The following is a 72,089-nucleotide window of genomic DNA, read 5'->3' on the forward strand; positions in this document are numbered from 1 at the left end:
TTGTTGTTACGAGAGGTAAGGGTGAATTTCCCAATGAGTCTGACAGCACCATCTTGCCCTTTGAGCGTTCCTCTAGACTCCTCGGCTCCTGCCAACTCAGACAGCAACTACCCAGCTGGTGATTTCAGGGCAGATCCCAGAGGTCTTGCAGGTTAGACTTCCCCAAAGCAAGAAGAATAGACTCAATACCAGGCTCTGGGACAGGCTGGTCAGGGGGAAGTTGGCAATCTGTAGAAAGTGAAATGCTGGAATCCAGGAGGATCAACGCCAAACCATCGTGCACCGTGCCCTCCAAGGATGCTTCTTTGGATCTGTTATGCTGTGTCATTTCCCCTGCTGCTGGATATGACAAACTTGTCAATCAGACCGGCGCGATCGACAAGGAAATCTCAGGGAAGGTAGGTGCTTTCACTTTCCTTTTCCCCATCGAGAGTAAAGGGAAAAAGTTGTATGGCAGGAAAAAGCTGTATGTGAAGAAAATGCCAGCCTCGGTGGGAGAAACACTTAGGAGCAGCCATCTTGAAACCACTCCCCCACTTGTTACATTTTAAGTGCTGGAAGTTAGTGCTGTTCTGGTGTGGTAGGTTTGCTATATTTTAATTGTAATTTACTCATGGCTTTCTGAGGGTGCCCACACCTATCACGCATTACAATAACCCTAGTGCCATAGTAGTACATATAAATATAATATACATGATGTGATATTTTTATCTCAGAAAACTTTGCTTTGAATATTCCTTTTCTTGTTAAATCTGTTTTTATAAATGCATAATTTTTAACTGTGTGCATGGACGAGGGGGGAGGGGGGTGCCAAGGGTATAAGGTTTGCCTAGGGCACCTAATACGTTTATATTGGCCATGGGTTCCAGGGAAGGGGTGAAGACATGGAGGGTGGTGGGTGACAGTTTTTAAAGATTAGATCATTGGAAGGAGCTGGGGTGTTTTCGGTGGCCCAAGAAAGAGACTGAATGAAAGCGGGGGAAGGGGGCAGCACAATAAGTGTTCACACAGGGCAGCAAAACAGCTAGCACCAGCCCTGTCTGATTCTCCTTAGAGATAACACAGAGTCTTGTATGGGCTTCTCACCCTTAGTTTGCACTGACACAATATCATGAACTTGAACTATGGGCTTTCTTTGTTCTATTCCAAAGGTTAGTGTCATCAGGAGAGTGGCTTTGCATGTCCAAAAAGAGATAATGAAGCTCAAGCGTATTGTAAGGAAGCTGATAAAGAATCGTGATCTGCAGAATGGGGTTTATTCAGCTTTTAGGAGATACACAGGGCCTCGCAGGTGATGTTTTCAAATATAGGGCAAAAATATTTGTTTCTCATCTGACTCACCAGATCAATCTTTGATAGCAAGTTTTCTAGCTCCAAAGGGAGGTTGAGAAAGAAGGGCAGAAGGGGGAGGGTTGAATCAAATCCAGTGTTTATAACCATGCTAATCTTGTGAGGTAACCAACCTTGGTTACCTCACAAGATTCTGGTGTGTGTATTCTGGTATTCTGGTTTTGCAGAAGAAACAGTTTTATTGCAAATCATTTTCATACATTTTCTGTGTTATCATTCAATTCATAGAGCCCAATTTTCTAACAGCCCATGTAGGGCCAAAGTCCATATTTTCAGCCCTGGTTTTCAAAGTGGATTTATGTGCACAAATCCACTTTGAAAATTAACCAGACCGCACTTACCTTAGCACATTAACAGCCAAATTTTAAATTGGGCATGTGCGTAAATAATGGTTACGCGCGTGGCCGGGCCTTGCGCGTGCTGTGAATATTTTCAAAGGGGCCCGGCCACGGGCGTAACCCCCATTACATGCAGAAGTGCTGGGCCCAGAGAAGGCAGTCTGGGGGGCAGGGAGGGGCGGGGCTGGAGGCAGCCGGTGCAGTGGTCATTTGCCGCTGTGCCGGGGAAGTGCGCGCAGGCAGGCTGCCGGCACGCGCAAGTTACTACTGCTCCGGAAGAGGAGCAAAGGATAAAATAAAAATTTGGGGATTAGATAGGATAGGGATAGGGACCGGGGAGGAGAGGATAGGAGAAGTGGAAGGAAGTTTATTTAGGTAGTTGGAAAGTTCCCTCCCCATCCGCTCCTTAATTGAAGCAGACTAGGAGGGAACTGGGAAAAGGGACCATCGCGTCACTGCGCGTAAATTAAAAATGTACCCCCTCCTGCGCGTGCAAGTCAAGGTCAAGGCGCACATGCACGTCCAGATGTTCAATTCCACCACGCATGAGCGCGCTCACCGGGAAGCGTGCGCTCATGGACGCATGCGCGTAAGTTTAAAAATCTACCCCTTTAAGCGCACACATTTATGCCTGCTAGAGAGCAGGTGCAAATGGGCATGTGGACATCTAAACACATACTTTTGAAAATTGAAAGTCCGCATGTAAATGATTGCTCTGCCCCAACTCTGCCCCCATGAATGCCTCTCTGCAATTAATGCAAAATCACTTCTGCGCACACTTTTAGATGACACATACAACCCCTGGGGTAATTTTTAAAAAGTCCATTTATGCATGTAAAACCATGTTTTACACACATAGATGCATTTAAAAATGTCCCCCTTAAAGGTGAATTTTAAAAGCTGGGCATGTGCCAAAATCAGGAGATGTACCCATAAGAACATAAGAACATAAGAACATGCCATACTGGGTCAGACGAAGGGCCCATCAAGCCCAGCATCCTGTTTCCAACAGTGGCCAATCCAGGCCATAAGAACCTGGCAAGTACCCAAAAACTAAATATATCCCACGCTACTGATGCTAGTAATAGCAGTGACTATTTTCTAAGTCAACTTAATTAATAGCAGTTAATGGACTTCTCCTCCAAGAACTTATCCAATCCTTTTTTAAACACAGCTATACTAACTGCACTAACCACATCCTCTGGCAACAGAGTTTATTTGTGCATTAAGTGAAAAAGAACTTTCTCCAATTAGTTTTAAATGTGCGACATGTTAACTTCAAGGAGTGCCCCCTAGTCTTTCTATTATCCGAAAGAGTAAATAACTGATTCACATCTACCCATTCTAGACCTCTCATGATTTTAAACATCTCTATCATATCCCCCCTCTGCCATCTCTTCTCCAAGCTGAAAAGTCCTAACCTCTTTAGCCTTTCCTCATAGGGGAGTTGTTCCATTCCCTTTATCATTTTGGTTGCCCTTCTCTGTACCTTCTCCATCGCAATTATATCTTTTTTGAGATGCGGCGAACAGAATTGTACACAGTATTCAAGGTGCGGTCTCACCATGGAGCGATACAGAGGCTTTATGACATTTTCTGTTTTATTCACCATTCCCTTTCTAATAATTCCCAACATTCTGTTTGCTTTTTTGACAGCCGCAGCACACTGAACTGACAATTTCAATGTGTTATCCACTATGACACCTAGATCTCTTTCTTGGGTGGTAGCACCTAATATGGAACCTAACATTGTGTAACTATAGCATGGGTTATTTTTCCCTATATGCATCACCTTGCACTTATCCACATTAAATTTCATCTGCCATTTCGATGCCCAATTTTCCAGTCTCACAAGGTCTTCCTGCAATTTATTAATGTAGTACAGCGCATGTCCACTTGATTGTAAAACTTACCTGTGTGGGCACCTGCCCATACATGAGTATCTCACTTGGAATGTAAAAGGGGCGAGGTGTGGGCAGGGCATGAGCATTCGGGGGTCGGGGCAAAGAAAAGTGAATACAAATACTTGCATGCCTGGTCACACACCCAGGTCCCGTGCCACATAACTTTACTTCTGCTGTGGCGGAGGTGCAAGTTAAAAAAACAAAACAAAAACAGGAATCCCTGAGTGGTTTAAGGGGTCTGGGGGTAACTGGGGGAAAGCAGGCTAAAGAACCAGGGGAGTTTGGAGGACCTAGGTCTACACTGTGCGAAGTCGTGGATGAACTGGTGAAACAGGTCAAGGTGTGGATGCGCACCAGTTATAAAATCCCCCCACGTGCACGGCTGTGCGTGCCCAGTTGCAAAACAGGGTGCACACACATGCGCACATACGTTATAAAACTGTCGCGTTCCTGGGGGCTCGCCAGTGCATACGCGTTAATGTCTGCCTGCGTGCCCCTTTGAAAGTTACTGTCCGTATGTGAAAATCATGTTATTTTACTTTTGAAAATGTTAATAAGGAGATGTTCTGTGGCAGAGATCGGATTCTGTGGCAAATCTAGAGTCTGCAGCAGCCCTAACAGCAAAGCTCTTGATTATGCCATACACAGCTGTATAATAAAGCATCAGATGCCTTTCATCAAAACCTTTTTCTCACATTCTTCTATTTAACTGCTGCTTTTTGATTACCAAACCATTCCCTCTCCTCCGTTAAATGCTATTTCCAGACTGTTTGTTTAAACCTGGAGAAAGAGAAAAAGAGGAGGAATAAGGGCCAAAAGCATTGCCAGCCACAATGCTCCAGTATCGCACATTTTAAGAAAGGAAATAATCGTAAGACGTAAAGGGAAGTAAATAAAAAAAAAAAAAAAAACGAATGGGAAATGAATGTTCTCACATGCAGGGAAATTGCTTTCTGTCTTAGCTTGGGTGACTACATCCTCCGCCCCAATGCCTGCAGTAGGTGACAGCTCAGTGGGTCGATGGTTTTTAAACGGCAGGACCACATTCGCTTCCACTCTTCCAGGCTAAATTGGCCTGAAGGCAAGCGTTAACCTCGTGCCGAAGCTCTGCAGTATTGAATCAGAGAGGCGGCAGTATCGAGCACGCATTCAGAGTAAACCCAATTTCAGGAAAATAAATAAATAAAAAGGTCTGCGGAGGACGGTTAAGTTTGACTTTGTAAATAAGATTAATGCACATGCTCTACACAAATTATACTTGTGTCAGTCACAGAGCTGCTCTTTTTCCATGTCCCCGAAACAATATTGGCACTGGCAGGCAACACAAACACATTTTCAAACGAATGCAGACAGTGGGCTCACTTTGAAATCTGAAGCCTAAATGCAAATGAAGGTCTGCATTAATTGCCAATTGTTAAGTTCTGTTTGGTTTTGCTTTATTTGTAATTAAGATTAATGACAGCAGCTTGCAGAGTTGCTGCCACAGCAGCCCTGGTAAAGGCAGATACTCTATTTCCAGGAACTGTTTCTCTGCACCTCTTTAAAAAGCTGGAAATTCAGAGGGGAAGGTAGGAGGACTTTTGAGCAGGGCACCGTGCTAAAGCTGCAGTCTTGCAATAGCTGCGGCCTGGTGCAACAGGATCAAGAAGCCTGCCAAGGAGCCATCCTTTCATTAGCAGGGACAATAGCCCACCTTTCATTAGCTGCTGCCCGGACAAGCCCCACCTTAGCTTAGCCCTGTTCAAGGGAGCCTGCCCGCTGCAAATGAGGTGGCATGAAAAACACTATGAAAAAGCGAAAACTGTTTTCTAGCAGAGTACACCTGGCCACCGTCCACTCTGATCCCGACCAAGATAATGTATACACACCACACCTCACTGCCTGAGCACGGATCTGCCATAAACTCGTCGATAATATGTTGCAGGACTTACTGTCATGCCTCTGTGGAACAGCTTTCATTTCCAACACGCTTGCATTTTGGCTGATTTTGCTCTCCTGTCCAACATAGTATTTTTTGTCATTTGGAGACTGACGCTCTCTGTGTTATATATTCATTGAGAAAAAAATAATTTCTCCAGAGACTGATGGAAAGGAGAGAAAACAAATCTCAGTGGTATATTCCACCACCACCCATCCCCCAAAGGCTTTGCTGGTTTTCAGGCAACTGAATGCATTACGCTAATGGTTTCATTCCACACTTGGTAACACATGTCGTGTCTGAAGGCGCAGATCACTCTGCTTTTATTAGATTTAATTTTATGATTACAGTTTATGGCATGAATGTTTCTTCTGCAAATAGGAGAAACGTAACAGATTGCAAGTGGTCTAAGTAAACATTATTGTACTGACCATGTGTCATGCAGTTAACCCCTAAAATTATGAACGCAAGCCATTTCAGTACAAAGTATACTTCTGGATTGCATTGCTGTTGGAGCATTGCATGGGAACCCCTGCCAGCCATGCCTCTCTCTTGTTGGTCTGCTGCATTCTTAAATGATGTACTGCCAGCCAGACATTTTAGTTTTTTAGTCCTTTCATGTTAAAATTGGTATCTGAGACTGATTCATAATATTTTTGTGCCTGAAATGGCATGTAAGTTTTCCTTGAGAGAATGTCAGTGTTACTGATCTGTTGCTTGCATGATGTTGATATCCCACATCAGGCCACAAGCCTTCATCTCTTTATTGTTCTTTGCCCTGTCTCCGCAGGTGAGCTCCTTTGATGCTTCCATTCTCTGGTATCTAGCTTAGAACAATTTTGGGCAGTATTTTACTTGTCACTTGACACACATGCCCAAGCCATCTCAATCTTTTCCTTCTCACTGTTTTCACAATATGTTTTCCTTTTTCCTTCTGATGTGGCTCATGGTTTGAGATTCCTCTCTGTCAAAAAATTCCAAGAACCTTCTATAGTCACTCGCTTCTGAGCTATGATCATCTACCACTGCGAGTCATATAATAGTGGAGCCTGATGCAATAAACTTGAGCGCTATGGAGGTTCAATTCTCTGTTAGCATGCCCTTTTTAATGTTGCCTCTCATTTAAATATTGTATTGGGCACCCAGGGGATATGGCTTGCGTGTGTTAGAAAAACAGACGCTCAATACGAGCGTCCATTTTCAGCGCTCATCTTATTGTATCACCCCCTAAGGATGTCACGGTGAAAAATGTGCAGCTTTCTTCATTCTCACTTGCTTTGATGTCGAGAAGTTCTACAGCATGAGAAAAGACTGGTTGACTATCTAAGATTAGCAAATGTATGTCAAGAATATTAAACTGGTGAAAAACATGTTTTCCATTCTGCTGTCTTTAAATATGTGAAAATGCCAAAGGTAAGCACCTACACAGCAAGAACCCATCTGATACCTGTTATATATCCTGCAATATTTATTATTTTCTTGGTTCTTGTGCTACTTACTCTACATAGGTTTTTATTTCCTTTAAGTAGAAAGGAAAAGAGGGACCCAGAAGATTTTTAAAAATCCATTAAAAAAAAATGTTTTTAATGTTTTCCCCTACTTGAAACCTCAGTGCAGAATCTACCCTGGCACACATGCAGCCTATCTTCAAGAACTTTAATACAATACTGCTTTACCAGATAAATACAGTCATTAAACTCCCATGTCAAAGATTTCTACAATACTTAAGATGAATTCTGAAAATTGAACCATTAAATATGAAATAATTGCTGTGGGTTTTGTCTTCCGATTTCTTATTAGAATACACTGTAGATCTGTTTTTATTAGACTTGGTTTGAATGTTTGCCAAATAAGTTTGTGAAGTAAAATCATGCAGGATTAAAAATTCAGTTTTGCAAAATTCCAAAAGTAAGGGAAGGGTTGGTCTGCCTGAATAGCATAAAAGGACAATTCACCCCGGTCGTTTTCAGCCTCCCTTTGTTAAAGAACAGCATTCCACTGCCATCCTCCGTTCCATACTGGAATCAGTCCATACGAGGTTATTCACCCACACAACTATGCTGGTTTTAATCACCTCCAAGAAGCCTCTATTCTGAATATATTTACATCTACATAGTGTATTCTGTCCTAGAGATCTGGGCAATCATATTTTTAACAGCATCTTAGCAGATCCTACCCACTACACAAATAACCTAACACTCTCACTGACCACACATGCCTCTCCCTTTCATTCATATTCATGTATCATCTCGCATACATATACCACTCATACCTATATTGTATGCAAACAACCATCCTCTTTGCCCTCATACCAATCAATCATGCTCACACATCACTTAAGCTGTCAGAAAAGGAACTCAAGGCAAAATTTAAATACATTGTGCATATTTTAGTGAAAATATCCAGTGAGTTATCATTTTCTTTGTACAGTTATTAACTTGCCTTCCAGCTAAATATTGTGTTTGACTAGATTCTAAAAGGGGACAAAATATCTTGGTGGGGTGAAAATCAAAAACATTTTGACCCTCTAATAGTTGAACTTTTGCCTATTTACTCAGGACTGAGAAAGATATTTTTAGCATGGCATATCATTCGGAACTAAAAACTCACTGGAAGCCTGGATGAAAATCCAAGAGAACCTCCAACTAGAGAAAGGTGGACATATTGCCAGATTTAATAGTAGGCAAAGGTGACTTAATAACAGACTTTGATGAGCAACTAACTCATAGGTGGGAATTTAAAAAATCTTCTTTTCCCGGGCACAATATTAAAATCATTTGATTAATTGCAAGATCAATTTGAGGTACAAACCAAAGATTTTTACAGATATTTCAAAAATAAGATATTATTTGACACAGAAATTAGCATGGAATATGTTTAAGATCCTGGAACTGGAAAATACCTTTGGAAAGCAATAGTCAGAAGCCACATATAGCAAAATTGTATCCTTATTAAGGAAACATTCATAACTATTACTAGAACTCTGAATTCATTGTTGACATAGAAAAATAACAATGGGATGAGATACATAAAGCATTTCATATATGTACATAGTATCCAAGACTGAGGGAGTTCCACTGGAAGCCCATAAATAGATATTGGCCCAGTCATGAAAAGTACAATGAAAAATACAATTAAATTCTGGAGAGGCAGTAGAAAAATTGGTACACATACACATATATTCCGAACTTGACCAAGACTGGACCATTTTTAAAAGCAGACACACAATAACATGGAGCAAATATTGCCAGTGATTCAGACAGATAGATCCAGTACATCTGCTTGCATCAAATTTTGAAAGAAACATGTTCGAAACAAAGTGAGTATGTGTATAAGATCTTTATTACAATGATGAAAAGGTTCACTTCTTTGTGCTAGTTAAGAAAAGAACCTCCAATGCACAGTCCATGACTAGATACGATTCTGAAAATCTAAGACACGGAAAGAATGAGAGCAAATTTGAATAGGCACTGTAGGGAACATTATAACAGATGAAAATTCCCTTTCAGAAAAGGTAATTTTATGACATGGAATGATAAGGTAGTCCAGGCAATAAACATAAGATATGAAAAGAAAAATGATAAAAAATAAAAAATTCTGTTTATGGATCATAGTTTTTCCTGTATTGTGAGCTGGCTATTAATAAAATGTAAAAAGTTCATTCAGTAATAAAGGTGTTACACATTGCATATATTTTGGAGAGAATTTTCAGAAGGATCAAAATGCATAAACCCCAATTTTATGTGCATAAATGAGCTTTTAAAAGTATTCCGGAGGGGGAGGGAGGGAGAGGAGTGTTTGTACACATAGAAGTTTGCACAGAAGCTTGGACTTTTGCATGTACAGCAAACAGGCTTTCAAGGGGGTAGAGTTGGGGCACGTGTGAGGAAGTGTACAGGAAACTCCCTCCAACCACCTTAAGGAACCAACCAATAGTTATCTAGCCATGTCCTCCTTAAAGATCAGCCCCACAAGGGATTCTGAGTGAAGGGAGATTTTCTTCTCCATTTTTAAGGAGTTAGGGTTCAGAAGGGTTATAAAATGACCTATGCAACAATGGATCTGCCGACACAAAAACTTTATGCCCAGACCAGATGAGCCAATTCATGTTAATTTCGTGGCATCATATTATTATAATTCTGTGGATGTACCTGACCAGGAAGTTTCTTCATTTCTGATCCCTGTTGAGTTAGAGGGCTCTGCAACTCAGGCATTACTGGACTCTAGGAATGTGAAAATACTCATTCGAAAAGACTTAGTGAAGCAGATCCAGATTTACTACAGAAAAACAGTGATCCTGGCGTGGAGACCCATGGCAGTATCTTACAAACCCCAGTCAGCCAGGACCAAACAGAAGTGGGAGTTCTTCCTTGACTTCCCTACCCTGTAATGATAGGATGAGACTTTCTGAATTTCAAACTCCTGTGGAACCAGCTCAAATTGAATTCACCTCAGGCCAACAACAAAGAACTGACATTTCTAGAGCTCTTCCCCTTAGAAGATCCAGGCCTGTATCATAAATCCCAGAGGCAATGCTGACAGGAAAAATACAGTTATGTGGCTATTTTATTGTATTGATGTATGTACTATGAATTTTAAAGTGTATAACTATAAACTGATGTGATGGTCCTCCGACTAAACACCAGTATATAAAAACTATGCAAATAAATAAAAATAACACATCAGGTTTTATGCATAGAGAGGGTAATTCTATATCAGGGATGGCGAACTCCAGTCCTCGAGGGCCACAAACAGGCCAGGTTTTCAGGATATCCACAATGAGCATGCATGAGAAAGATTTGCATCCAATGGAGGCAATGCATGCAGATCTTTCTCATGCATATTCATTGTGAATATCCTGAAAACCTGGTCTGTTAGCGGCCCTCGAGGACTGGAGTTCACCATCTCTGTTCTATATGATTAGGGCAAAAGTCTGCTTGTAGAAAGTACACTCAGATTTGCCCAACAAAAGTAGGCCCCTTGAAGAATGTAGGCCCTAGCCAAATGGCCATGCTGGCACCCCTCTCTCCTTCAGTGGTCCTCAGGACAGGTTTGAGTCAGTATGGAGAAGAGACACCTGAGAGGGGATATCATAGAGGTATATAAAATCATGAGTGGTGTAGAACAAGTTAATAGGGAATAATGGTTATTTACTCTACTAAACAATATTAGGACTAGAGGACCAAATACATTAATTCTGCAGCTCCTCACTACCTCTCCTCACTTCTCTCTTTCTAGGGATGTGAATCGTTTTAGGACGATTAAAATTATCGTCCGATAATTTTAATATCGTCTTAAACCGTTATGGAACACAATACAATAGAGATTCTAACGATTTATCGTTATAAATCGTTAGAATCGTGAGCCGGCACACTAAAACCCCCTAAAACCCACCCCCGACCCTTTAAATTAAATCCCCCACCCTCCCGAACCCCCCCCAAATGACTTAAATAACCTGCGGGTCCAGCGGCGGTCCGGAACGGCAGCGGTCCGGAACGGGCTCCTGCTCCTGAATCTTGTCGTCTTCAGCCGGCGCCATTTTCCAAAATGGCGCCGAAAAATGGCGGCGGCCATAGACGAACACGATTGGACGGCAGGAGGTCCTTCCGGACCCCCGCTGGACTTTTGGCAAGTCTCGTGGGGGTCAGGAGGCCCCCCACAAGCTGGCCAAAAGTTCCTGGAGGTCCAGTGGGGGTCAGGGAGCGATGTCCCGCCGCGAATCGTTTTCGTACGGAAAATGGCGCCGGCAGGAGATCGACTGCAGGAGGTTGTTCAGCGAGGCGCCGGAACCCTCGCTGAACGACCTCCTGCAGTCGATCTCCTGCCGGCGCCATTTTCCGTACGAAAACGATTCGCGGCGGGAAATCGCTCCCTGACCCCCGCTGGACCTCCAGGAACTTTTGCCCAGCTTGTGGGGGGCCTCCTGACCCCCACGAGACTTGCCAAAAGTCCAGCGGGGGTCCGGAAGGACCTCCTGCTGTCCAATCGTGTTCGTCTATGGCCGCCGCCATTTTTCGGCGCCATTTTGGAAAATGGCGCCGGCTGAAGACAACAAGATTCAGGAGCAGGAGCCCGTTCCGGACCGCTGCCGTTCCGGACCGCCGCTGGACCCGCAGGTTATTTAAGTCATTTGGGGGGGTTCGGGAGGGTGGGGGATTTAATTTAAAGGGTCGGGGGTGGGTTTTAGGGGGTTTTAATGTGCCGGTTTTGCGATTTTTAGATTTTTAGATTTTCACGATTTTTCACGATTTTTCACGATATTTTAGCCCCCCAAACGGCAACAATACGATTCCCTTCCCCTCCCAGCCGAAATCGATCGTTAAGACGATCGAGGACACGATTCACATCCCTATCTCTTTCTACACCCTTCTTTGTGAACTCTGCTGCTTGGGCAAGCAACTTCTATCTACGCCCTTTCCCTCCACTGCCAACTGCTGAGTCAATGCTCTCCACCTTGCTGCTACTTGTTCTTAGACTTCCTGAGTTGGGGTATCATGATCCCTTTCCTGCTTTATTCAAATCCAACCTCGCAACCTATTTTATTCAGGCTGCTTTTAAATCGTAACCTCTGACTCTAAAGCCTTATTGCTTTTAACTATTTTCTTAATAAATTAATTGCTCACAGTCTCTTTTGTCCTGTATGCTTGATGACTAGATTGAATGTAAGATCTGTACACATCTAATAATGTTATAGAAATAATAAGTAGTAGTAATAGAAGTTCTATGAAACTAACTAGTAGCAGAATTAAATACATTTTAAAGTACTTTTTCAGTTAGTAATTAACCTATAGAATTTGTTGCCAAAGAATGTCGTAAAGTCTAGTAGTATAGCTGAGTTTAACAAACAAGTTTCTAGAGCGCAAGTCTAGAAATAATTATTAGATAAACTTGGGTGGCTCCATGTCAGACTTTTTGGAATGGACATTCCTATTAGGATCTGCTGGGTTCTTTCATGGGACCCAGCTTAGCTACTGTTGGAGACAGGATGCTGGGTTTGATGCTGGGCTCAGCATGGCACTTCATATGTTCTTATGATCACTAAATAGCATGTGAAACAAAATAATCTGCATGCTCTAAAAGGAGCATACACGGTCCCCTTATCCCTATGGCTCCAGTCCTTGCTACAAACCTGGATCAAAGTAAGATTGGCACATAGGGTTGTTTGTCTGTACTGTAACAAGGAGGGGAAGGCCAAAGTTTGAGCTCTCAGGGAGAAATGGAGCCTTAGCCTGACTGTTCATCAGCTTTAGAAGATAGACTAAGGGGGGATCAAGAGGAGAGCCAGGAACAGGTGGCATGATTCCCCTCCCCCACCCACCTATCATCGCTGAAGTGCTGATATTGGAGGGAGTTCCTGTGCCGGCTATAACATCCAGGCGGCAGCGACATCTTGAGGGGGATCAAGCGGAGAACCGGAAGCCGGTGGTGTGATTCCACTCCCCCGCCCACCTATCGCTGAGGTACTGACATTGGAGGGAGTTCCTGTGCCTGCATCTATCGCTGAGGCACTGACATCGGAAGGAGTTCCTGTGCCTGCATCTAGATGGCAGCTGATTGCAGCCGCCAGCATGCAGCTAAAGCTGCCCACCAAAGGGGAGTGCTCTTTGCCACGGATCTCTGCTGGGTTGTTCCTTTCTCATGGGAAGGAAAGGGAAGGCCAAGTTTCTTATGAAATCTCCTGTTATTCAGGATACAATGGATCAGTATCACATCCAGCAAATAGAGGAAGCCAATTTGCACTGTGATGGGCAACCCTTTTTGATTTCAGGGGCCTTAGTATGTCCCGGAATGAACCTACCACCTCTACAACCAGGAACAGCTGCAGCTGCCCTTGTACATGTCAGTTTGCTGAGAGTTGAGGGGGCCTGATGCCCAACTAGATGGTAGTGACCTTCTAGTGTTGATTTACCTCAGGCTATGAACTTGATACAGGTTTCTAAGGTGAGTGAGACCCTTCCTACAGATGGGGAGTCTCCTACCCGATGCTTGGACATTTTTCAGAGTTGTCTATGGATTTCTCTAATGTTAAGGACACTACCTTGTTGGACATTTGGTGGGTGGTTAATTAGATTGATAAGTCTCTAACCACTTCAGTTTCCCAGTTATGCAGAATAACTAAAGATACTAGAAATAAATTAAAAGAGCAGGATTTCCATTTAAAAGCATTAGATGAGTAAATCACTAATGTGAAATCTCAGAAGAGTGTGTTACAAGCTACTAATATTGCTCACATTAAAGACAATATAATTGCAAACACTCATTTAAAAAATTTAGAAAATCAATTTAGGGAAAAGCACTTGAGATTTTTAAACTTTCCCCAGACAAGATTACTTTCTGCTATTGAATTATTTAAAAAGTATTTAGTTGATATTTTGGTCATTGCAGAAAATAAATGTCCACAACTATCTAATATATATTACCTCCCTAAAGGTAGGAGAGTAGCAGCAGTAGAGGAAGGTGCTGTGGACTCCGTAGTGGTAGAGTGTCCCAACATTTCAGACTTCCTGGAATCTTCCAATGATGATATTTCTTCTAGGGCTACCCTCCTTGTTTCCTTTGTACTTGAGCAGGACAAAAATCTTATTTTTCAAAATTCTGAATTTATAAAGATAGGTTGTTTTGTGGTCAGCAAGTTAATGTATTTCCTGATGTTTCTAGAGTAACACAAGCCCATCGGAAGCAATTTCTACAGTTAAAAGTAGAATTATTGAGTTGGATTCCACTTTTTTCCTTAAGTATCCCTGTAAATGTTTGGTTACTTTTCGTGGGCTAAAATTCGTGTTTTCTGATCCTTTACACTTCGAGACATTTATGAGGGACAAAACAGTAGGTTAGAGATTTGGGGAAAGATGCAGTTTACTCCGATTTGTATTAATTGTATTAATGTGTTTCTGATTCCCCCCATTTAATATGCACTGGAATTTGTATATTACATTTTTGTTATATTGAAGAGCTCTCTTTATTTTCCTAAACTACATTATTTGTTCCTTATTGTTATTTCATTTATTGTTAATGAAATCTTTAATACAAAATAAATTTTAAAAAAAGAAGATAGACTAAACCTTAAGTGAATCTCTAAAGTAGAGAGATTTGCTCTTCCAGAGAGAAGAGTACAGAATCTATTAAGGAGTTGGAACTTGTCCTAACACAGGATAGTTCAGCCTATGAACATTTTCATTAAACGTAAAGAAGAAGAGATCTATCCTCAGCCTTGTCTAACTTTCACCTAAAGCAAGAACAAGAGAGAAAAAGGTGAACTGTGCAGTTTTATTGCATCAGCAATGTCCGCAAGGTACCTTGATGTGAGGATTGTCTTTAGAATAAACTGCATTTAGTGTTAAGTCTTGTTGAAGAAAGGAATGGTTTTCTTTCTGAAGTAATTTTCCTAAATGTTGAAACTTGATCATGGCAGATGAAAAAAAAGAAATGCAAAGAGACTCTTAAAGATTTTTCCTGGCATTTTTATCAAGTAAAAAAAAGCTTTATTTTGGGATCCACAGATCATGAGTGCAGCGACTTAATTGTACAAGTAAAAGAAGCCGTGAAAGAGCATTGTATTCATTGGAGGAGCTTAAGAAAAGAGCCCCAGTATTCCTTTTGTGTAACAAGGTGCTGGGGGTTAGGTTCCATGAGTATGATATGAAGCCGTAGCGTGCCTATGGCCAATATGTCCTCTGCCATAGACTCCACTACCCAAAGGGTGATAAAGAGCCACTGGCCATCTGCATGCACTTATTATCCATGGCGGGCCATGGTGCAAAAGGAGCACTGTTTAGTTTTTATTAACTCCTCTCCGCCTTGTCCTTGGTGGTTGAGCGGTGGTGACATTTTCATCTTCCTGCTCAGTCGGGCCTAGAAAAGGGTGCAGTGTAGCCCTTGTAGATGGAAAGATGGAGATGTCACCTACTGCTGCTATTAGGAGCAGCACAGCTCTACTTGAAGAAGCAGCATGAACAGCAGACCCTCAGGCAAAGAAGCAGCCCAGTCCCACCGTAAGAAGCAGCATAGCAGGCGGGCTCTTTGGTGTGTGTGTGTGTGTGTGTGTGTGTGTGTGAGAGAGAGAGAGAGAGAGAGAGAGAGAGAGAGAGAACACGTATCTATGGGTTTGTGAGGGTGTGTGTATGTGTGAGAGACAGAGGAGAAATGGTGTGTGCAACAACCCCCTCTTCCTCTCTCCCTGCTAATCAATGACAATCTCAGGGAATCTGTAAATCAAATGTTCTCAAGTATAGAGAGTGGAGGATTATTTATCTCCTTACCAATTTTAATTATTGGGTGTTATTTGATGTGACTATTCGGAAAATTTATATATGAGGTTTTCATTATTGATGTTATTCTATCCATTGAGTGTTTTAAATTATTATTTTTGTTGGTAAGATTTTACTACTATTAATATTTATATTTCTTGATTTTATTTTTTGAACATTTATAAGGAATGTTCATGTTTCTGTTTTTCCATTGTTGTCCTACACACAGAGTCTGGCATCTTGCAGTTTCCAGTTCAGTTTCGGTCTGCACATTTCTATTTATATTTTATGGTCTCTATATTCTGTATTTGGTTAGAATGTGTTTGCATTCTGCATGTGTGACTGATGTGAGGTATTCTGCTAGCAAGTAGTTTCTATGTAGTGATCTATAGCAGTTTGGCTTGCTCTGTTTTCCTAATATAAGGTATATTGATGTTTTAGGGACTGGTGTATTATTTGCAGTATTGCCTTTTCATAGGTAAGGCTGTTACTGTTTGATTGCTGGCAGTTCGTGCTGTTTTGATATGGAAGATTTATTGTAGAGATGTGAATCGGAACCGGAATCGGTTCGGATTCCGGTTCCGATTCACATGTGGGTTTTTTTCAATCGGGCCCGATCGCGGTTTTGTTTATCGGCTGCGCCCCAGCCGATAAACAAAAAGCCCACCCTGACCCTTTAAAAGTAACCCCTTAGCTTCCCCCACCCTCCCGACCCCCCCCCCAAAAACTTTTTACAGGTACCTGGTGGTCCAGTGGGGGTCCCGGGAGCGATCTCCCGCGATCTCCCGCTTCGGACCGTCCTCCTGCTCCTGGGCCGTCGGCTGCCACTAATCAAAATGGCACCGATGGCCCTTTGCCCTTACCATGTGACAGGGTATCCGTGCCATTGGCTGGATCCTGTCACATGGTAGGAGCACTGGATGGCTGGCGCCATCTTGTGCTCCTACCATGTGACAGGGGCTGACCAATGGCACCGATAGCCCCTGTGACATAGTAAGGGCAAAGGCTATCGGTGCCATTTTGAATCCTGGCAGCCGACGGTCCGAGTGCAGGAGGTCGCTCCCGGACCCCCGCTGGACATTTGGCAAGTCTTGTGGGGGTCAGGAGGGTCCCTCAAGACTTTCCAAAAGCCCTGGTGGTCCAGCGGGGGTCCGGGAGCGATCTCCTGCACTCGGGCCATCGGCTGCCAGTAATCAGTGTAAGGATATTAGGTGCTGTTATGGTTATGAGGTGTACACAAAAGAGCAGTGGAGTATCAGGAGCCCATCTGCCACTGCTCCACTGTACCTTCTCTCTGCGCTGCCACAGCCATTAGCATATTGCAGCCTGGCTGACCAGCAGTTCCTGGGGCTGATCGCAATGCATAAGATCAGCAGCAGGAAGTGTCCACTCCCAAAGTTTGACTCTGCTAATGGCTGTGCTGGTGCAGCATGGGAGCTGCCACATAAATTTAATGAAGGCATGCGAGCAGAACTAGGCAAGGCAGACACTGGGGAAGATGGAAAGCAGGGGTAAAGCTGCAAAGTAAGGTTGAGGTATGGGGCAGAAGCTGAGGATGAGGAAGAGATGGAAAACAAATTGGAAAGAGAGGGAGAAACATAGAAGTCTGGTGGAGGAAAGGTCTAAGAAATATGGAGAATAGGATCTGTAGCGGGGATGGGATTATAGGGGGAAGAGTGCTGGGAATAGGTAGCCTGGTGAAGGGTACTGTCAGATTCAAAGATAATTTCTAGCTAGATTCTCTTTTGTAGTGATGCATTATGGCTGCCAATACTGAGGCTACCCAGAAGAGCTTAATATCCCTTCATATATTGCAGTGATGACTTAAGACAGTACATCACATAAAGTAGGCTAAAGGCCAAAGCATAGAAGAGCTGTAAACATAAACTAGATAAAACCAGATATAACTAGATGTTGTTTTCTCCTAAAAGACTGTCATCATATCACACTAAATAAGGCTTTGGCAAGCAATTATTAATTTCATTAGTTTTCTTTAATAATCATGATAAAGGGTATGAAGCTGTTATCTCATTTGTTAATTCTCTGCAGTTAACCTTTGTAATGAAAATCTATTCAAGAATGAATTTTGACTGCATAGAAGAGACTTGCTCCTCCTTTCCGACAAGTCAATTCTCTGTGTTTGCACATGCCTGGAATAAAAGAGGAACTTAATAACTGCAGCGGTTTTTGGGTTAGAGTCTTGTTATTTTTCAGTCTAATGAAGGAGCGAATGGAACCTTAGGATTTCTAATGATTACCGGAAATCCAGCAGGACTAAGAAAAAGATTTCTGCTGCTGGGCATGAACTTGGTGGGGTGGAGTAGTGCTGGGGTCCAGCGGAAAGGGTCAGAGTACTGAGGAAGGCGCATCACATTTCACAATGCGCCTGATGGTGAAAGGAGTTTGTTTTGCGGTTAATGAAATTTAGAATCTAGTTAGTTTAGTTAAAAAAAAATCATATCATTCAAAGACAATGCTCATTGAAGGTAATACTTCCACTGATAAAGGCTATCACGTGCCAAAAATATACTTCTTTAACTGACTTTTAAAATAGCTAGTTTTAAAGATATTCATTTCTTTCTACTAATGTTCTTTAAAATCAAATATGTTTTCATGTTCAAAAATTACTTATTCTAAATAGTTGATGGCAATTTTGATAACTGTAAACTGAAAATCCTCAGTAAAATCCCCACAAAATAGAACACAGCCCCTATGAGGCGCACCCTGTATACCCATGATGGGTCATAGATGATATCATCATGGTTTAAAGGCATGTAATCCTTTTTCAACCACTACTGCTTAACAAGGTACAGATTACTAACCATTTGGGTAGAGGTTAAGGGTTAGTTGTGTCTGCTTTAAATTACAAATAATAACTGTTATGTTTTAAATTAAAATAAAACAAACATTTAACAGTCTCCCAACTTGTGGTGTCATGGGTTGTATAATGGGTGAGGGCGCAGTTTATCACTTGGCCATTTGTACCAAATTGTCTGGCCCATCAGAAAGACAGAGTATGTTCCAGAGGGGAAAGTGACAGTGAAAAAAAGAGGTAATACTGCTATAAGTGCAAGACAGCCGGAAACTGTATATTCAGGAAATGGTGACTTAATAGGAGAAAGATGAAAGGCTGCTGCATAATGTTGTTCAAAAAGGCTAATCAAGGAAATAGTTTCAGATAAGGAACAAAGTCTTTTACACAGACTGAGGCAGTGGTCTGATTAGATGGGGCCTGGAAAAGCTAAGGGCCCCCTCACATATGGGGTTATCTGTGTGTGGCATCCCTTAGGGATCACCTCTCTATGAAATCCCCCCCCCCCCCTTCCCAGGAGGGAAAGAAAGAACATGCTGCCATTTAAGTGAACTGCAGAAGGAAAAAAAAGAGCAATGCTGCTATGTTACATGAGCCACCATCCCGGGAAAGCCAGAGCATGATTGAAAAGTTTGCCAGAGCCCTTACTGTGACGGTGCTTAAATAACTATTGAATAGACCAGGCAGAGATTCAGGTAGGGAATTTGCCTTCCACAGGCCCCTGACTACTGCTGGTAACTAACAGTGACATATTACTTTATTTATTTAGTTACTTAAACAAATAATAGCAAATAATGACAAAGTCCTAAGTTATGGAGAGGAATTTGTGAGAGAAATGTCCTGAAAAACCAGTGCTATCAAACAAGTAGATTCTCACCCTGAATGAAACGGGAGTCAGAACTCTTGTTATCTGGCTTCCAAAGCAGAAAGAGGGAAAAGGTCAGACAGGAAGAAGAGGTTTGTACTTATTATCTTTCTATAATCCTGCCTAGACCGAGAGGAGGTGGTCCTTCCAGGCTGGGTAACAACAAATGCCTGGCCATGAACTTCGCAGCGATGGAATCACTGAAAGCTAAGAGCCTAAGTTACTGAGCAATAAGCAAGCCACGAGCCTAGTGGAGCTGTAAATCTGAGAAAAATAAAATCTTCCCAACAAGGAAGAAAAGCCTGAGGGTCATCAGTGGTTTCAGAGGTGGAATTGGGTCCCCCAGGAGAGTGTTGTACCCCATTTGGGTCTCCTAGGAGGTGGTGGCGCCCAGCATCAGTTCTGGATACAGAACCGGGTCCCCAGGATGGTGTGGACACCAGCAACAGACTGGCAGGTGCTGTTGGGTCCCCCAGGGGAACAAGGACCCCAGCTGCAGATTCAGAGATGGGATTGGCCATCCCAGGAGGTGGTTATTGTGTCACCCAGGATGGCATGGACCTGTCAGTGGGACAGAAGTGGGGCAGATAAAATGGCAGCAGTTTAGACACAACCGACCTCCTCCCCTCCATGGCAGCAGAGACCGCTGGCCCAGTTGCATTTTTTTCACATGGGTGAGACTTGGGAAAAGGGAGAGAATAAAGGCACTTGATTAAGTGGGAATTGAAGAGGTCCCTCCTATTCTATATGGCGGTTTCCTATGGGGACCAACACCCCAAATAGCTTAATGTTATATGATCTTCTTACCTTGTAGAAATGTGTATAGTTGTGTAGTCTGAGACTAATAACCATCAGTAGATAAATGTGCTATTTGACATCCTGTTAGCGTTGTAAATACTCATGTAGAAATGTATACACTCATATACTCTAATAAATAATGCTGTTCATATTTGACCATACTGCCAGCCCTTTTTACAGTCCCATTTGTTTTCCTGGGCTGAAGGGAGGGAAATCCCACCCACCAACACCTTTTTATCTCAGGTCGATGTACCAGGTGCAAGGAATACAAGGACCGACAGAGTCCCACCAAGGGGGGGTTTCCACCAGGTCAACCCCAGATACAGGAGTGCCTTGCGAGGTAAGCAGTCAGGGGAGCATTATAACTATATGGCCCTAGTTCCTAAACCCTTTTGAGCTAAGAGTAGGAGCTAGATAGGTAGTAAAGGAAGGACACACCATTTTTAGAACAGCATCTCCACAGAGGTTGCTGGAATGGCGAGCCCCCTGATGGTACAAAAGCAGGTTGCATCATTGCTAGGTGTGGCATTTTGAGTTAGAAATCAGAGGAGAATGATCTCTTTTTTGCTGAGTTGATTTTCTTCCTATTTTGGTGTACTGGGCCTCATGGCTTGAAATTTGAACTGAATAGGAAGGGGGAAATTGCCTTGCTGGTATATAACCTGTCTAGTAAGAGTGTCCCAGGGCTGTGTAAGGGGGTTTTGGACTTGTTTTGAGAGTTTTGCTGTGAGAGCTCTGGTACTTGGTCTGGGTTAGGGGACTTTTTTGAGAAGGCTGGGAGTACAAGAGAGTCTGTTGATCTCCATCACACTGCAGGAGAGTTCCAATTTTTGCCTTTTTGTGAAAAATTACCTTGTGTTATCAGTTTTGCTGCTACCTTTCCTTCCCTAAACTGGGGAAAACAAGAAGAGCTAATTCTTCCCTTTTGCCTGGACATTTTTTCTGAAAGATCCTATGTCATCTGGAAAAAAGAAAACTGAAAAGGATCTTCTTTTCATTATATGTAGAGACCCCCATCTGGTGTCTTCATCCTAGTGAGAATTACAAATTGGAGTTGTGCAGTGATTAAGGCCCTGTTTTAATTGTCTGCCAGTATTTTTGGGAAAGGATTTTCAACCCATAAATAGGATTCACCTGTACACCTGGGAAGTCTTGCTTTTCCATACTCTGGAGGCTGTGTTCTTTCCTTGGCCTAACTACTGAGGGACACTTATACAGATGAAGATAACACACTGTTATCAAGCTCTGATAAGCTGTTTGAGCCAAGTACTGGTGTGTAAAGTGCCACAACTTGCTTTTGAGTAATTGCTACAGTAACATTTTATTTTTTAACACTTCACGCGAGCCTCCGGAGTATTTTCTTTGCACTCACATTCCTCCCCCCACTGAAAGCGAAGAAACACTTCCTCAAGAAAGAAATTGAGAGTAATCCCCACTAGGCCTTGGAGGACTATTCTTGCCCCTCGTCGGTGAGAACCCGATACCCTGGGGCTGTGGGATAGAGAGAATGAGAGTAAGGAATTGGCCTTGGGAGCCTGTGTGACCCCTGCCTTTAAGGTTCAACCCTCCTGAGAGGGACTACATATGTAAAGCAGTCTAGGTGAGTCTGCTACTGGACTTAGCCTGGATAGGATACAGTAGAATAGAAAGTTTGGTTGCCACATAGAGCTTAAGCCACCCTGTACATTAGTCGTCTGGAAGGCCCTGATATTACAGATAATGGAATAGTGCTGCTGCATGTTGAGAAGTAGACTAGCTAAGAAAAGAAAGGTATTTTTTTTAATGTGCCTAGGTATGCTATTCTTTCTAGCAACCTGGGAGTGTTCCAGAGCAGGATATGGATAGTGTCCCAATTTAATGAACTAGAAAATATCTTCAAATATGAAATATAACAGGTAGGTTAGTAGGTACATACTAAAGTCTTATAGCTCAAGCAACACTACCCTGATTTCATGAGCTAAAATCTAGATCTAGCTATAGATTAGATAGATAGTATTACTATGTGGTAGCCTGTGCTGGAAAACCTCGGCATCTTCCTTATCAAAATGTGCTGCTATCATTGTGCCTATCCATTTTTTCATTCCTATAAAAGACTAAACCTACTTCTATTTTTAATAAAATAAGAGTGGACAGTCAGCTAACCATGTTAAAGAAGTAGCAACTTTTTTAGTGGCGCGCTCAAAAACCTCAGTCAGAAATAGTTTGCAACTTAAAGCCTTCCAAGTAATGTGTTATGCAAAAAACCTATTCAAAAAGGGTCATGTAAACAGTCTCCCCAGTATGCAGCAGCACTCTCTGCTGGATTATGTATGAGTCAGATATTGGCAGTCACAGAAGCCTCATGAAAGCCCCTAAAATGAAAGTAAATTGAGTATGAAACAAGAGACGCAAATATGTGGAAGTGAGTAATAATGCTCCCTCCCTGCAGTAAATTCCGGTTTTCATTTGCTGCTGCATACTCTACTTGTAAAACAGGAAATCAAGTTGACTTGTGGTCATTGTGTCAGTGCCTACAGACTGAGACAGCATGTGGCAAAGCTATCTAAAAAAGAACTTTTTTTGTATTAAAGTTTTACATGACAGAGAAAAACCCACTGAATCTAACACAATATTTCAACTGTATATGCTGCCTTTCATGATAATGGATTCCCTGACTTGGGATTAAATTCCTTAAACACAGGCAGCACAAGATTCATTTGCAGTTACTATGGCATGCAGTTATTACACCATTTTTTCTGGTAGACACAGACAAGATTTCTTGGACATCCAAATCAATTACTGAGCTGTGGTGAAACTCACTGAACAAAGAGAAGACATCAACAAGATCACACTTTTAAAGTGGACTTCAAACAATTTGGTGGGCAAAAATCAAAATATTGCATCGCGCCGAATAACTACACCATAACTTGTGCAAGCCGCAGCTTCTGGGCACCCCACTCCTCCCATCCTTGACCACAAGGATACACAGTATGGTAAATCATTGTCCTTTATTGAGTGGAAGAAACAGCCACAGCCAATTAACATTACTTTAAAACATTAACAATCAGCAATACTTGAACAAGCTTAACATTTGGCAATACATCTAGCTTATGCCCCCACCGGTAAAACTACATGCTCTTACCCAACCCTCTATTTGTTGGAGGCGGCAGCCCTCCAGCCTTCCACTCCGTGAAGGTGGTACGACCTTGGCATCCCGCTCCGTGAATGCCACTCCAGCCTTCCGCTCCGTGAATGCCCCTGTGGCTACTGCCGCTCCGTGCAGTGTTCTGCCGCCTCCTCCCACCCTGGCCTTGCCATGTTGAAAGGCATTTAGTCAGAAATCTTCTGATTTATCCACCTAATTGGCTACTTAGGCATTTCCTGAGCTAGATTCCAGCAGTATAACTTTTTATCCAGCTAAAATTTGGCTGGATACGTTAGGGGCATTCTGGGGGCGTAACGGAGAGGAGTTGTTATCTAGTTGGCCCGTGGACCTGCCCTAAAATTAGCTAGATAAACTTATATGGCTAACTTTAAAATTGCAGGCTATATTCAGTGGTGCTGCTGCACCATTTAATATATAGACAAGATTAGCAGAAGAAGTGTATTTGGATTAAATTGCCAAGCTGCACAGAAGCTGCATATGGACTTCAAAATGACCAATATTTGCCAGCGATCCCCAGGTGGGATGGGATTACATAAATAACTCTAGCTCTACAATTGATGGTGCCAACACAAATAAGGGCTGTCCTGAAGGCAGGAACGCGAGGAGACTATGGTGAGTTGATCTGAAATACTGCGGGTTACAAGAGAACATGTACTTTGTGTCTATTCATTTTTCTTATTACATATTTAACAAGTCTTTTATACTCTATAGAAAAGAACACATAGTGAACGAACATTTATTTACACAGGAGTACTTCTACATCAACTGTAAAGCAATATTAGGTAAATAACCCTTGTCTCTAGGCAACACAAAATGGTTTCTGAGAAAATGTATTCTAGCAACAAAATGTATATTGTTATGATACCCAAAATATTTATGTGGAAATCTGTGTCACTAAGGGCCTTATTTTCTAAGGCTACCGCAGGCTTGCGCTGTTAGCGCAAGCCTGCGATAGCTAGCGAAGGTAGCGCAAGCCTGCGCTACCTACATCGGGGCAGAGTCGGCCCCGGAAGAGGAGAAGTCGGGGCGTCACCGGGGCCAATCCTGCGAGGATGGCGCGGACAGCGAAAAGGTAAGGAGCCTTTTCGCTGCCTATTTCGTGCCCAATAACTACACCTTTTAAGGAGGCCCAGCCCCTTGAGGCAAGGGCCGCATAACTGGGCAGACATGCTGGAGCCAGCACCGGGGGAGGGGGGAGAAGGAGGGGGGATGGGCAGCCTAAGGGGCGCCCTGACTAGGTGGGGGACGGGCGCCAATGGGGTACCGTGGCAGGTTCAAATCCCGACCAGGAGCCAACGAGACAAGAAGGTGGCGTCTCAGAACTCAGGTACATTAGGGAGTAGGTCAGGGAGGGGTGGCACATTCGCCGACCGGAATTGAAAGGCTTTCATGGCAGAGAAAATATCAATTGAACCCCCTTGTGTCCCCAGCCACAATTCACTGCCATTACCGCTCAGCGCATTAAGCTTTTGTGGCTGGTAACTGAGCTGTTTTTGAGGAACCTGCGCATTAGCCTGGCCCATGCTTAAAACAGAGTACTCACAGTTCTGCCTCTCTTGTGAGTGCTGGTTTGGCTCGTTGATGACAGAGTGATGCGGTGGAATAGTGCTGTTGCCAGCTGCACTTTGATGTGGGCCGACGGTTACCTCGTTATACTGTGAGGGGAACAGGCTGCTGGTTTGAGTTAGCCCTGCTAGCAGTGACTTCACTCTGTCAGAGCCATGGATCGCCGCTGCCGCCAGTGCCTGCTCTGTGACCTGTCGCAGCTCGTTCTCCGTTAGTGCCGTGCTCGCTGTGGCATCGTAAACTTGTTGCGGGGCTGCTGTGCTTGAAGGGGTCATGATTGCTAACGGGCGTTGCTCAGGGACATAGTCCAAGTGGCTGATGCTGTGTGGTTGTCGCCCGGACGTGCTTTGTGCGTCTTGCTCCTCTGCATCTTAGCCTTGCTTCTTGCCCGTTTGTCGTCATCTGGGGTAGCAGCGAAGTTTTCTTGCAGCTTGCTTGGCTTGTTCCTCGCTCTTTTGCCGGCTGGAGCCTGATCTATTATAGCTAGTTGTGGTGCGGCCAAACTGTTGGCCATGGAAGAACGAATGGCAGACATGCTGTGTAAACATATAAATAGGTTAGATTACAATCCGTGGGGGGGGGGGGGAGTCGGTAACCTGGTGGAGGTAAAACCCCATCTGTAAGATGGGTGTGGTTGGGGCGTTGATGATGAAGGGTGGCCGGTGTGGGAAAGTGGGGGGTGGGGTGGGGGGTTTGGGCAGGGGCCGAATGGAGAGTTGGGGGGGGGGGGGTGTTTACATTTTAGACTTGTTGAAATAAAACCCAATGCAGGATTTTTTGGCATGGGCACGGGGGGGGGGGGGGGGGGATGTGCAAGGGGCGGTAACATCCAACAGTCAGAGTAGCAATAGATTTGGTAGGGCTCCGACACCTATCAATTTACATAGTTTGCATAACATACCAAAGGACTATCAGCCCGAAGAGCCTACTAACATTACCAAACTTTCGCACAGTGCTCCAAGCACTAATATTTGCGAGCACTGATTATTGTAAGCATTACTGCTAGGCTTACCGCACACATCAATAAGACCACTGCAATTACTACAAAACTCTGCGGCGAGAATTCTCACAGGCAAAAGAAAATGAGATCACATCACAGATACACTAGCAGTTCTACATTGGCTACCTATCGAACAAAGTGTTCAATTCAAAGCACTTTGCACAATACACAAACTGATCCATGACGAAAAAGCAAAATGGCTGAACACAGCACTGCGAGTACACGTTCCACATAGAAATTTAAGATCAGCAAATAAAGCCCTCTTAATCATCCCATCAGTAAAAACAGTAAGACTAACATTTTGTTGCTAGAATACATTTTCTCAGAAACCATTTTGTGTTGCCTAGAGACAAGGGTTATTTACCTAATATTGCTTTACAGTTGATGTAGAAGTACTCCTGTGTAAATAAATGTTCGTTCACTATGTGTTCTTTTCTATAGAGTATAAAAGACTTGTTAAATATGTAGTAAGAAAAATGAATAGACACAAAGTACATGTTCTCTTGTAACCCACAGTATTTCAGATCAGCTCACCATAGTCTCCTCGCGTTCCTGCCTTCAGGACAGCCCTTATTTGTGTTGGCACCATCAATTGTAGAGCTAGAGTTATTTATGTAATCCCATCCCACCTGGGGATCGCTGGCAAATATTGGTCATTTTGAAGTCCATATGCAGCTTCTGTGCAGCTTGGCAATTTAATCCAAATACACTTCTTCTGCTAATCTTGTCTATATATTAAATGGTGCAGCAGCACCACTGAATATAGCCTGCAATTTTAAAGTTAGCCATATAAGTTTATCTAGCTAATTTTAGGGCAGGTCCACGGGCCAACTAGATAACAACTCCTCTCCGTTACGCCCCCAGAATGCCCCTAACGTATCCAGCCAAATTTTAGCTGGATAAAAAGTTATACTGCTGGAATCTAGCTCAGGAAGTGCCTAAGTAGCCAATTAGGTGGATAAATCAGAAGATTTCTGACTAAATGCCTTTCAACATGGATCTCTAAAAAAAAAAAATAAGAATACCAATGCTTACAAAGGGAGGGGGTGGGCCCACTAGAGCTCTGCCTCCTGTGCATCCAGTTGTAAGAGCCAGTGGTGATTCATATAAACCAACCAAGATATCACAGAGATATTTTACTCTGCCTGTGCAATCCCAGACCTGTCCTGTCAGTCCACAGACAAATAGTCCTATGCATCAACACATCGAAGCAAATATCAGTAGTATTCAGTCACTTGTCACAAAATCTTCACAAACATCCCCCAAAGTACATATAGCCACAAACAAAGTACGGAAAAATATCAAAGGCCCTTAAACTCTCGAGCAGATTAATACTTTCCTGATGATTAAAACTTTAGACAGACATTGTTAAGTGCCAACCAAGCAACAAGCATTTCAATGACATTTTCCACCAAGAAGCAAGAGGATTGCTAACCACACAATCAAGAATAAGAATCCTGGCCAAATAAAACTCTTATATGGGGGTAATTTCATAACAGCCCATATAGTTGCAAAGTCTTTGGATACTTTTACCTGGGGACTTTGAAACAATTCTCAAAAGGGAAAGTGCAAGTCAAAAGGGAAATTGCCCAGGGAAAAAGTAGGCATCGGCTTTTCCAGCATTTACTTTTTCTCCTTCAAAAATGTATGTAGTTTTGAAAATTCCAAGATACACGCCTTGTTGCTTTCCACGCTCTATTCCCAACCCCAGCAGTGCATCCAGCCAATGTGAGTACATGTGTATATGTTGTTCCACTTTTACCCAAGGGGGGGGGGGGGGGAGGGCTGGGCAACTTTACCCAGGTAATAAAGAGCCATTCACTTGCATACATGACTTTTGAACATTATCCTCTTACAGTCCCTGGTTTGATGGGAAATGAAAAGCCTAAGGCGAAAGGTAAGAAAATCCTCTAACCTGAAGCACATAAGGCCCCTCAAAAAAGATTTATATAGCACTTAGCAGATCATACTACAGGAAAACAAAGCAACAAATCAAATGAACGCAGATAACATTTTTTTCTGAAATATGCAAAAGGCACATAAACCCCAAACCAAACCTGACTGAGCAATCTAGAATTGTTAAATCTGAATGACTCTATAAAGTCATCAAACCTGAAGATCTCTCACAAGATCAAACACACACATAAGAAAAACTAAGCCTCCCAGAAAGTGTAATTAAAGATTACCCAACCTCATTACATTCTCCCATAACAACACAAGAAATCAAGAAGTGTCTCCTGATACTTGAGTCCAGGCAACCAGGTGTCTCCAACCGCGTGCTAAAGGAGATATTCAAATAGAATAGTGTATAGCTTCTTGAAGCACTCGTAAATTATTTAACTTAATTCTACATTCTGGCCATCTCCCCAAGACATGGTCAGATAGGTTAAAATTGCATTACTCTACAAATGTGGGAAAGCCATCTGCCTGAAGCTCGATCACTTTTTCAAATGCCTGGAGAACTGCAATACCCTCCTTCCTACCTGACCAAAGCTGATTTGATGAACATTCTCCTTTCCATGCCCAAAGAAGATGCTAAGATCACCATGCTGCTCTAAAATCTCAATTTAGGATTTCCAAAGGGTCTTTGGTCTTCATTGACAGAAGGGACAAAATCTCCCTCTTACTGACCATGGATGTGTAGATCAAAATGTTTGTTTCACACTGTTGGGGAGGAAGGTTTCCAATTTATTTTCTTTTTTTGTTTATTTTTATTAGTTCGGCAAATAGCATGCACTATTTCTTCAAAGTGCACACTATTCAGAAATAGCATACTATTTAGCGAAATGAAAACAAAACAAAACAAAAAGGATCCTAATTTTGTCTGAACATTTTTTTTTTTCATTTTGTTTTTAAATGCATGCAATTCCCTGCTACTAATATCACTGAGTTATGCAGAATGCCACTGCAAGTGTCACTTGTCAATGCCATTCTGCATAGCTCAGAGAAACATAGAAACATAGAAATGACGGCAGAAAAGGACAAATGGTCCATCCAGTCTGCCCAGCAAACTTATGGAGGTTTATGCCACACCATACAAGTCATCCCCATACTTATCAGTTTCCCAGACTGTCAAAGTCAGGGCCCTTGTTGGTGGATGATGTTTGAATCCAATTCCCCATTTCCTCTTTCCATTGAAGCAGAGAGTAATGTTGGAATTGCATCAAGAGTATGAGGCTTATTAGTTAAGGGTAATAACCTCCACACCAGCAAGTTACCCCCATGCAATCATTTCTCCATTTCCATACTTTAGCCTTTAGGGATCCACATTGTTTATCCCATGCCTCTTTGAAATCTTTTGTCTTCACTATCTCCTCCAGAAGGGAATTCCAGGCATACTCCACCCTCTCCATGAAGAAATATTTCCTGCCGTTCGTTCTGAGTCATCCTCCCTGGAGTTTCATTTCATGACCCCTATGCCAATGGAAGAGAATTACTTCCCTCCTATCAGCAAAGGTAGAAGAACATCCATAATCACAAATTGATATTCAAGAATGATACTGGGGTCCCCGGAACTTCTGTGAGTAGTGGTGGGGTTGGTATTGCTGGGAAGAGGGAAAAAGAGACAATTGTGGATCTCCATGGTAGAGTCGAAAAAGAACCCAAGATTCAGGCAGGTGGGAGGGAAGAAGTGATGATTATTTTACAGAATGATTATTCTTCAAATTGCGATGGGCCATTATTGCATGTGATAACTACCGCTTTGTGAATCAAAAATGTAAATTAGGGAAAGAGGAGGAGTTTGGGTGGGGTTTAGGCAGGGTTTAGGAAAATTTGGGTCTTGTAGTGCTGCGGGCGATAATGTATTGACATTACGGTTTGATGTAAGTCGGAGGTTTTCGGGGAGAGAGTTCCATAAGATTGGACCGGAGACGGAAAAGGTTCTTTTGCGGATTAGAGCCAAGCTGACTGTTTTGACTGTTGGTACTTCTAGCAAACATTTGTCCATGGATCGTAGCTGTCTTGAGGGCTTGTATATGCGTAAGATGGAGCAGAGCCAAACCGAGTCAACGTTATATAGTAGATTGTGAATGGTAGATAAGATTTTATATCTGATACGGTGAGTTATAGGGAGCCAGTGTAATTGTTGTAAAATGGGTGTTATATGCTCTTTACGAGATAAGTTATATATTGTTCTTGCTGTGGCATTTTGAACGAGTTGCAGTGGATATATTGATGATAATGGCAGTCCTAAATATAATGTGTTACAGTAATCTAAGTTTGTTAGAATTAGCGCTTGAACAATTGTCCGGAAGTCAGATAAAGTTAAAAGAGGTTTAAGTTTTTTGAGCATATGTAGTTTGAAAAAGCATTTTTTAACTGTTTCTGATATTTGTTTTGAGAGAGATAACTTTGAGTCAATGAAAATTCCAAGATTCTTTGCATAGGGTTTTATGGGTATTTGCTGTTTGTCAAAGAGAACGAATTGTGGAGGTTTGTGAATGGAATCAGGCACCGTTGAAAGATAAACTAGTTTGGTTTTGGCTGCATTTAATTTTAACCTGTTGTGGGACAGCCAAGTTTTTATGGCTGTTAAGTATATTTGCATCAAGGAGAATGTATTTGACCAAGTATTAGAAAAAGGTATAATGAACTGAATGTCGTCAGCGTATATTTTGAAGTTTATGTTAAGACCATCAAGAAGGCGGCATAGAGGTAAGAGATATATGTTGAAAAGAAGAGCAGAAAGTGATGATCCTTGTGGTACTCCAGTTTCGGTTGTGTACCATTCTGATTTGTGTTTTCCTAGAGTACTTCTTTGTGGTCTATTAGATAGAAATGTAGTGAACCATTGAAGAGCTGTCCCAGTAATACCAATTTGTTGGAGGTTGGGTAGCAAAATAGTATGATTCAGAGTATCAAATGCAGCGGATATGTCAATCAAAACGAGAATATAGTTTGTGTTAGAGTCAAATCCTCTTTTAATGGCGTCAAATGACGATGTTAATAGGGACTCTGTACTGTGTGCTTTTCTGAAGCCATGTTGATTACGGTGGAGTATATTATGATCTTCAATATAATTTGAAATTTGATGTAGGGCAACAGATTCAATGATTTTGGCTATAGATGTGAGTGTAGCTATTGGGCGGTAGTTAGTTAAATCTAGAGGGTCTTGATTATTTTTTTTTGGTATCTTGGTTGACCACTGTTGGTGTTATGAACTGAATCAATAAGTGGACCCTTGGGCCGGCTGATTGGGGACAGGCCCCAGTAGATGGTAATGAGCCGGGAGGCGGAGTTAAGCTGGAGCGAACTGGCGAAGACTTCACCCTGGAAACCCGAGACCCCTCCAGGAGAAGCCCGTAGGGGTACAGGTCGCTGGGACTTAGGAGATCCGGTGAAGTCCAAGGGTCGTGGCTGGCTGAAGACAGGAGAAGCGTGAAGAAGTCCGAAAGTCATGGCTGGCTGAAGACAGGAGAATCGTGAAGAAGTCCGAAGGTCGTGGCTGCCTGAAGACAGGAGAATCGTGAAGAAGTCCGAAGGTCGTGGCTGGCTGAAGACAGGAGAATCGTGAAGAAGACCAAAGGTTGTGGTAGACTGCAGGTGAGCTTGCCGGAACCGAAGCTGGAGGCGGAGCACTGCAGGACCAAGCCGGGACCTGAGCTAGAAGCAACGCACAGCTGGAGCAAGCGGGAACCGGAGCTGGAAGCAAGGCACGGCTGGAACAAGCAGGAACCAGAGCTGAAAGCAAGGCACGGCTGGAACAAGCAGGAACCAGAGCTGGAAGCAAGGCACAGCTGGAACAAGCAGGAACCAGAGCTGGAAGCACGGCACGGCTGGACAAGCAGGGAACCAGAGCTGGAAGCAACTAAGTACTCAGAGAGCGACCTCGTATCAAAGGCAAAGTAAGGGTGACAGACGCCGGTTTAAATAGGGAGCCGGCATCTGACGTCAAAAACGGGGCGGTTCAGCACTTCCAGGTGCTGGAACTTCAAATAGCGTCTCCTTGCGCGCGCGCGTTCCCCGGCGGGGGGAGGAGTCAGGCACGGGCCTCAGCGGCGTCTCCACGTGGAGAGAGCCGCTGCCACGCGGTCGGGAAGGGCCCTGGAGCGGCGAATCGCGGCGGGCATGGGGGCACCGGAGGCAAGGTAAGGACCCGGTCGCTAGCCCAGTGACCGGGACCGCAACAGTACCCCTCCCTTTACGCCCCCTCTTCAAAGGACCTGGCCTGTCAGGATGATCTAGATGGAACTGCTGCAGGAGGTTTTTGTCCAAGATGTTGCGGGCAGGCTCCCACGTATTGTCTTCGCTCCCGCAACCCTCCCAAGCCAGCAAGTACTCCCAACGCCTGTTGGCAAATCGAGCATCCAGGATCTCTCGTACCTGAAATGTGGGGTCTTGAGCTGTGGGAGTGGAACCGTCGTTGAGAGGTCTAGGATGAAACCTGGAAAGAATCACTGGCTTCAACAAGGAGACGTGGAAGACATCATGAATGCAGAGAGTGGTAGGAAGGCGTAGACGGTAGGACACCAAGTCTGTCCTTTCGGCTACACGAAAAGGACCACAGAACTTGGGTGAAAGCTTCTTGGAAGGATGGCGTAAGTGAATGTTTTTAGTACTCAACCAAACACGATCACCAGGGAGAAATGAAAGAGCAGGTTTCCGGTGTCGATCATAGTAGCGTTTGGCAGTACGTGCAGCCTTCTGAAGTCGAAGTTGTGTAGAGGCCCAAAGTTTACCCAGTTGATCTGCGGTTAGCTGAGCGGCTGGAGAAGAGATGGGTACCGCTAAGGGCAATGGTGGTTTAAGCTGCTTACCATACACAATTTGGAAGGGCGACTTCCCTGTCGCCGCGTGTATCTGATTATTGTAGGCAAACTCTGCCCAAGGTAGAAGATCCACCCAATTGTCCTGTTTGTGGTTGATAAATGTTCGCAAAAATAGTTTCAAGGAGCGATTCATGCGTTCTGTCTGGCCGTTACTTTGCGGGTGGAAAGCGGTAGAAAAACTCAACTGGATCTTAAATTTTTTGCACAAAGCCCTCCAATACCTGGCCGTGAATTGAGGACCTCTATCAGACACAATATCCTGGGGCAAGCCATGGATGCGAAACACGTGATGTGTGAACAGAGAAGCCAACTCAGGAGCGGAAGGTAATTTGGGTAATGGCACAAAGTGAGCCATTTTCGAGAAGCGGTCCACTGTGACCCATACCACAGTCTTGCCCTGAGAAGGCGGCAGTTCAACCACAAAGTCCGTGGCTATGTGTGTCCATGGTTCCGTAGGCACCGGTAACGGTTGTAATAACCCTCTCTGAGGGCCAGTTAGTGGTTTTTGCAAAGCGCAGGTGGGGCAAGAGTTAACGTAGAGCGCAACGTCCCGTCGAAGCCCGGGCCACCAATAGAAGTGATTTATGAGATCCAGTGTTCTGTGTCTGCCGGCATGTCCTCATAATGAGTCATGACCCCAAGACAAAACTCTTCTCCGGAGCCTTTTTGGAACCAGTTTTACTTACAGAGTCAAGCGAGGTATTGGTTAACTGGATGCATGCCGGATTGAGGATAGGTTGTGGCGAATCCTCCTCCTCCTCTAACTGAGAGGTGCGAGACAAGGCGTCGGCACGAATATTCTTTTCTGCGGGTCGATACTTGAGAATGAAATTGAAGCGACTGAAGAAGAGAGACCATCTCGCTTGACGTGGATTCGGTCGCTGAGTTTGAGCTAAATACAATAAATTTTTGTGATCAGTGTACACAGTCACCGGGTGATTAGCTCCTTCCAGCCACTGCCTCCATTCTTCGAAGGCTAACTTGATGGCTAACAGTTCTTTGTCCCCGATGCCGTAATTACATTCGGCAGGCGAGAATCTTTTGGAGAAGTAGGAACATGGCATTAACTTGCCGGAGGTATCGTGTTGACTGAGGACTGCTCCGACGGCCAGACTAGAGGCGTCGACCTCCACAATAAAAGGATGTCGGGGATCCGGGTGACGTAAGCACGACGCCGCTAAGAATGCCTGTTTGAGATCCTGGAATGCACTGGTGGTGGTAGGAGACCAATCATGAGTGTTAGCTCCTTTGCGGGTAAGCGCAGTGAGGGGAGCTACCATACGGGAATAGTGAGGTATAAAGTGTCTGTAAAAGTTGGCAAGGCCAAGGAAGCGTTGAAGGGCCTTCAGGCCAGATGGACGAGGCCAATCGTTGATAGCTGCAACTTTTCCTGGGTCCATCTGGAAGCCAGAAGAGGAAACAATGTACCCCAAGAACGGAAGTGTCTCGCATTCGAACTGGCATTTCTCAAGTTTGGCGTATAGGTGATTCTCTCTAAGGGCTTGTAACACCCTCTTGACATGTTGACGATGCGTAGAGAGATCTTGGGAATATATCAAGACGTCATCGAGGTATACTATGACAAAGGAATGAAGCATCTCCCGGAGAACCTCATTCATAAGGTTCTGGAAGACAGCAGGGGCATTACATAGACCAAAAGGCATCACCAGGTACTCGTAATGCCCGTCACGAGTATTGAATGCTGTCTTCCACTCGTCCCCTGGACGAATACGCACGAGATTGTAAGCCCCACGCAGATCTAGCTTTGTAAACACCTTTGCTCCTTGTAATCTATCAAGTAGTTCCGGGATCAGAGGCAGGGGGTACCGATCCTTCCTAGTGATGGAATTCAACCCTCGATAGTCTATGCAAGGCCTGAGAGAGCCGTCTTTTTTAGCCACGAAAAAGAAGCCTGCTCCTGCTGGAGAGTGGGAAGGTCGAATGAAGCCTTTAGCAAGATTCTCCGTAATGTAGTCTGACATCGCACGAGTCTCTGGTAAAGAGAGGGGGTAGACCCTACCCTGCGGGGGAGTAGAACCTGGGAGTAAATCAATGGCACAGTCAAAGGGCCGATGACACAGAAGAAATTCTGCCTTCTGCTTAGAAAAGACATCCGAGAATTCCTGGTACTGTAAAGGAAGTTCCAGAGCAGTATGAGAGAGCAGTACCTCCGGTTTTGGCAAAGGGTCCAGACAGTTCCTGATGCAGTGAGGACTCCACTGAGCAATTTGAAGCGTGTCCCAGTGGATCACCGGATCGTGCTGCTGCAGCCAGGGGAGTCCCAAGACCACAGGATGCACCGACTTCTCAAGTAGGAGGAAAGAGATTGTCTCAGTGTGAAGTGTACCAGTTCGTAGGGTGAGTGGTATCGTGGTTTCAGAGATGTAACCGGGTAAGGGGGTTCCACGAATGGATGTTACTCGTAGCGGGGGTACCCGGCGTTTTGTAGACAGTCCCAACTGGCGTACTAATTCCTCCAGGATAAAGTTCCCACCGGCTCCTGAATCAATAAAAGCCAAAGTCTGGAAGGAGCCTCCTGGGAATTCCAACGTGACAGGTACAGTACATTGAGGAGCAGGATTAATACAGCCTAGGGGAATCTCCTCCCATCTCCCTAGACTCAACCGTTTCCCGGTCTCTCGGGACATTGACCCAAGAAATGACCCTTAGTACCGCAGTACAAGCAGAGCCCCAGAGTGCGGCGTCGCTTCTTTTCGTCTTCGGTCAAAGGTGCTCGCCCGAGCTGCATGGGCTCTTCCGAAGAATTGCTGGCAGACGACTGTGTCTTGTGAGGCATTGTTAGAGATCGGGAAAATGAAGGTGCCAGTGAAACCGGCCGACGGGGAACTCGAGCTTCCTTGGCCCGTTGTTGCAGGCGTCGGTCAATCCTCCCTGCTAGATCAATTACTTTATTCAGAGTGGAGGGAATATCCCGGGCCATCAATTCGTCTTTGATACGCGCTGCGAGTCCCTCCAGGAAAATACCTCGCAAGCAGTCATCCTGCCACCCGAGTTCCATTGCCAGGGTGCGAAATTCTATTGCGTAATCCGCCAGAGAGCGGGGCCCTTGTCGTAGCTGTAGTATCTCTGTGGTAGCTGTAGTAATACGGGCAGGTTCATCGAAAGTCTGTTTGAAATGATCCCCCAAATCTTGCAAATTATTAAGCATGGTGTCCTGGTGTTCCCACAAGGGTGAAGCCCAAAGCATGGCCTTCCCATCCAGTAGTGACAAAATATATGCCACCTTGACGGCATCAGAGGGGAACTGACCAGGTAATAACGTGAAACGGATGAAACATTGATTCAAAAAGGCTCTACAAGACTTGGCATCCCCGGAGTAACGAGTGGGCGCGGGGAGTTGAATTTGTACAGTAGGCTGCGGTGCCAGCGGAGGTGGAGGTTGCACCACCTCCGGCGGGTTAGCGTCCAGACGGCTTGCTAGACTATCCACGGTTGCCGCCAACACCTCCAGGCATTGCTGCTGTTGCTGAATACGTTGAGCTATTCCGGGAATGGCCGGCATGGGCGAAGCGTCCGCCGGGTCCATGGCCTTTGCAAACTGTTATGAACTGAGTCAATAAGTGGACCCTTGGTAATGAGCCGGGAGGCGGAGTTAAGCTGGAGCGAACTGGCGAAGACTTCACCCTGGAAACCCGAGACCCCTCCAGGAGAAGCCCGTAGGGGTCCGGGTCGCTGGGACTTAGGAGATCCGGTGAAGTCCGAGGGTCGTGGCTGGCTGAAGACAGGAGAAGCGTGAAGAAGTCCGAAAGTCGTGGCTGGCTGAAGACAGAATCGTGAAGAAGTCCAAAGGTCGTGGCTGGCTGAAGAGAGGAGAATCGTGAAGAAGTCCAAAGGTCATGGCTGGCTGAAGACAGGAGAATCGTGAAGAAGTCCGAAGGTCGTGGCTGGCTGAAGACAGGAGAATCGTGAAGAAGTCCGAAGGTCGTAGCTGGCTGAAGACAGGAGAATCGTGAAGAAGACCAAAGGTCGTGGTAGACTGCAGGTGAGCTTGCCGGAACCGAAGCTGGAGGCGGAGCACGGCAGGACCAAGCCGGGACCTGAGCTGGAAGCAAGGCACGGCTGGAACAAGCAGGAACCAGAGCTGGAAGCACGGCACGGCTGGACAAGCAGGGAACCAGAGCTGGAAGCAACTAAGTACTCAGAGAGCGACCTCGTTGCAAAGGCAAAGTAAGGGTGACAGACGCCGGTTTAAATAGGGAGCCGGCATCTGACGTCAAAAACAGGGCGGTTCAGCACTTCCGGGTGCTGGACCTTCAAATAGCGTCTCCTCGCGCGCGCGTGTTCCCCGGCGGGGGGAGGAGTCAGGCACGGGCCTCAGTGGCGTCTCCACGTGGAGAGAGCCGCTGCCACGCGGTCGGGAAGGGCCCTGGAGCGGCGAATCGCGGCGGGCATGGGGGCACCGGAGGCAAGGTAAGGACCCGGTCGCTGGGCTAGCAACTGGGACCACAACAGTTGGTCACAGGATACTGGGCTTGATGGACCCTTGGTCTGACTCAGTATGTCATATCTTATGTTCTTATGTTCTAAGATCTTAAGTATAATGGGTAATGATATGGGTAATGATGGGTACGATATTTCAAAATTCATCAGATATCAGAGCCCATCCGAAACAGATAGGAAACCCCACAAATGGTTCGTGTGGTTTTCGTATCTGTTTGGGGGGAGGGAAGAAAGGGAACACATACAAAAAAAAACCCCAAACCCACCCCGACCCTTTAGATCTAATTGTTTAGCATCCCCCACTCTCCCGACCCCCCCAAAACATTTTTAAAGTACCTGGTGGTCTAGCGGGGATCCCGGGAGCGATCTCCCGCTCTCGGGCCATCAGCTGCCAGTAAATAAAATGGCGCCGATGGCCCTTTGCCCTTACCATGTGACAGGGGCTATCGGTGCCATTGGTCGGCCCCTATCACATAGTAGGAGCTATGGACGGCCGGCACCATCTTTAAACATGGCATGGGCCATCCATTGCTCCTACCATGTGACAGTGGCCGGCCAATGGCACCGGTAGCCCCTGTCACATGGTAAGGGCAAAGGGCCATCTGCGCCATTTTGTTTACTGGCAGCCGATGGCCCGAGAGCGGGAGATCGCTCCCAGGATCCCCGCTAGAGTGCCAGGTACTTTAAAAAAGTTTTGGGGGGGCTCGGGAGGGTGGGGGATTCTATAGAATTTGATTTTAGGGGTCAGGGTGAGTTTATCGGTTTTGGAATCGGTCGCAGCCAATAAAAAATGGCTACGATTCCGATCCCAATTACATGATTCCAAATGCAGATCTGATTCCGGACCCGATTCACATCCATAATAATGGGTCAGATTTTAGTAGCTACAGTGGGCATAGATTTGTGCGCGCAACCCGGCGCACACAAATCTACAACCGATTTTATAACATGCTCGCGCAGCCGCGCGCATATTATAAAATTTGGGATTGGCGCGTGCAAGGGGGTGCACGCTTGTGCACCTTGCACGCATTGAGCCCTAGGGGAGCCCTGATGGCTTTCCCCATTCCTTCCGCCCCTCCACCTTCCCCTCCCTTCCCCTACCTAACCTGCCCCCCAGCCCTACCTAAATCACCCACCCTACCTTTATTTTATAAGTTGAGCCTGCCTCTTGGCAGGTGTAGGTTGCAAGCACCAGCCGAGTCTCGGCACGAGATCCCCCAGCATGGCTGCTGCGCCGGAGGCCTTGGTCCTGCCCCCGCTCTGCCCCTGGACTGCCCCGCCCACTCCCTGCCCCTTTTTTCAAGTTCCAGGACATACGCGCGTCCCGGGGCTTGCGTGCGTCGCTGGGCCTATGCAAAATAAGCTCTGCGCACACAGGAGCGGGTTTAAAATGGTTACGCATGTACATTAAGCGTGTAACCCTTTTAAAATCTGCCCCAATGTAAGAACAAAGAAATTTAAGACATCCAAATCTTTGAAAATTAAAGACAACAAACTCTTATGACTAAAAGATTTTCAGAAACAGGTGAACAAAGATTGCAATCTCATCTTGAATTTACGAATTTCAAAACAAATGAACAGCATTGCTAATATTGCTTCCAGTAGAGGGATTTAAATAGGCAAAAGGTGTCAAAACAAGCAGATCACATAGGAGGCAGCATACCACTTTCAAATGACAAGACAGGAGGAAGAGTAGTTCTGTCAATCACAAAGATTTACAAACAGGAGGATTACAAGAAGGAAGTTTACTCAAAAACCAACTAGTCTAGCTCCAAATTGAGACTATGGGGTGAGAAGAAGGCAGGAAAAGTCCTTGCCAGGAGCAGAGGATACAGATTTTTCAATAACATAAAAGTGAAGATGCTCAGGAAAGTGCTGAGCTACTTTCCAATCTTGGACTAGAGGAGCATTTTCACAGGTATTGTAGAAGCAGGAGGAATGTTCTTATATGCGCATGTAAACCAAGCGAGAGGTCTTCCCAACATACAAAAGGGACCCCCGAGAACGAGCAATCTGAAGAGAAATGGTTTTCGCAGGGAAGAGTGAATGAAGACTGATGAACATGTCAATGCAGAAGTGTGCAAGAGATACTACAAGAATCCGGTATTCAGAAGGCACCAGGATATTGCAAAGATTACATCGGTGCCAAAAGGGAAAATGAATGCCATGCTTGAAAAATGGTAAAGGAGATAAGATTGCCAATTCTTCTGAATAATTTTGCAAATGAAACATGATGCAGCAGAGAGGGGCAAGCCACAAGGCAAAACATCCAATTTAGGAGAAGCAGATTTAATAAAGAATAAATCCTGATTTATATACAAATATGTATCCATGGGTGGGGATTTCTTGAAATATTGTGGCTTTTATATTTGTCCTATATGATTTGTTGTGGTATGGTCTGTGTTTGGTATCTTTTGTCATTTGATTCTCTAGTCTTTTGTTTTTTGTTTGTATATGGATTTTGTATTAAAGAAAGGGTGGATTTTCCCAGTATTGTATATGTATTTTCAAATTTTTTAAGAACATAAGAAATTGCTATGCTGGGTCAGACCAAGGGTCCATCAAGCCCAGCATCCTGTTTCCAACAGAGGCCAAACCAAGCCACAAGAACCTGGCAATTATCCAAACACTAAGAAGATCCCATGCTACTGATGCAATTAATAGCAGTGGCTATTCCCTAAGTAAACTTAATTAATAGCCGTTAATGTACTTCTCCTCCAAGAACTTATCCAAACCTTTTTTGAACCCAGCTACACTAACTGCACTAACCACATCCTCTGGCAGCAAATTCCAGAGCTTTATTGTGCGCTGAGTGAAAAAGAATGTTCTCCGATTAGTCTTAAATGTGCTACTTGCTAACTTCATGATATTTTGTATATGTATTATTTGATTAAAGTGTTTTATTATAATAAATGATTTAGTACATTTTTGCCCTTGGTTATTTAGATGTTTGTTTTTGGATGTACTTTTGAAATCAATTAATTATTTTTTTCTGGTGAGCTATATACTCTTGCCAAGGGCTGAGGATTCAGTTTAGTTTTCAGTTTTTGAAACAAAAATAATTCCAGGTATCCTAATTTGATGTTCTAACATTTTTCTTTAATTCAGAGTAATAATGATATGCCACTCTAAGAGAAAAAGAAAAGAATGAAGTATAGAAATTATTGTACTGTGTTCCTGTAAGATCTTTGAAAATAAAATTGAAGCTATTCAGAAATAGAATACCATTAGGTCTGCTCAATCCCTACATGGTTTTATCAAGCCATTTAGGTTTATTTTGCTCACCGAGGTGGGAGCTAAACTCTCAATATCTGCATTATAGAACTTTTTGGAATACAGAAATATTCAGTCTACAAATATATGAATTTATATGTCTCATGTTAAAATGTTCTAGCTTAAAGAAGTCTTAGCATGCACGGTCAACTCCAAGGCAATGCTGCTGTGCATATTCTGTGCAGCACACTGGAAATATCACATAATAATGTCTCATTGCTTTTTTTCCCTTATGAATCAGGATGTTAGCACTTATTTTGCTGTGTTTCTGAACAAAGCCATACAATAAATCATTGGTGATGGAAAGAGTGCTTCTAGTTTTCAAGTCATTTAGAGCTACTTGTTTGCAATTTCTTAAGAACTCGGGGAAAGTATTTGCAAAATGATAAGCTGCTAGGATGCCAATCATTTTGAGTGTTTGGAGTGTTATTTAGTAATGGGAACCCCAGGGCAAACAGAAAGGTCACCAGCCGATTTGGCACATCAGTAAGGAGTCATGCAAGGCAGGCTTTGAACTAACCCTGGTTTCCTCTGTCATTATCATCAACATAATAATGTCAAAAAGTTCTATCCTGTTCACTTCCAAAAGTCAAACTCTTCTTTCAAGCACTGAGACTTCATCAGTGTTGTCATGGCCAGAATATACTGGTCTGAGACTGTCATAAGAAGGTTAGGTTAACAGTCTTTCATCGTTAGTGAACATATTTGTTGAATTACTGAGATAGTCTATGCCTCGGTGCTATCTTTTAGGAAAAATAAAAGGGTGCTGGTACTCACATGCTGAATGCATGGTTTGGGGGGTTTTTTTGTTTGTTTTTTATGGACCTCAGGGCAAATAAAGCAAAAAAGGTGTCAGAATTCAGTACTAGTACATACCCCTGAAAAAAAAGCCCTGCCTTTAATTCGTGATCCCCAGCAAATTTATTTGTTTGTTTGTTTACTTGTTTAAGAACACATACCATGCTGAGACTAAAATCAGACCTTCAGCTGATTGCAATTAGGCGTTCCAAATCTAAACAATCATATTACCTATTTATTTATTTATTTATTTATTTATTTATTTATTTATTTATTTATTTAAGAGCACAATCCATTCCTTCCACCCCACAACAATTTCTAAACTACCAAAAACTGCTAGATTGACTGAAATGTGAAGGAATAATATCAGTGCTGATACTATAAAATGCATTCAAGATACCATCCAAGAGCATAGGAAAGAAAATCAAATATTAAAAATATCTCAGAGCTGCAATTCACATTGCAAAAATCATAGTAGTTCAAGAGGCTCACAAACACTCAAAGCAAGACCAAAGTCAGCTATCCTATAAGGAATAAAAACATTGTATTGCATATCATTAAATTCACCACTAGTTTTTCATTTCCAGATCTAGGTAAAATACATACAAATCTTTGAAATATTTATAATTTCAAAGGAACACCAACAAAGTCTAATCCTTTCTTACATTTATATCCCTTTTATACTTTCACCCTACATTAATAGATCTGTCTTTAGGCTGGAGTCAAACAATACAATCACATCAGATCCTGCATCTTAAAGGATCCCATGCTTCATTGTTCTCTGTAAAATTGAATAAGTAAAGCCTTATCCAGCTCAATTCCAACATGAGTCAAGCAAGCATGTGAGATGACCAAAAAGGGGGAGGAGTAGCTCTTTATGTAAAAAAAAATATTCTGAAATTCAGGGGGTATAGGGATAGGAGGATGCCCTGTGGGCTATATTTAAAAAAAATATGATGGAACTTCCATTTACACTGGTGTGGTCTACAGGCATCCAAATCAGAAGGAAGAACTGGACAGGAATCTGGTTGAAGACATCCAAAAGGTGGGAAGGAAGAGGGAAATGTTGCTTTTTGGAAATTTTAATCTTCCAGATGTGGATTGGAATAGAATATGTAAGAAGTGCAGAGATTGTAGTTGCCCTTCAATGTGTTCTGCTTAGTCAAATGGTGATGGAACCCATGAGGGGACCTGGTGCTCACGAATGGAGATAGTATCTCTAATGTTCAGGCAGATGCCCAGCTGAGACCCAGTGATCACCAAATGGTATGGATTGATTTAACACCAAAGTCAGAGAAAAGTCACGTGAAGATCAGAGTCCTGGATTTTATGAATATAGACTTTGTTAAAATGGGGAGGTACCTTGAGGAAGAGCTGGAAGACTGGGTGAAACTGGGTGAAGTTGAACAATAGTGGGACAAAATAAAAGGGACTATTATTAAGGCAACAAATCTTAGGAAAAATTTGATATGGTTCTCCAAAGAGGTGACTGAAAAAATAATGGCAAAAATATCTGCATTCAAAATGTCCAAAAGAATTCAAAATTAGGAAGACAAAGAATAATATTTGGTAAAACTGACAGAGACAAGGAAAGAAATAGGGATAGCAAACGCTTGAGTGGAAGAAAGGATCACCAAAGAGGTAAAGCAAAGGGACAAGACATTTTTCAGATACATCAGGTGTAATCCACTTTTCGTGGGGTGCACATAGTTCCACAGGCTGCTTCTCAAAGTCTCAGACCATTCTTACTCTCAAATATGTCTTTTGAGAACTCCTGGGGACACTGGGATTCATCCAGTGGAAGGAAGGTTTAACCTCCTGGGCCCCTGTTGGTATGGTGGCTTTCACAATCTTAGTCCTCAACTTGCACTCCAAATTACTCAATTGGTCAGTTTACTTACAGCATAGGAAGTCTTCTAGGAGATGAGGCTTGTAAGGAACCATGGACTCATGAAGGATGGTGTTCAAATAAAGTTTACTTAAAGTTTGAAAAGTAAGATCCCAGCCAAAATGATAAAAATTAAAAACAATATCAGGAAAAACAGAATAGTGAACACATGATTCTCTTTATCCATGATGCCATCCCAAGTTGTTTTTCATATAGCAACTGAACCAGTGTCCAACTCCAGATGGTAGGATAGTCTCTTTCAAGTTCCAGCATTAAACAACAGCTGGATGACAAAATAACCCCCTCATGTTTCAAAAATAGATATTCAAAACTCTCAACACAGCAACAAATACTCAGGTCTTCATCTCTGTGCTATTTGAGTACAAAGGAAAGAAAACCCAGAGAACTCAGCTCTTCTAGAGTGAAAGGGACTGCCCCTGCCTCAGTAACTAAGCCAAAATATAACAATGGCAAAATCTCCAAAATCTTCCAATATCCAAAAACTTTTTTCCCAAAATCTTCCAGTCATGCATTCCCAAACACTCCCAAAGTACTCAAGAAATATCCCAGGTCTTACTTCTTGCTATTAACTGGGTACAAGGATGAACACCAGGAATTCAGCCTTTCAAGATTAGGGGTTTTGCCCTTCCTTCAGGAAATAGTCAAAAGTAAAAGCTATTGAGCTCAGAGGCAGTCTTCCTGCCAAGCGAGCTCAATAGCCAAAGTTCGAAACTCAATTGTATAATCAAAAAGACTTCTTTGACCTTGATGGAGGTGTAGTAAACTGGTGCTTGCCACAGCATGTCACCCAGGATCATCAAACGTTTGTCTGAATACAGCCACAAACTGAGCCAATTCTTTCAACAAAGAGTCTGAGCGCTCCCACAGTGGAAAAGCCCAGGCCAGCGCCTTTCCTTCAAGGCGGGATAGGATGAAAGTGACTTTTGTTAACTCGTCCTGGAAAACGGAGGGCTGCAGAGAAAATTGCATAGAACATTGGTTAATAAACCTCTGCAGAGTCTGGAGTCGCCATTGAAGCGTGGGGGGGGGGGGGGTGTTGGGAGTGCCAACAAGGCTCGAGGCATAGATGGAGGTGGCTATGGATGAGGAGGAGCTGGAAAAGGGACCGGATTATTTGTAAGAGCATCAAGCTGGGCATGAAGATGATCCATGAAGGAGGCCAGTGCCTCAAGAAACTGCTGCTGTTCTTGTACCTTGGAGGCCAGGCCTGGGATGGCCTGGAGGGCACGTGGCTCCATCGAGTCCATGGCCTTTGTAACCTGTTGCCTCGGAGGTGGTGGGGTTGATGCACCCTGTAGGTAGGGACCTATGGGTCCCCACCATCAGCAGGTGGAGTGGGCTGAAGGTAGAAGCCACTGGAGCTTCACCTATACCAGCCCTTATTCCCCGTGGATTGAGCCTTTGGGTGCCAGGGCCGGCAGGACTTAGGTGGGCTTCGAGGTTGGTTTGAGAAGAAAGGTGATTCTGCCCAGAGACAGCAGTCGATAGGTGGCACAGTCCTACCCTGAACTGGGTTCGGTACAGGAACTCAGGCACCAATGGAACAGAGAGTAACAGGAGGCACTTGAGCAAACAAAGGCCGGAGCCTTGTAAGTCCACGTCCTGGGAGTAGGCTAGATGAGGCGTCTCTGACAGGCTTGGATCAGGGCCGGCGGCAAGTGGAGGTCATGGCAAGCCTAAAGAATTCTGGACACGGAGAACTCTGTAACGTAGTCAATCAAGGCAATGGTCAGGGCACGGAGAAGGCAGGCATAGTTAAGCATAGCAGAGGTCTGGGTATGGAGATAGGCTGAAGAGTAGTCAGGCATAGCAGAAGTCTGGGGTTGGAGATAGACTGAAGAGTAATCAGGCATAGCAGAGGTCTGGGGTTGGAAATAGGCTGAAGAGTAGTCAGGCGTGGCAGAGGTCTGGGGCTGGAGATAGGCTGAAGAGTAGTCCGGCGTAGCAAAGTTGAAATCCAAAGGTTCAGTCCAACACATAGACAGGGCAGGATTGAGGAAGACAGGAACTGGGAACCACGGGAGTCTGGAACATGAAGTAGAGAGGATTCTCTATCAGCAATGAGTGCGAGGAGTACGAGGAGACCTGCTGCAAAGGCAATGCTATGGAGCGAGGCCTGAGCTTATATACACGGAGGAGTCTGATGTCAACATCCGGGGCCGTGGCCAGGTTCCCGCCGTGGGCCCTTTAAAAGGATTAGTGATGTGCACGCGCATATAGGGAGGGGCGCGGCGCCGATGGTGGCTTCTCTCTGCGGGCCACGCGGAGAGGCCCGATGAGCAAGGGCATCTTGGCTGGCCACACTGGGCACCATGGCAGAGCCGGAGGCACCAGAGGCGACCCGAGGTCAGAGCTGGCGGCCCACCACCGCCAGTGAAGAGGAACCAGGAGCTGGAATCCATGAAAGAAGGTGAGAAGGCCGTGCTGCGGGTCTGCCATGGGCGGCACACGTAACACAGGATGGTGGTGGTCCAGAGAATGGTGATGAAAATGGTGTGGGTCTGTATCGGAAGATCTATGAGGAAAGGCTGAAGGATCTGAATATGTATAGCTGGAAGAGAGGTGATGCAGGGGAGATATGATACAGACTTTCAGATACCTAAAAGGTTTCAGTGATGTATGGATTTCAAACTTTTCCATTGGAAAGAAAACAATAGAACTACGGGTCAAGAAATTAAACTCCAGGGGGGAACCAACATCAGGAACTATTTCTTCACAGATAGGGTGATGGAGGCCTGGAATGCCCTTCCGGCAGAAGTGGTTAAGAAGAAAACAATCAAAGAATTCAAAGGAGCATGGGATAAACACTATGGATCTCTTTTTTTTTTTTTTTTAATTAATTTTCAAAACATTACAAAGCATCAATCATCTTTGTACAGTAATAAATGAAAATTTTGATCAACATTATTAAACAAAGGAAATCCAATCTTATTACATTAGCCCACAAAAATATTGAGGTGGAGTGATAGTTATAGGAAGCCTATTAACATCCAAAAAAAAGAAAAAGAAACTGGTCAGAGCCTGGTATTCTTTACCCCCTTATTATAGGTTAAGTAATTGGACTAAGCATAGGTGATAAAGAACTTATCACCCCTCTTTGGGAGCTAAGCCACGTCTTTAGGTGTTCCGGCATAAGGAAAACATAAGTACAATTATTAAATTTAACGATACATCTACAAGGGTATCTAAGATGGAAACTGGCTCCTAAGGCTCTAGTTTCCTGCCTTAACACCAAGAAACCTTTCCTACGTTCCTGCGTGGCTTTAGCCAGATCCGGAAAGATCTGGACGAATTGCCCCATGAAATGAGTCTCCATATTTTGAAAATAACTTCTCATAATTGTCCCAATGTCTTTCTCATAAATAAATGAAACCAACAAAGTGGCTCGCTCCACAATCTCAGTAGCCGATGATTCCAGGAAATTAGTCAAGTTCGCAATATCAAGTTGGTTATTTAACCTGTTGTCTCTTGACTGTTGATAGGGCAAAAATACACCTTATTCAATGCTGGTATATCTTCAAGAGATATATGTAAGATTTCAACAAAATACCTCCTCAAGGTAACTCTTGGTAATTCTCCTATAATCCTAGGAAAATTTAAGAGTCTTAAATTGAATCTTCTAAATCAATTCTCAAGTATTTCTATTTTCTTATTTAAATTAGTACAATCTGCAATTGCAGTGGATTGTACAGTTTGGAAGTTCTTCAACTGATTTTCAATAACCTGTATTTTATTTCCTTGTTCATTAATTTTTCTATTGTGGTCTTGAGTCACTAAGTCCATCCTAGAGGAAATTTGGGAAATTTGTGCCATACATGTCTGGAGCGCTACATTCTGCTGAGCAATTAGCTCCCAAATTGTGTCCAAAGTTACCACAGGCGGCTTAGACAGAAACACTATTCGTGATTGAAACTCCTGAATGCCAGAAAGTATGGAAATGTCTGTTGCTAAAGCAGAAACTGGAGCAGTCTTACCGCTTTCGCGTTGTTCCGCTCCTTGAACCTCCGTTTCTCTCTGAGCAGTGTCTCTGCCATGCCCTGATGTTACTCCCTCCGCCTCCTCTGTCGCAGTTGTGCCCTCCATGGTCTCCTCCGGGCGCAGTCCGCTCGGGGTCTCCAACGCAGTCGCAGACGGCAGCGAAGATGAAATAGCCTGGGGAACCCTTAACTCCGGAGGGCTGAGCGATGTTTCCCCAGACGAAGCGGTGCCCTCCTTCCCGTCTCCGTCAGCGGGGATCAGCGTCTCTCCTCTCGGGTAAAGCTGCACAGTTTCAAGAATGGTACGTTGTCCGGCAGGGAGTGAGGGTGTTGAGGGGAATACCCTCACCTTCCCTTTACGTTTCGGGGGCATAGCGATCAAAGTGGAAAGAAAATAGAAGAACAAGCAGGAGCTACTGAAACGTGCTGCTACCAGGCGGCCATCTTAACTCCACCCCCCCTTCTCTCCTCTGATCAACACTATGGATCTTTAAAGGCTAGAAGACAGAAATGAAATAAGCGTGCAGGAGGGTAACTTGCTGGTAAGGAGGTAACTACCCTTAGCAGAAGGCATGGAGATTACTACCCTTAACAAATTTGCTTTGATGCTTTTAATACAACTGCAACATTGTTCACTTAAATGGCAGGGGGATAAGAGAAATTTGATTTAGACGACAAATGAGTGCCCTGACTTCCAAGGTCAAGAATATTGTTACGCAGACATAAGGAAAAAGCACAGGACTGCTTCTATGGCCAAGTCCTAAAGGAAGTGAAGAAAGCATGTATGGGGGTAACTTGCTGGTGTGGAGGTTATTACCCTTAACCAAATAAACCTTGATTCTTTTGAGGCACTCCAACATTGATCTCTGATTCAATGGCAGCGGACTAGGAGAATTGAATTCAGACAGCAACCATCGAGGGCCCGATTTTTATGGTCTGTGGAACTGATGAACATGGGGGTCACCAGCACAGTGCAGTGATTACTACACTTAATAGAAGCATGGGATTACTACCCTTAACCAATAAGCCTTGATTCTTTTCAGGCACTCTAACATTGCTCTATGCCTCAAAGGAGGGGGTGGGGATTGAAAGGAAAGAGACATTTGGATTCAGGGACAACTAACGTGAACATTGACTTTTTTATAGTCTAGGGTACTGATGCTCAGACATTAAAAAAAACAACACAGGACTGCTTCTATGGTCAAATCCATAATCAAAGCATGTCAAGCAAAATTGACTGATACATGGAGGTAACCTGCACAGCACGGCAGATAATACCATGGCAAACTTGCTGGGCAGACTGGATGGACCATCGGTCCTTTTCTGCCGTCATTTCTATGTTTCTATGTTTCTATTAAGTGCGGGAGCACATTGCTCCCTGATACACACATATACTCTTTCATGCTCTCACACCTGTTCACCGAGGCACACATGCTCACTGACTCATATGTTCTCAAATGCTGATTCACACACATACTCACACACATTCATTTATTCACACACTCTCTATCACTCACTCTTCTATTCTTCTTTCCTATGAATAAAAAAACAAAATTGGTTTTACTTACATTGGTGGTCAGGGGGATCCATGCAGGGCAAGAATAGGGTCTCAGTGGGCTGCCTGTTGCTTCTCAGTGTTTCTCCCCTCCCCCTCCTTGATATGGAAAGGGTGGGCTTAAAGGCCCGAGTGGTCGAGGTTTTGTTTTTCAATTAGTATTTTTTGTGGGGCCCAGCATGAGAGGAACCCATCGGTTGAGAGCAGGGTGAAGAGTTGAGCCGAAGGTAAAGCAGTGGTGAAAGGCCTGATGGCTGCCTGCAGAAGCATGTGAGGGGAGGATCCAGAAAAGCGGCTTTCACTCTCACATGCTCTGGCACACACAGAGAAACTCTCACTCATAGGCTTCCCCCCCCCCCCCACACACACACACATACACACACACACAAGCTCTCACTCTCATATGTTCTGCCCCACACACAAGCTCTCAGTGTCATATGCTCTGCCCTTACACACACATACACACAGAAGCTCACAATCTCACATGCTCTCTGCCACACACAAGCTCTCTCTCACATGCTCTAACACACACACATATAGACACACATACACAGACTCTCACTCTCAAGCACACACACACTGGACCTCTTCTACAGGCACTGCCAGACTCCTTCAGCCTCTGCAAGGTTGGGATCTGGAAGCAGCCGTCTCCGTCCTTGGCCACCATGGGAACGGGATCCTGCAGTGGCCCTCTGATCACCTTGCTATTCTTGTGCACATGCTGTTTTGCCATATGCAGAAGGTCCAAGATCTTTGTGCATGCACGCACATGCACTGTTGCGATCCTGCCTGCGAGGAGCGCGGACAGGCTTCTCATCTCTTGCGGCCAGTCGGGCCGCCGACGCTGACTTCCTCGCGGCGGGCATGCCACCATCGCCAGGCTCCTCTCTTGCTGCCGCCGGTCTTGTGCGGTGGGGTCGGGCCGCCAGGAGCTCCTCCATGCAGCCGGGTCCTCCGCTGCCTCTCCTGCTTTCCCTGACTCAGCTGGGGCCGTCCTTGCGGCTGTTCCCACGAGGCCTGGGTCTTCAGCCAGCAGGGAGGCCGTCCCTGTCGGTGCCTGCTGTTGCTCGGGTCCTTGCCCGGCAGGAAGGCCATCCCTGCCAGTGCCTGCAGCCTTCCTGCTCCGTCTTCGCGCCTGGAAGCCGCCCCTGCAGCCTGCCTTCCTCAGCTTCTTGGCAGGGCTGCTCCCGCTGCCTAAGGGCTTCTCCTCGGGCCTTCCACGTGGCTGGGGACGCCACCAGCCTATCCTGCTCCTCTCCTCCAGCTCTCCTTAGGCACGGGCACGCGCCTCTCTCCTGTTCTTCAAGGGCCAGCCAGGTGTGGCCCTCTGCTGACCCCTCCCTGGTCGTTGTCCTCTTCAGCCCTTCAAAAGGGCTCAGCGTCCATTCCAGCTTTGCCTTTGCAAGGAGTTAGACACTCCTGGGATCCTGCTTTCCTTCGTTCCAGGAGTCGTCCTTGTTCCAGCTCTTCTTCAAGGTCCTGTGTTTCCTGTTCTTCGTTGGAGCTCCTCGTCTTGTCCTGATGTCCACGTTCCAGTCCAGATGTCCGCCTGATGTCCCTGATGTTCGTGATCCACTCCTGAGGTCTGTCTCCTGATCCTGTATTCTGTGTTCCAGTCCAGATGTTTGTTCTCCGTACCTGATGTCCGTGATCCAGTCCAGATGTTGTTTCTCCTGATCCTGATGTCTGTGATCCTGTCCAGCTGTCCTATACCCCTGGTTCCTTGTGCCACTCTTCCTGGCATGCCATGTCGTGGTCCGCAACCAGCCCCACAGGCGGGCTGCGTAGGGCGCTTCATGGTGCAATGACTGCCTCACTTCTGCAGCACTAGCCTCCGGGAGACTTCCGCTTCTGTACTAGTCCCTGGTCTACAGAGTCCCTTGTGCTTGCTCCGTCCGTGCCAAAGACTCTGCCAGAACTTGTACCGTCAGCGTGGTCCACGACCAGCCAGTGGTGGCTGAGTAGGGCGCACCTCGGTGCAGGCCTCTGCAGCTTCTGAGACATGTTCCTCTTCATTGCTCCATATCTCGTCTAGAGGCTCTTCGAGTCCAGTGTGGTTCATGACCAGTCCCGCAGGTGGACTGTGTAGGGCATGCTGTGTCGCAGTCTCAACCCAGTACTTGCTTGAGTCTTCTGAATGCCTTGTACCTCATTCCTGAGTCTTCTGAATGCCAAGTACCTCATTCCTGAGTCTCATCTGTGCTTCCAAGTACTTCGTTCCTGAGTCTCGTCTGTGCATCCAAGTACCTTGTTCCTGAGTCTTCGTCTGAATCTCCATGTTCCGGCCTTCGCTGCCCTGGCTTCCATCCAGCCTGCCACTTCTTGCCGTACCTTGCGGCAGGTCTGAAAGGGCTTGTAACGGTCGGGGAACTGTTCATAAGACTACCATTGCGTTGTTGGTCTTCCAAAGCATGCAGGACCAGAGGAGGGTCAGTATCTCCAGTCATCTGTCTTCAGTCCAACCTCGCTCCTGTCCAGCCCATGCTCGGGCATGCCTCGCCTACTGCGGCACCTCTTTGGAGTTCCTCAGGGGTCGAGCCGTGGCCCAAGAACACACATCTCCTGGTAAGCGGACCACTCTCCTAGCGCTCCATAACATGCACAGCTTAGAGGAAACAGTGCTCTCTCATATCCTTCTATCCCCCTGTGTCTAGATAAAATGGATTCACTCCTCACTGACTTCAACTCTACAATCTGCCTGGACAATCCCAGCCCATCATGGCTCATTAAACAGGCCAAACAGGGTCTACTCCACTGCCTCCAGGTCATCAACACCTCACTATGAGAAGGCCACCTCCTATAATGCATGAAAAGAATGATGGTTGAACCTTTACTTAAGAAACCCAGTCTAGATCCAAACATTTTTAGTAACTTCTGACCAGTCTCATATCTTCCCTTCCTCAGCAAAATCATTGAAAAAGCAGTGTTACTACAACTAACAGAACTACTTCAAACTGCAAGCCATCTTGACTTTTTCCAATATGGCTTAAGACTCTTTCACAGCACAGATACTCCATTATCATGTCTCATGGATTATCTATGCCTGCACCTGGACAGAGACTATCAGTCTCTACTAATCCTTCTTGATCTCTCTGTAGCATTCAACACTATTGACTACCAACTTCCGCCAAGTGACTTAGGCCTGTCAAGCCCAGTGTTCTTCTGGTTCAAATTCCTCCATAACTGCATCTCAGTTTATCTCATTCCTCACACACATCCTTTCCTATTCGGTGTGCCACAAGGCTCCATTCTGTCCCTAAAACTCATCAACACTTACCTAGCACCACTGGGTAAATGAATGAGAGACTTCCAGATTCCACACCATATTTATGCAGATGATATTCAACTACTGTGCCCCTTAGGATCTGACCCCATCCAGGCAATCTCAAATTTGAACAATTGCATGAACTTAATAGCAAGCTGATTTCACCTAAATAGGTTAAAGCCAAATCCCCAAAAGACTAAATACTATGGATTGGGAAAATCAACCACACTCACATCTACTCTACAATAACTCTAGAAGTACTGTAGAAGGTACCTTCTATAGTAACTCTAGAAGTTATAGTAGAAGGTACCTTTCAGCCAAACATGTCCATAGCATACGCTTTACCCTACACTTCAAACTCTCATATGAAGCCTAAATACTATCCATGACAAAGTCTGCCTTCTATGAACTACAAAAACGTCATCATCTTCATCACCTTCACCACAGTTTTCAAAGCCTGTGCTATCTCCAGCCTGGGCTATTATAATTCCCTATACTATGGTCTCTTAAAAAAGCTAAATCACCACATACAGTGTATTCAAAATGCTGCAGCATGGTGCCTTCTTAATACAAATACATTTATGTGGATCACCCCACTGCTAAAAATTCTAAGGTCTATATTGAGCCACTATGTGACACAGCAGGTTAGCTAGATACACATAGCCATGATATTCAGTAGCATGGCAGTGCCACTGAATATATCCATCAATCTTAAAGTTAGCTGGATAAGTGTACCTAGCTAACTTTAGGACAGTCTTGTGGCCCAACCAGAGCTAGCCAGCTAACTTATCCAGCTAACTCAACTACTTCCTTATCCATCCATTCCCCACCCCTGAGTTATCCAGCTAAAAACTTAGCTAAATAAGTCACTTTCTCTGGCTAAGTGGCACCCACTGACCATAGCTGGATATTCAGCAGCGCCACTTAGCTGGATAAGTCAGACTTATCCAGTTAAGGTTTATTTTTTTTTAATATTGGACTCATTATTTATTTATTTAAAAAATGTATATACCACATAACCAGTTAAATTTGCAACTGAAGCAGTTTACAGATTTAATATGCATAATAAAAGCCAACATAAAACCAATTACTTACAATAGAGCATTACAGTGCATATGCAATCAATTGCCCCTGCTACCCTCCCTCAAGCCCTCTTTACTCCACAAATCATAATCCCAATTCTTCACAGCATCAAAAGCCAACCCTAAACTTTAAACAGCTAAACTTTAGGGAGGAGGAATAGCCTAGTGGTTAGAGCAGTGGACTATGAACCAGGAACCCGGGTTCGAGTCCTGCTGTTGCTCCTTGTGACCTTGGGCAAGTCACTTTACCCTCCATTGCCTCAGGTACAAAAATTTAGATTGTAAGCCCTCTGGGGATAGAGAAATAACTACAGTACCCCCCAATTGACATATCCCCCTCCCCCTCCCCGACCCCCAATAGACCCTCTGACCCCACCAAATGACATATCCAAAGCCCCCTCCTCAGACCCCCACCCCCCACATGGCCTGAATCCAATCCCTAGAGCTTACCCCAGTCACAAGGCTGGGGCAAAGTGAGGTCTGCATCATATTGCAAAATGGCACAGACCAGGACTGGTGTGAGGGTGCATCCATCCTGCTGCAGGATTGAGAGTAAGGTAAGAGGGTCTCTGACAGAGGGGGCCAGGGAAGGGAGGAGGGGGCTGAGGGTATTGGGGGCAGGGGGGCTTTGGATATGACAATCAGGGAGTAAGGGGGAGGAGGATATTTCAATCGGGGGTATTGGGACCAGGGCTTTGGATATGTCAGTCGTGGGGTTCATGGGTGTGGAGGAAGAGTTTATAGGAGGTCAGGGGAGGCATCTTTGGATAAGACAATCGGGGATCATGGGAATATGTCAATCAGAAGGGCCAGGGGATGGGGGTTCGGGGGGAGTGAGGTTTTGTATATGGCTATTGGGAAGGAGCTGCCACCACAGATGTTTACTTACTGTCAACTTTAGTTTTGGGGAGTCAGGGCCACCTCTCTGTTTGGCCGAGATTTTTTTTTTTTTGTTTTCCTGCCACGTTAAATGTGTGGCGGGAACCTCGGGACCAGCGTTAGGATCCCGGGCCTCCCGCCACACATCAAATACATGCCAGGGAAGTGTTGTTATTTTACCACATCTGACTACCTTCTCAATTGACTGCAATAAAATATTTGCATAGAATTGCTAGTAATGGAATTCTTTGAATGCATTTGCATTATTCATGCATTCAAATTGCATCCAAATAATATTGTAATAGGGAAGGGTATATGGGTGGGGACATGCAATTTTTTGTCTATATTGCACGATTTACATGATATAACACACATTAGAGCCTATTCTCATGCCATAAGGCCCTAAAGCAATTTGAAGAATGACCCAGTTAGTTAGCCTAAGCCAGATAAAACTTACCTGACTAACTTAGAAGGGATATTCAGCGGCACGGCTATGCTACTAAATATACTTGGATAAATTCTAGTTAGCCAGATAAGTTATATTTGCTTAACTTTAGACCTGCTATCAAGCAAGTCTAACTTATTTGATTATTTATTTATTTATTTATTTTTTGGTTTTTATATACCGGAAGTTCCTGTATACAATACATATCACTCCGGTTCACATTTAACAGAGATAACTATCGCCGGGGAGGCGGTTTACATGGAACATATCGAATATAATGAACAGATGAACTATAATACAGTATAATCTATTAAGAAACAACTAAGATCAACTTAGAAAACAACTTGGAACATATAACTGACTCAATGTGAGCATTACATTATTGCTGTAAGACAAGGCTGGATGATTGTTCTTCCTGCTTTTTTTTTTTTTAGCTCCAAATAGCGCTTTTTTTTAGTCCAAATAGCGACACTTATCTGGTTTTTTAGTTATCTGGTTTTTTATCTGGTTTTATAAGTGTTTTATAAATAAGATAAGTGTTTTCTAAAAAAACACTTATCTGGTTTTTTAGTCCAAATAGCGACACTTATCTGGTTCAGATATCCAAATAACTAGCCCCGCCCCGATCCTCCCATTGCCCCCCCCCCAAGATATCTGGCTTATCTGAGCATAGCTGGATATTCAGCGGCTTCCACATATGTGTATAATCCCTATTTATCCAGCTAAGTATCCCTAAATATCGGCTTGTTTGTTATTATTTCTGCAATCATCTTAGAGAATCATATTGGTCTTTTTCTCCCGTTCCTTTGTTAACAAGCCTTACACAAAGATATGTTGTCTTCTCAGTGTTGCTTTTATTGCTGACCAAAGTTTCTCTAGTCTGACCCTTTAGCTCTCAGATTACTGATAGGACCTCTTCAGCACTATCACTTATCCTCCTAAAGTCCTTAGAAATTCTTCTTTTTTATTCACAGTTGGGTTTTACCAGTATATGACAACCTTCATTGGCAGCCTTTATTAGAGGTGGTGCATGCAAATCTATCTCATGCATATTCATTGTGGATATCCTGAAAACCAGGCTCTCAAGGATAGGAGTTAGCCACCTCTGATGTAGGATATTTATATATAAGCTAATCACACCCTAAAGTACCAAGATATATCTATCTAAGGGAATTCAAGTTAATATTTTTCAAACATAAGGAAAAAACAAGAGTGTCTCTGATGCATCTATAAATTGAAGTTCACAAAGTGAGATAACAGTGAGATCATCAAGTAATTCCTTAAGCTTACTTAGTGGGTTCTTTATGGATATGTGGATCTTTGTGGTAGACTCAAAAGCAATTCCAGTTTCATCATATGTGACTTTACTATAATTTGGTTTACTTATCTAGGAAAGTTCACAATCATGAGAGAGAGTGGAGAAAATCCAATTATGAGCTAGAAGATGGTTTAATCCAGAGGTATATGCAGATGCGTATACAGTGAGACATATAAAGGCATGAGAAATTGACAGTGTTAAGTCTCTCATTTTCAGTTTCTCAAACAATTTGAGAAGTATTTTCTTTAACTCTGGTGAGTTTAAAGAGTAGCCTCCTACAGGCTGATTCAATAAGCTGCGCAGTAGAGCCGGCGCTCCGAGGCGAACTCCCGCTCTCCCGACATGCACCCAGGCACCTCTCCTGGGCACGCGATTCAGTATTTAAATTAGTGCCTGCGGAAGCAGCGGCTGTCAGCGGGTCTGACAACTGACGTTTAATTTTACCGGCATCGGTTGTCGAACCCGCTGCCAGCCACGGGTTCGAAAACTGGACGCCGGCGAAATTGAACGTCCGTTTTCCAACCTGGGGGCCGCGAGCAGATTTTTTTGTTTTTAAAGAAGTTTTGGGTGTTTTTTTATTTTTGGGGCCCCTGACTTAATATCGATATGGGCAGGCATTAATTTCTGAGAGTAAAATGTATGACTAACTAATAGGCTCATCAACATGCATTTGCATGTGATGAGTGCTATTAGTTTCGGGGGGGGGGGGGGGTTGGCCGCACGTTTTTCATGTGCTATTACCCCTTATTGTATAAGGGGTAATAACAACGTGTCAAAAACGCATGGCCAAAGAGGGCTAAAAGGTGCACTCAGCCAAGCGCACTGTTCTGTATCGGCCTGCTAGTGCGGTGGCAAGTAGCGGGACTGAAAGAGGCATGGGACAGTGTTATTAAGGCAAGAATAACCAGAACACAAGGAGAATCTATGATTTTACAGTAGGGAGGCATAATGGGGATACTGAATGGGCTTGGAAGCTTTAATCTGTATTCAATTTATATGTTTCTCTGTTTCTATTTACATTTTTAAGAACTTTCTTATAAATCAATTGCAGTTTTTAATGTGTGCATTTTTTAATCTGTGACAGTTTTTAATGCCTGACTGATCTGAAAGCTTTATTTTAAAAGAATGGATGACTTTTTCTAAGTTTTACTGATTTGGTAGGAAAAGGAATCATTAAAACGTTTTTCTCTGTATTAAAATTGATTGAGCAGGTACAGAGATCTGAAACCTCCCTAATTATCTGAAGAAGCTATTTCTTCATTCATTCTCTCTTAAAGATGAAACCTCATCAACACATAATTAAGCCCTTTTCTTATCTAATTGTTGTCTTGAAACAGTTCATAATTACTTCAGTGTTTCAATCTAGTTTTTTCAAATGCCTTTTAAAAATTTCCATGGGCTTTCATTTCATTATGGAACCATCTATCTGTGTTAGTTCATTCCCTAATGGCTTCTCTTATTATATCAAGTAAACGCCATGCAGCAGAGCCCTATATCTTTAATATATTAACTTTTTTCTATGTGCAAGGGAAATTAAAAATTAACTTTATATTTCACAAAATATTTCTCCACAGAAGTTATTAATTTGTAACTAGGCATATAACTAAATAAATGAATAAATATGTATATTGTCTTCTTAAAACCAACTGAATTAAATACCTATTATATATGAAAACTAAAGAGCCGGGGCCCTATTTTTAAAACTTTACAAACTGCATGCTTTAGTGGTAAAAAGATATGCAACGGCAAGCACCCAGGAAAATCATAGGTAGTTCCACTCCCAAAAATCATGTCTCCTATTGTCTGGTTTTCCTTAAGCACATGGAAAAATATCATGATGAAAGACCCAAGAAAATTTAGTATTTTGGCAACCTTATTTTCAACCATGCAACTTAAAAAAATTATTTAAAAGGTACTGGATAGGCTTTTACCTCTAGCTAGTTGACCATGTCAGTTGTTTGGTCTTCCTTGTTAATGCATGGAATATATTTTAGCTGGACTTTCAAAATGGTATTTTTAATCAATGTCACAAACATGCACAACAAAATAAAATGAGTATTTAGAAAATTATAAAGGTAGGGTGTTACGGGACCAGGCCGTGCCCCGGTCCCTCCTCCTACCTCAGGGCCGGCCCGGCCCGCGCGGACTCATCTTCGGCCGTCCAGGCCTGACATAACTGTCGCCGCGGCTCTCCCTTCGCGAGGGAGACGCCACCGACCCGACGTGCTGGGCCCCGCCCCCTAGGCGCATGCGCACGGGGGGCTCGGCTCCTAAAGGGGCCAGCACAGGAAACCAAGGGGACGGCCTCCAGATGACGTCAGACGCTGCAGGGTATTTAAACCCTGCAGCTTGGTCAAGTCCCTGCCTTGCAATGAGGTTCGCTCAGTTCCCCTGAGTCTCTAGTTGCTGCTTTTGGACTCTGGTTCATCTCTGCTGTCTTCTGGCTTCTGACCTGGCTCCGTTCCCTGACTACATCTTCAGCTTCCGTCCCTGGCTTTGGTTTGTTTTCTGACCCCTCGCTTCTGACCCGGCACCGTCCCACGACTCTGACTTCAGCTTTGGCCCTGGCTTTGGTTTGGATCTCTGACTTCTGGCTTCTGACCCGGCTTCATTCCTGGTCTCCGACCGGCTTCTGCCACCACCACCTCAGGTATCTGGTACTCGCTGGCCCAGAGGATTCTCCTAAGTCCCAGCAGCTCGGGCTCTCACGGGCTCCTCCCGGGGCAGCCGCGGGCTTCCGAGGGTGAAGCCTCTTCTGGCCTCCTGGGCCCAGCCGTCCTCTTTGTCCACCTCTCTGGATGCTGCCCGTATCATTGGTCACATAGGGTCCCGCCTAAGTCCAAGAGGCCCGGGTTCCTACGGGCTCCTCCTGGGGGGACCTCGGGATTCCAGTGGTGAAGTCCCCGGTACCTGGAGCTGAAACCAATACACGCGCGAGTTAGCACTTGCTCACACATGCGCATACTGATATAAAATCAGGTGCGCATGTGCACGCGGATAACAGATTTTATAATATGCGCGCATATACGGGAGCATATTATAAAATCGGCATATCCAGACTGGGACACAAATATAACTATTGCAGTAACATTCATGTTACATATCAATCAAATTAAAATACTTTTTATTGTTACCTTTCATATGAGAACTCACAAATATGGAAATATTTAGTGTTAAAGTTAGACACATTTGCAGCAGGGAAAATAGCACACTTTGTTCGCCTGGTTGCCATGGTGCTGCTTTGCCCCCTAAACCCACCTCTTGCCAAGGTCATGTGCATCTCTTTCTGATAGGTATGGGTGGCATCACCAGCCATCAGCACCCTTGTGCGATCTGGTTCAGCCACACCCCATTCCCAGCACTTTGCACACTTTAATAAATTCTGGCATTCTGAACGCAACCGTTAATTATTTTACATTTCGCTCTGATTATGAAACATCCTGGAGTTGTCTTCTTTTTTTCAGACATGCTGCTGGAAGAGAAAACAAAGAGATCCTTACATTCTTGGTTAATGCGCCTATGCACATCCTCTTTTAACCTTCCCTCCTCCTCGTACTCCCTGCTGCCCTTTCATCCTATAACTCCTACACAGTCTTTTTTTTCATGCCTGGAGTCACTTATAATACTGCTCAAATGCCTTCTCTGAACTGACACTCTAAGTCCTTCTTATCACTTGTTTCTGTCACCTACAAACAGACTTAACACATTCCCTACGGGCAGCACATAAAGTACCTAGCATACCTCGGTTCAACAGGACTGTGCATCTTAATTAAGCACGCAAGGACTCACCAACTCTGGGGGGTGACAGCAATAGTCTTCAGAGAAATACAACTTGAGCACCACATTTTATCTTTATCATTAGGTTGTTTTTTTTCTTATCACGATATGAAGATTGCATTTAGAACCATTATTCATCTTTCCAGATAACACACAGCAAACTTTAGTCACCTTATAGTTTACCTTATCAGCTAGGTTTTAAAATACATCATAAACCAGAGATTATTTAAAATTCACAATATAGAATATATGTGGGCATAAATTTAAAAAAAAAAAAGTGTTATATTATAGAAACAGTGCCAACCACATACTCAAGCAGCTACAAGCTGGTTGGAGACCCTATATAGTAGTTATAAAACACAGCATATTTTTCAGTAGAGGGACAAGTTAAAACAACAATGCTAAAAAAAATATGTGTTTGATAACTGAATAATTTATTGGAAAGCTAAATTCATACTTTTCATTTGGATTTACATTTTATTCACCAGATGGTATGAGCATTTCAAGTTTTTGAAAGCTCCTCCTGCTTGACGACACCCATAATTATGATGGCAAATAGATTGGGTCTTTTTACTACTAAAATCATTGTCATTCCTCCCCCCCCCGTCCCCATGAAGGTATCACACTGAAATATAGGTAAAGTATACATGCAGTACAAACAGTTGCACTGGGAGGTGGAACCTTGGCCTAATGTAGGATTGGTAGGCTCCCTGGTCGGACCCAGAGAGCGCCTGCCACCAGGAGGCGGAGCACAAGCGGAGACAGAGGCTAGCTGGAGCTTCACCACTAACAACCTGGGTTCCCTCAGGTTGAGCCCTTGGTTACCCAGGCCACCTGGTCTTAGGTGGGCCTCGCATCTCCTTGAGACAAAGTACAGAGGTGTGCCCACCATGATCAAGGGTATGTGGGCGATGTTCAGACTAGAAGTCCGGGGTGCCAGAGAAGGCCAGGAAAGAGTCTCTGAATGTATGGCAAAGATCAAGGCCAGAGGCAAGGTAGCGTAGTTAGCCAAAGCAAGGGTCAATACCAGTGGTCAGTCCGTGGATAGTCAGCCAAAGCAGAGGTCAGGTTCCAGGCAGCAGTCAGACATGGTCAATGGTCAGGCAGAGGTTGGCTCCAGGCAGCGTGCATACATGGTCGGTGATCAGGCAGAGGTCGGTTCCAGGCAGCATGCAAACGTGGTTGATGAAACAGGCAGAGTTCAAATCCAGGTGGTGATCAACATAGTCAAGAACAGGCAGAGGTCAATACCGAGAAGAAAGTCTGAGAGGTACTACCTGGGGAGACGAAGGAACAGGAGGATGCAGGAATAGAAGGACGCTGGAACAGAAGGATGCTGGAACAGGACTAGAACGAGACTGGTACAGGACTGGAACAGGACTGGAACAAGACTGGAACAAGGCTGGAATGAGACTGGAACGAATACTGGAAATGCAAAAGAAAACTAGAAATCACAGCGTGATCAACCCGATTGCCAAGGCAAGAAAGTGCAGGCAGGCACTTCCTTTTAAGCAGCGTTCAATCAGGGCACGACGCAGAGCTGGGATACACCCCTGGCCCTTTAAGGAGCCGGGTGGTCCACACGCGCCTGCCTATGGGCAGGGCCGATGCCATGGAGGACACCGAGCCCCGCCATGAGGCCTGGCTGGAAGTGGAAGGCCCGGCGACCGCCGCCGTTGGACGCCGAGGCCTAGCTTACCTCACCGCTGCAGCAGGGGAGGAAGGCCCGGGACCCCTGGAGGACTTGGTGAGGTGAGCAGACCCGGGTGCGGGCCAAGCACGGATGGGACGTGCAACAGTACCCCCCCCCCCCTTCTAGGCCTTCCCCTCCTCAGGCGAGGCTTGTCAGGGTGTGCCCTATGGAAGGCCCATAGGAGATCCTTGTCGAGGATGTTTTGTGAGGGCTCCCAGGAGTTTTCTTCAGCTCCATACCCTTCCCAGGAGAGGAGATATTCCCAGCGGCCTCGACACCGATGGACGTCGAGGACCTCTCTTACCTGGAGGGTGTTGTCGGGTTCAGTGGAGACCTGTGGAGGAGGAGGATCTCTGTGAGAAGGCCAGGAGAGCACGAATGGCTTTAACAGGGAGATGTGGAAGATATTGTGGATAACTATGGATCGCGGCAACTGGAGTTGGTAAATTACCGCTCTGACACGATGGAGGATTGGAAATGGCCCAATATACTTTGGTGCTAGGTGATGAGAAGGAAGTCGCAGTCTGATGTTTTTGGTACTTAACCACACCTTTTGACCGGGTTGGAAGAGTTGGGCTGACCTCCGATGATCATCAGAAACCCTTTTTGAATGTTCAGCAGTTTGGGTCAGAAGCTCCTTTACTTGGTTCCATACATTACGGATGGTCTGTGCAGTGAACTGTGCTGCTGGCGAAGGCATGGAAAGGGGTACAGGCAAGGGAAGTCGTGGTTGACGTCCAAACACCACTGAAAATGTGGAGACATCAGTGGCTGCAGTCATATGTGTGTTGTGTGACAACTCAGCCCATGGTAGAAGTTGGCCCAATTGTCCTGTTGGTCATTTACATATGACCTTAAGAAAGTTTTCAGGGTACGATTAGTTCGCTCGGCTTGGCCTATGTAAATGACCAACAGGACAATTGGGCCAACTTCTACCATGGGCTGAGTTGTCACACAACACACATATCACTGCAGCCACTGATGTCTCCACATTTTCAGTGGTGTTTGGACGTCAACCACGACTTCCCTTGCCTGTACCCCTTTCCATGCCTTCGCCAGCAGCACAGTTCACTGCACAGACCATCCGTAATGTATGGAACCAAGTAAAGGAGCTTCTGACCCAAACTGCTGAACATTCAAAAAAGGTTTCTGACGATCATCGGAGGTCAGCCCAACTCTTCCAACCCGGTCAAAAGGTGGGCCTCAGTCCGACACTATTTCTTTGGGGAGGCCATGCAGGCAGAAGAACAGTTTGGCAAGTTCGGGAGCTGATGGAAGGCTCCGCAGAGGAATGAAGTGTCCCATCTTAGAGAAACGGTCAATGATGACCCAGATGACGGTATTATCTTGAGACAGAGACAGGTCGGTGATAAAATCGGTTGATATACTGAACCAGGGTTCGGTGGGAACTGGAAGTGGTTGGAGAAGTTCCCATGGCTGACCCGTTGGGGGCTTTTGTTGTGCACATACAGGAATGAGTCAACATATTTACGGGAGTCTGATACCATGCTAAGCCACCAGTAGAAGCATCTTAACATTTCCAGGGTTCTGGCTCAACCAGGATGTCCAGCTAGCTTTGAGTCATGGGCCCAGTGGAGAACACTTTCCCGTAGTCGGTGTGGAACAACCATCTTTACGGCAGGTACTGTGGTGGTAACCGCAAGGGACACACAGGCTGGATCAATAATATGCCTTGGGGTGCCTGGTGTGTCCTCTGGCTCGAGGGAGTGCAAGAGTGCATCTGCATGGAGGTTCTTTGAGGCTGGCCGGTAGCGCAGCTCGAAATTGAATCGCTCAAAGAATAATGTCCATCGGGCTTGTCTCGGATTTAATAATTGCGCCTCTTTTAGGTGCTCCAGAGTCTTGTGATCTGTGAATATAGTAAATTTGTGTTGGGTACCTTCTAGCCATGGGCGCCCCTCCTGGAGTGCTAGTTTGATGGCTAGGAGTTCATGGTCTCCAATTGTGTAATTTTGCTCCGCAGGTGAAAATTTGTGGGAATAGAAAGAGCATGGTACCAATGTACCTTTCGAGGAGTACTGACTCAACACTGCCCCGGCTCGGATAGCGGATGCGTCAACCTCAATGACAAATGGGTGGTTTGGGTCAGGGTGTTGTAAACAGGGACCTGAACAGAAAGCTTCTTTTAATGCATGGAATGCAGCTTGAGTCTTAGGACTCCAAACATGGAGATTGGTTCCTTTCTTGGTCATTGCAGTGAGTGGAGCGGCTAATGTGGAATAGTTGGCAATAAAGCTCCTATAGTAATTTGTGAATCCAAGGAATCTTTGTAAGGCACGGAGGCCTATTAGCTGGGGCCAGTCACAAATCCCTTGAAGTTTTTCAGGTCCATTGTGAATCCTTGATTGGAAATGATATATCCCAGGAAGGGTAGACGATTTTGCTCAAAGATGCATTTCTCGTAAAGGTGATTCTCTCTGAGGCGTTGAAGAACAGTTCTGACATGGAAGCAATGGGACTTCAGGTCTTTTGAGAATATCAAGATGTCATCTAGGTATACAACTATGAATTAATAAAGTAGATCTCAGAGAATTTCATTCATCAGGCGTTGGAACACTGCAGGAGCATTGCAAAGGCCGAAAGGCATCACTGTGTACTCGTAGTGGCCATCCCTGGTGTTGAAAGTGGTCTTCCATATGTCCTCAGGCTGGATGCGTATAAGGTTGTATGCTCCTCGTAGATCGAATTTCGTGAAGATCTGGGCCCCTTGCAGGCGGTCAAACAATTCGCTGATGAGGGGTAATGGGTAGCGATCCTTGCGGGTGATGGCGTTCAGCCCCTGGTAGTCAATACTGGGGCATAATCCTCCATCCTTCTTCTTGACAAGAAGAAGCCCGCTCCTGCCGGAGAGTCAGAGGGTCTGATGAACCCTTTCTTGAGATTCTCTATCATATACACGGACATTGTCTGTGTCTCCGGAAGAAAGAGTGGATAGGTTCTATCTTTGGGAGGTGTAGTGCCAGGTAGAAGTTCGATAGGACAATTATACTTTCGGAGTGGAGGCAGTGTGTCTGCCTTTTGTTTCGAAAAGACGTCCTCGAAGTCAGAGTACTGAGCCGATAGGCTGGCGAGGGTTGTAGTCTTCAGGACAGTCACTGCTGGGGATACTTGCTTTAAGCAGTGTTTCTGGCATTGCGGATCCCACTGAACCAGCTGGAGGTATTGCCAGTCAAATTGGGGTCCATGTGTTTGGAGCCAAGGAATGCCCAGTATTAGGGATGTGCAGAGCAAAATTTTATGTTCATATTTTTTATGTCCGAAAGGGGGTCCCACTTGCGGCCAATATGGACATAAAAAAAATCCAATGAGTTGGGTATATGTACATATGTGCAAAAAAAAAATTTAAACCCCCTCACCCTCCTTAATCCCCCCCCCCCCAGACTTACCACAACTCCCTGGTGATGGAGCGAGGAGTGAGGACGTCATTTCTGCAATCCTTGGCGAGAAGCATGTGACGTCGGTGGCACGTCGAGTGACGCGGCGTCACGTGATTCCCGGCTCGCTCGCGCCGGACGGCTCGTTCGGCCCAAAAAGGAACTTTTGGCCAGCTTGGGGGGGCCCTCCTGACCCCCCCAAGCTGGCCAAAAGTTCTTTTTGGGCCGAACGAGCCGTCCGGCGCGAACGAGCCGGGAATCACGTGACGCCGATGTCACGTGATTCCCGGCAAGTTCGCGCCGGACGGCTCGTTCGGCCCAAAAAGAACTTTTGGCCAGCTTGGGGGGGCCTCCTGACCCCCTCAAGCTGGCCAAAAGTTCTTTTTGGGCCGAACGAGCCGTCCGGCGCGAACTTGCCGGGAATCACGTGACGTCGCGTCTGAGTGACGCAGCGCCACGTGATTCCCGGCTCGTTCGCGCCGGACGGCTCGTTCGGCCCAAAAAGAACTTTTGGCCAGCTTGGGGGGGTCAGGAGGCCCCCCCAAGCTGGCCAAAAGTTCTTTTTGGGCCGAACGAGCCGTCCGGCGCGAACGAGCCGGGAATCACGTGACGCCGGCGTCACTCGACGTGCCGCCGACGTCACATGCTTCTCGCCAAGGATTGCAGAAATGGCGTCCTCACTCCTCGCTCCATCACCAGGGAGTTGTGGTAAGTCGGGGGGGGGATTAAGGAGGGTGAGGGGGTTTATATTTTTATTTTGGCTCAACAATCGCGATTTCCCACATATCGAACATATCTATGTTCGATATGTGGGAAATCCGATCGTTTATGTCTAATCAATTTTTTAAGTAAAAAAAAAATATGAGTTGCGTTTTACTAATGCGGTCAATCCGAATGCACACCCCTACCCAGTATGACTGGGTGTGTGGAGTGTTTCAAGACATACAATGATATTTCTTCCTCGTGGAGGGTTCCCACAGTGAGGTGGAAGGCCACCGTGCGATGCGTGATGCATCTGGGGAGATGTTACCCTTGGATAGATGTGATGCGGAGAGTCGCCTCTAGGAGTTACATGGGGATTTTCAAGAGGTTGACGATGTTGTCCATGATGAAGCTGCCACTTGTTCCACTTGTTCTAGAGTCGCTATGGCTCGTCGTTGCTCTTGGACAGTTGCAGCCAGACCCCGAAAGGTCCGTGAGGCAGGAGATTCCGCCGTCCATGCTCTTGGCATCCTGTTGTGCTGGGAGGTAGACCCTTGGCCTAGTGCAGGATTGGTAGGCTCCCTGTTCGGAACCAGAGAGCACCTGCCACCAGTAGGCAGAGCACAAGAGGAGACAGAGGCTAGCTAAAGCTTCACCACTAGCAACCTGGGATTCCCTCAGGTTGAGCCCTTGGTTAACCAGGCCGCCTGGTCTTAGGTGGGCCTCACAGGATCTCCTTGAGAGAAAGTTCAGGGGTGTGCCCACCACGATCAAGGTGCGCAGTCGATGTTCAGGCTAGAAGTCCAGGGTGCCAGAGAAGGCCAGGAAAGAGTCTCTAAATGTATGGCAAAGATCAAGGCCAGTGTCAAGGTAGAGTAGTCAGCCAAAGCAAGGGTCAATTCCAGTGGTCAGTCTGTGGATAGTCAGCCAAAGCAGAGGTCAGGTTCCAGTGGTCCTTCCGTGGGTAGTCAGCCAAAGCAGAGTTCAGGTTCCAGGCAGCAGTCAGACATGATCAGTGGTCAGGAAGATGTCGGTTCCAGGCAGCGTGCAGACGTGGTCAACGAAACAGGCAGAGGTCAAATCCAGGTGGCAATCAACGTAGTCAAGAACAGGCAGAAGTCAGTATTGAGAAGACAGTCCGAGAGGTACTACCTGGGGAGATAAAGGAACAGGAGGATGCAGGAACAGAAGGACGCTAGACAGAAGGACGCTGGAACAGGACTGGAATGAGACTGGAACAGGACTGGAACAAGACTGGAACAAGGCTGGAATGAGACTGGAACAAATACTTGAAATGCAGAGGTAAACTAGAAATCACAGCATGATTGACCCAATTGCCAAGGCAAGGAAGTGCAGGCAAGCACTTCCTTTTAAGCAGCATTCAATCAGGGTGCGCCGCGGAGTTGGGATCCGCCCCTGGCCCTTTAAGGAGCCGGGCGGCCCACATGCGCGCACTTAGGGGAGGGGCCAACGCCACGGAGGATGCCGAGCCTTGCCGTGAGACCTGGCTGGAAGTGGAAGGCCCGGCGACCACCGCCGCGGGACGCTGAGGCCTAGCTGCGCTCGCCACTGCAGCAGGCGACCTGTGGAGGACTTGGTGAGGTGAGCAGGCCCGGGTGCGGATGGGACACGCAACACAAACAGCTAAAAAGTGAAGTCATGGTAGCAGAAATAACAGATAGTATGGATAGAATAAAACTGTGAAGTTTTTCCATCATTATTTGAATATCCTCTCCCTTACCTAGACAGCATGCCCTGGCAAATCTTAATAATCCTTGCTAGCCTGAAGTTTGGAGGAATGTCCTCTCCAGACAGTTTCTCAGTGATGTCTGTGGCCAGCAGGAATCACTGTGGTAGCAGTAGTCATCGTCCCTCCCTTCCATAGGCCAAATATCACCTCCTGACATCCCCCAGCCCCTGCTGGCCCCAACAGATCACTAAGTATCATTCCAGTCTGCTGCTCCATAATGTACAGCACTATGTCCTGAGCTTGGGGCAACCAAGTGCTTACTTTTTTATTCTAAAACATTGCAAAGAATAAATTATATTAGTATAAAAATAAAATAAACCTAGAAATAAGTCCCAATGAGAAAACAATAAAGTCAAGGAAATGGCAAGTTGATAATTTGAAGATTCTACTTAGTGTCGCTGCTTTAATCTAGATGACAGGGTCAACAAATGTTAGAACACGAGAATTGCCATACTGGCTGAGACTGATGGTCTGTCAAGAACAATATCCTGTTTCCAGTAGTGGCCATTCCAGGTTGCAAGTACACTGGAAGGGACCCCAAGCCTTTTTATTGAACTAGCATAATACATTAGTGATTCGCTGGGCACATAGCCCAACATGGCATAAAAAGAACATAAGAAATTGCAATGCTGGGTCAGACCAAGGGTCCATCAAGCCCAGCATCCTGTTTCCAACAGAGGCCAAAAACCAGGCTACAAGAACCTGACAATTACCCAAACACAAAACACAAAGAAGAACCCATGCTACTGATGCAATTAATAGCAGTGGCTATTCCCTAAGTATAATTGATTAATAGCCATTAATGGACTTCTCCTCCAAGAACTTATCCAAACCTTTTTTGAACCCAGCTACACTAACTGCACTAACCACATCCTCTGGCAACAAATTCCATAGCTTTATTGTGCGTTGAGTGAAAAAGAATTTCTCTGATAAGTCTTAAATGTGCTACTTGCTAACTTCATGGAATGCCCCCTAGTCCTTCTTTTATTCGAAAGTGTAAATAACCAAGTCACATCTACTCGTTAAAGACCTCTCATGATCTTAAGGACCTCTATCATATCCCCCCTCAGTCGTCTCTTCACCAAGCTGAACAGCCCTAGCCTCTTCAGCCTTTCCTCATAGGGGAGCTGTTCCATCCCCTTTATCATTTTGGTTGCCCTTCTCTGTACCTTCTCCATCGCAACTATATCTTTTTTGAGATGCGGCGACCAGAATTGTACACAGTATTCAAGGTGCGGTCCCACCATGGAGCGATACAGAGGCATGATGACATTTTCCGTTCTATTAACCATTCCCTTCCTAATAATTCCTAATATTCTATTTGCTTTTTTGACTGCTGCAGCACACTGAGCCGACAATTTTAAAGTATTATCCACTATGATGCCTAGATCTGTTTCCTGGGTGGTAGCTCCTAATATGGAACCTAACATCGTGTAACTACAGCAAGGGTTATTTTTCCCTATATGCAACACCTTGCACTTGTCCACATTAAATTTCATCTGCCATTTGGATGCCCAATCTTCCAGTCTTGCAAGGTCCTCCTGTAATGTATCACAGTCTGCTTGTGATTTAACTACTCTGAATAATTTTGTATCATCCGCAAATCTGATAACCTCACTCGTCGTATTCCTTTCCAGATCATTTATATATATATTGAAAAGCGCTGGTCCAAGTACAGATCCCTGAGGCACTCCACTCTTTACCCTTTTCCACTGAGAAAATTGGCCATTTAATCCTACTCTCTGTTTCCTGTCTTTTAACCAGTTTGTAATCCACGAAAGGACATCACCTCCTATCCCATGACTTTTTAGTTTTCGTAGAAGCCTCTCATGAGGGACTTTGTCAAACGCCTTCTGAAAATCCAAATACACTACATCTACCGGTTCACCTTTATCCACATGTTTATTAACCCCTTCAAAAAATGAAGCAGATTTGTTAGGCAAGACTTCCCTTGGGTAAATCCATGTTGACTGTGTCCCATTAAATCATGTCTTTCTATATGCTCTACGATTTTGATCTTGAGAATAGTTTCCACTATTTTTCCCGGCACTGAAGTCAGACTCACTGGTCTATAGTTACCCGGATCACCCCTGGAGCCTTTTTTAAATATTGGGGTTACATTGGCCACCCTCCAGTCTTCAGGTACAATGGATGATTTTAATGATAGGTTACAAATTTTAACTAATAGATCAGAAATTTCATTTTTGAGTTCCTTCAGAACCCAAGGATGCATACTATCCGGTCCAGGTGATTTGCTACTCTTTAGTTTGTCAATCTGGCCTACTACATCTTCCAGGTTCACAGTGATTTCGTTCAGTTTGTCTGACTCATCACCCCTGAAAACCATTTCTGGAACTGGTATCTCTCCAACATCCTCATTAGTAAACACGGAGGCAAAGAATTCATTTAGTCTTTCTGCAATGGCCTTATCTTCCCTAAGAGCCCCTTTAACCCCTTTAACCCCTCTGTCCAACCGACTCCCTCACAGGTTTCTTGCTTTGGATATATTTTAAAAAGTTTTTATTGTGAGTTTTTGCCTCTATGGCCAACTTCATTTCAAATTCTCTCTTCGCCTGTCTTATCAATGTTTTACACTTACCTTGACCATGCTTATGTTTTATCCTATTCAGATGGATCCTTCTTCCAATTTTTGAAGGAAGTTTTTTTGGCTAAAACAGCCTCTTTCACCTCTCCTTTTAACCATGACAGTAATCGTTTTGCCTTCCTTCCACCTTTCTTAATGTGCGGAATACATATGGACTGCGCCTCTAGGATTGTATTTTTAAACAATGTCCAAGCCTGTTGAACACTTTTAACATTTGCAGCTGCACCTTTCAGTTTTTTTTCTAATTTCCTCATTTATCAAAGTTTCCCTTTTTAAAATCTAGTGTTAGAGCTGCAGATTTACTTATTGTCCCTCTTTCCAGTTATTAGTTTAAATTTGATCATGTTATGATCACTGTTGCCAAGTGGCCCCACCACCGTTACTTCTCTCACCAAATCTTGTGTTCCACTAAGAATTAAATCTAAAATAGCTCCCTCTCTTGATGGTTTCCTGAACCAATTGCTCCATGAAGCAATCATTTATTACATCCAGGAACTTTATGTCTCTTGCAAGTCCCTGATGTTACATTTACCCAGTCAATATTGGGGTACTTGAAATCTAAAAAGAGAGAAGAAGCAAGAACCTTGCACGTCTGCAAGTAGTAAAGTACACTGGTGCAGGATAGATTATATCACCACCAAGGATTCCAAACAAACTTTTATTCCAATTCAAGGTAGAACCAGGTGAATAGACGTTGAAACGGCAACTCCATAAATTGAATAGCACACAATTTATAGCGATCCCCCGACACGGACTGTGTTTCGCTGGGCTGCATCGGGGGGGGACCAGCACACACATTTCAATCTAAAACATAAACAGATTATATAGTCATAATATGGTGGTGAAAAATGGCCAAACAAATTCTGAAAATAGTGCACATACCTTCTCAAAATGTTCAATGGAGCGCGGACGCCCTCAATACTAACAGCCATTTATAGGTGAGCAAAGGGCGCGAAAGCAGACAGTCTCGCGAGAGCTGTCAAAATTGAACATGACAGTCTCGCGAGAGCTGTCAAAATTAAATATGACAGCCAAATGCAGGGCTCAGTTAAACAGATACCAGTCAATATCCTTATTTAATCCTTTGGGGGAAACTGTATCCAAAGTAAAGATCCACTTCTGTTCCCTCCGACCCAGTACCTCGGGATAGTTGCCACCCCTAAGGGGACGGCGAACCACCTCGAGGACCGAGAAAGAGAGGTCAGAAATGGAATGGCCGCGTTCCAGCCAATGTGTCACCAGGGGTTTGTCCGCTGTACCTAAACGAATGTTCAAACAGTGCTCAATCATGCGAGTCTTGAGCATGCGGGTGGTCTTGCCGACATACAGCAAGGGGCAGGGACATTTAATTACATAAACTACTCCTTTTGTGACACAATCGGAGTCAGTCCGAATTTTAAATGAACGGCCCGTGGAGGATGAAACAAAATCCGTGGATAGCTCAGTGTGGCAACCATACTGCAGTGTCCACAAGGTTGATGTGTAGCATGCATGGGGGGCGTGGAATCAGCCGTAGATAAGATTGTATCTGTGGACGATGGCCGCGTGTACAAGCCTGTCGCGTAGGTTTTACCCCGCCGAAAAAAGTGAAGCGGAGGGGACTGTGCAGCAGCTCAGACAGTGATAGCGACGTCCAGTGGCGGCAGATCATGTTGGCAATGGTATTTCCCCAAAATGGAGAATGGAGGATACAATTGTTCGCAGCATCGTCTGACCTGGTGGGGGGTAGAAATAGCCAATCCCTGTGGGTGTACAGTGCCCTTTTAAAAGCTCTCTTGATCCACCCTGAGGGGGTAGCCGCGTTCCAGAAAACGGGTTGTCAAGCCCCGTGCCTGTGTCAAAAAATTCCGACCGAGATGAGCAGAGGCGGCGGAGTCGCAAAACTGTCCGGTGGGAATATTGTCTTTTAGGGGTCGGGGGTGGCAGCTCTGATATTGAAGAAGAGTATTACGATCGGTGTCTTTTCTGAACAATGTGGTCTGAAAGCTGTCCCCTGCCACCGAGATCAAGACATCCAAAAAAGGAATATCTGAAGCATGTAAACAAAAATTGAATTGAATGTGTGAATGACGTGAATTGAGCCAATCCAGGAACATGTAAAATTGGGGCTCCGTGCCCTTCCAAATCAAGAACACGTCATCTATATAACGTCGCCATTCATGAATAAAGCCAAACCATTCTGAGGAGTATAGAAAATCCCTTTCAAATTTGTCCATAAACAGACAAGCCAGGCTAGGGGCCATGGTGGCACCCATAGCCGTGCCTTTAATTTGCTGGTAAAACAGCTCTTGATATTGAAAAAAAAATTTTGTCAGGGCAATTTCAGATAACTCAGTAAGAAAGGATGTCGAGATCCGGTGTGGCAAAGGGCGAGTGTTCAGTATTTGTGAAATAGCAAGCAATGCCGCCCCCTGCGGGATATTTGAGTAAAGTGCTACTACATCTAAGGTGACTAAGAAAAACGGTTCATGGGGGAGTTCCAATTGAGCAAG

Source organism: Rhinatrema bivittatum, chromosome 1 (genome assembly GCF_901001135.1).
Source record: "Rhinatrema bivittatum chromosome 1, aRhiBiv1.1, whole genome shotgun sequence".
NCBI lineage: Eukaryota > Metazoa > Chordata > Amphibia > Gymnophiona > Rhinatrematidae > Rhinatrema > Rhinatrema bivittatum.